This window comes from Aegilops tauschii, chromosome 7 (genome assembly GCF_002575655.3).
Source record: "Aegilops tauschii subsp. strangulata cultivar AL8/78 chromosome 7, Aet v6.0, whole genome shotgun sequence".
Taxonomy (NCBI): domain Eukaryota; kingdom Viridiplantae; phylum Streptophyta; class Magnoliopsida; order Poales; family Poaceae; genus Aegilops; species Aegilops tauschii.
Genome location: NC_053041.3, coordinates 94,070,492 through 94,142,580, shown reverse-complemented (window position 1 = coordinate 94,142,580; position 72,089 = coordinate 94,070,492). Strand labels below are relative to the sequence as shown.

The 72,089-nt window shown below is 43.8% G+C and overlaps 2 protein-coding genes and 1 long non-coding RNA gene across 4 annotated transcripts; 1 reads left to right on the top strand and 2 right to left on the bottom strand.

Moving 5' to 3' along the window:
- Positions 1 to 40,019: 40,019 nt before the first annotated feature.
- LOC141026562 (uncharacterized) lies at positions 40,020 to 41,889 on the top strand. The gene is made up of 2 exons (XM_073503324.1): positions 40,020 to 41,027; positions 41,135 to 41,889. The coding sequence occupies exons 1-2, from the start codon at positions 40,154 to 40,156 to the stop codon at positions 41,179 to 41,181; spliced, it is 921 nt and encodes a 306-aa protein (XP_073359425.1). The 5' UTR covers positions 40,020 to 40,153; the 3' UTR covers positions 41,182 to 41,889.
- An 8,365-nt stretch (positions 41,890 to 50,254) lies between these two features.
- On the bottom strand, positions 50,255 to 53,443 carry LOC120967782 (uncharacterized). Of its 2 annotated transcripts, XR_005761484.3 has the most exons (3): positions 52,636 to 53,416; positions 51,071 to 51,772; positions 50,255 to 50,834 (listed from the first exon to the last, which is right to left on the bottom strand). It is a non-coding gene; the product is annotated as an uncharacterized lncRNA (long non-coding RNA). The 2 variants fall into 2 exon arrangements; XR_012188814.1 differs by having other exon boundaries at positions 50,255 to 51,772; positions 52,636 to 53,443.
- Positions 53,444 to 54,130: 687 nt separating this feature from the next.
- On the bottom strand, positions 54,131 to 56,342 carry LOC109766759 (COBRA-like protein 10). The gene is made up of 2 exons (XM_020325544.2): positions 55,748 to 56,342; positions 54,131 to 55,677 (listed from the first exon to the last, which is right to left on the bottom strand). The coding sequence occupies exons 1-2, from the start codon at positions 56,340 to 56,342 to the stop codon at positions 54,248 to 54,250; spliced, it is 2,025 nt and encodes a 674-aa protein (XP_020181133.1). The 3' UTR covers positions 54,131 to 54,247.
- Positions 56,343 to 72,089: the final 15,747 nt, after the last annotated feature.

Genomic DNA, 72,089 nt, shown 5'->3' with positions numbered 1-72,089 from the left:
TTAAGAAATTATTTTTATAAGTTAATAAGATGTGGGATATTGTTTTCTTACATATGTAAGTATCTGTTAAATATATGATGACAATAAAAATAATATATAATAACATATAAAATAATTTAAATATATATAATATAGTTAGAAGGGAAACATAAGTTGGACCTGGCGTTCCTATTCTTATATAGAAAAATAAAACAGACCTCTGCGTTTTCTTCAAAAAAATACATAAATTGGGCTGCCAAAAATAAAACCTCAGATGGGAGGTCCATAGGCCGGTCGATGCATGACGGCCCTAAGAAAATACAAACAGGCCTATGGACCTCCCATCCGAGGTCGTGGGTTGCGCATGTTAAAAATGAAAGCCTAGACGGGGCAGCCCAAAACCACGTCCAACACTTGCCAAAACTTCGTCCCTCGTTTTCTCTGTGTTTCACACACTCGACATTGTGTGGGCATTTTGACTGTGCATCATATGAAGATGTGCTATGCATGAATGTTGATCAGCATGATGTTAACTGGCTGGTAGTTCCATTTTCGACCATGAAAAAAACTTCCAACATGATGTTAACCCTGTTTGAAAAGGCCGTGTTAATATAAATGCTCTGCCTCTGAAAGTTGCAGTTTCTTATCTGAAACTGACTTGCAGTTTCTTATCTGAGAATCACATTGTCTGCACTTTTATACTCCTATGAAACTACATTTTTAAGTGCTAAAAATAGATCTCTAGAATTCATAAAATACTTCATATGCTCAATACTGCAAATCTGAAATTCAAAAGACATTCATATCTGAAAGTACTCTCAAAATACACAACACAAAACACAATTCACAACCTGCAAATACCGACAACCCTAAGCTCCTCCTGACAATTCACAACCTACCCGACTATTGGGCTGGGGGGCAGCCCCCTCCTATTCCTCGGCGGCAGACAGCCGCCCCGTGAGACGATGTGAACGGCGAGGGAGACGATGGCGGGGAATCGTCGTTGGGCCAACTTCTTTTCTCCTCTTGCAGTTGGGTTCGGTCAACGAAGACTCCACCGGCTCGCTTTGGCAGGACACCCTCACAAACGGCACCCTGTAGATGCTCGATCCTTCAATCTCTGGTGGATGCTCCATCTGGGATCGATACTCCCACCACCGCTCCCTCACGATCGTATTCGGTGAATCTGTTTGCTCCATGGCCCAGAGGAGCAGATCTATGTACTCCGGCGCGACTCCCTCCGGGAGTATCGCCGCCTTTTCGCTCTGTTGCAGATATTTGGCCATGGATGTCGCCGTCGCCGCTAGTTGGTCCTTGTTGTCAAACCAAGACTGTATCTCCAACATCCTAGCTAGCTTCACAGGGTCGCCGTCTGCGATCCTCACGTATCGGTTGTACTCCTCCATCGATCTACTTCGCCACAGCACCTTCACTCGCCGGCGGTGGTTTTTTAATGGAAGAGGAGAGGAGCAGTGCTGGTTTTGGTTTAGAACGGGAGAGGAGCGACGCTGGTTTTGGACTGGAACAGGAGAGGAGGGGCGGTGGTTTTTAAATGGAAGAGGAGAGGAGAGGAGCTGCATTTAGATTGGAACAGGAGAGGAGCGGCGGTGGTTTAAAAGGAGAAGAGCGGAAGAGCGGCGCTGGTCTTGGAAGTATTTTTTTGTTGTTTTGCGTATTTTGGGTCAAAGTTTGACCACGTACTGTATTTGACAAGCAAAATGTGAATGAATGTCATCAAAAATTGTATCGTTTGGTTCGTATCTGAATGTACTTTCAAATTATATTATTTTTGCAACGTATAACATATATTTTATGTGCGAAAATCATGGTCAATTACGACCCAGAATAAAAGGGAGACTAGTTAATGTGGGGTTGCTTTCTTAATTGAAGGGTAAATTGATTTTGATTTTGATCCAGTCACAGCGCGTCGGCCCTCTCGTCCAATCCTAAATCACTGCCGCACACTCCTCTCCCTCTTCTCCATTGCAAAACCACCTCCTATCCTCTCCATCATCTCCATTCCAAAACCACCATCTCGCCACTCCCTCTTCTGATCTTCTCCATTGCAAAACCACCTCCTCTCCTCTCCATCATCTCCATTCCAAAACCACCGTCTCGCCTCTCCCTCTTCTGATCTTCTCCAATGCAAAACCACCTCCTCTCCTCTCCATCATCCCCATTCCAAAACCACTGTCTCGCCTCTCCCTCTTCTCTATTGCAAGACCACCGTCTCTCCTCCCATCTTCCAAAGCTAGCACCGGACCACTCACAAGGACATCTATGGAGAGGATACAGCAGCGAATCAGGCAGATCGCTGGCGGCGACCAGGCAAAGTTAGCCAGGTTGAAGGAGATCCTTAGTTGGTTTGATAATGAGTGGGAGATTTCGAGGACGGTGCGGGCCATGTGGCAATGTATGCGAAAGAGCGAGACGGCGGCGATGTACATGTACTCCTCGGCGGCAGTCACGCCGCAGTCCTCCGAGTTCATCGAGTATCTCCTCTAGGCGATGGAGCAGACAGATTCGCCCGAGGCGACAGTCAGGCGGAGGTGGTGGGCATACAGGTCGAAGGTCGAGCACCTAGAGGATAACGAATCGATTGAGTATGGTGTGCCGTTCGTGAGGGTGCAGAGCCAGCCGGAGCCACAGGAGTATTCGTTCTCCCACCGCAAGAGGAGGCTGGATGGCGCGACGTCGCTTCCCCGCCGTTCTCCATGGTTCCCTCGACGCTCGCCTCGTTTCAACGGCGGCGGTAGGGTTTAAGGTAAGCTTCGCACTAACCTAATCTTCCACCTGCTCATGCTTACAATCAGTGTGACAGCTAATGAAAATCATGCTTACAATCAGTCTCCGAGTACTATGCCAATCACCCTAAAATAGCTCTGGACCTTTGGGTCAAAGTTGTGACACAGTGTACAAATAAAGAAAAATAGATTGGTGCTTCTTTCAGAAAAGAGTACTCCCTAGAAAACTGCCAATATAAGCTACTAGTATTTGATTAGATGATTTGCTGCCGAGAAAGATCCATCCACAAAGAGCGCCACACATCCCACTGGTGGTGGTGGATGCCAATGCGTGCATGCAGGATGGTTGGTGTCGGTAATTTTTACTTGGCACACCTTGCACTCTGCATATATGCCGGTTCCATACGTACATTTGTGCAGTTCCACCAAAATGCAGCTGAATAACCCTGTTTGCACAGATAATGAAAAAGCGTGATTACATTATAGTGGCACTAGTTGATGAAACACACAAAATAAATAGAAGAAAATATTGTGATAGTATCATAGTATGCCATGCTAGATGGGCGAGATGGGCCCTGTGATGCCTCATACGGTACGCCTCATACTGGACATCGTCCCAAGTCTCCCAGATACACCTTCTGCCAGTGATGAACATCAGTGTACAACGGTAGTACAAGGAGGTGCCTTGAGACATTCAAATCTCTATTTTTCTACATATCAACTAAAATTAAGCACCCCAGTTTCCAGAAACGCTTAAACATTAACAATGGGACTAGTTGATGAAACATACATTAACAAAGAGAAGCACTTTCTTTATCTACATTGGAAATGAAATGATAGAGATGGCACTCGCTCTATTTTAACTGTATTATTACTTCATTTTATCAGTGACACTAGGGTCGAGCAGGTGGCAAACGAGGTGTACCGTGTGTCGCAAGGATGGAGGCCGGGGGTGCTTAGACTGGGATGCTGAAGCTGGCTCTTTCAGTCACCAACATGGATGATTCAATTCATGGGACCTGTTGGTGCAATTCACCTAAAATGAAGCAATGTCCCGTGAGCTAGCAGCTTCTTCTTCAAAAAAATTTAAGAAAAGGGCTCCAGCCCCGGTTCCATTTCCATCGGAAAACGAAACCCACAGAGCTTCTTCTTCATTAGTTGCAATAAAATTGAGCAACATCAAGGTTGGTTGTGAAGCTCCTGGAATGCTCAACTATAATTTGGATATCATTTGTGCAGTTCAACTAAGATCGAGCGTGAAATGTATATCTCTGTTTGCACAAAAAAGGTGGAAAGGAGGGTGACTAACAAGTGATGAAACATGCATCAAATGAAAAGAAGCATGTTCCTTATCTGAATGGCAATCCTACAAGGACAGTAGCAATTCCTAAAGCACTTGCATTGCTAGATATTAGTGTGGGCATTAGGATTAACTATGACAATCGTTAAATACGACATTAGTTTGGGCACGGGAGAGTAGGCGGACCAGGACAGTTGCATTTCTAACGAAAAGAACCAACTTATCTTAATGGGAAATTTTAGCAGGACATGTAAAGAAGTGCCATTGATTTAACGTGTCCTTACTTTAAAAGTGCGACTGCTACATTTTACTAGTGGCATTACATAAGAGTGGCTCGGGGCAACAAACATCAGAACAGGATATCTGGGTTGGTCCCATTTTTGTTCGGTATAGCCACCTTATACTGTGTGAGGCTAGCAAATCTAGTGTTGGACTTACTCTGTTGACTTGTCCCCCAGTCCCCACTTTCTTTCCTTTTTCAACCAATAGATCGGGTTTATATTGAGTTTGTACTGCGTTTCCCTTTATTTCCCTATTAGACCTAGAGACCAGTTGGATAGCCAGTCTCTGCTACTTTTCGCCCCCATTATTTCCTCTTTCGACCAAGTCCTAGATTCAGGTAACAAATCCTCCCCCACCCCCACCCCCTTTCTTCCTTGTTTCAACCAAGTAGTACTAGATTCGAGTGCATGAACTAGTTTTACCTCTTAAACGTAAAAAAAATTAGGTGGTTTTCGAACAGCCGATCGATCCTATCTATGAGGGGGCCTGAGAAATAGTGAAAGATACAAATGCAGCGACGTCAGGAGCTCGGGAAGTAGAGCAAGGCCGGTTTCGAAGGAAGTTATACCTGATGGTCGTCGGGATGTCGCTAGGTGGGCGGCGGGAGGCCGGATCTGCCCACACTACGGCAGCGAGGAAGAAGGGGTCGGAGGCCCTCCCTCGCCAGCAGTGCATGGGAGAGAACGGCAAGGCAGGCTGATCGGGACGCGCCCAGCAGTGGGTAAGAGCCGTCGCGAAGGACGACCGCGTGAACGTTGCACCTTCTCACCTTCCCCGGCGGAGAGGATCCGGCTGGATCTGTGACCAGCGGTGAGCAGAGAGAGAGAGAGAGTGTGTGGCCACCGCTGTCGTGTTTAGATCTGGAGAGGCCGAGACAGTGTGAAGAGAGCAACACTAGCAAGCAAGCACGGAGGCTCCTGCCTATATAGTGGAGTAGTACTAGTTTTCTTTTGTCTACCGGAGCCGGCTTGACCTCGTCAATGACTGTCGAGAAGTCTTCATGCATGTGGCCCGGAGGCGCAGTTGTCGTCATTTTGATCTGAAGCGCCGGATTATAACATATAACACGAAAAAATGCCACATGACAAGAAATCATAACCTCACTGCCCAAAAGGAGACAACATGAATCCCGACGGACAAACTAGACGAGGAACAAAGCTCAAATTAAAGATAAACTCGTAGAAAAGGGGTCCGTCGATGGATGTCCTAATTAACATAGCCGGCTTGACCTAGATGGCAGCCGAGTAGTCACTGTTCGTGCATGTGCCCCCAATGACTAGCCCAACTCAGTTGTCGCTGTTTAACCCTCGCAGTGATCCGAAGCACATGACACCTAATTTTGCGAGATGACAAGAAACCTTTTTTTAGATTTCTCACCACAACTACAGCCATGTACAACACAGCCTGCACGATATGTACATGATAGCCAATCCAGGCGTGTCTGCTGGAGTCTGGTCACATGCATGGACGAACTGATCTTCCGTGTCTTGTAGGGATCGTCCAGGCACCAACGTAGTACAACACTTCCCTAGTACTATCGCTCATCTCCCTCTTCTATTAAGTCACCCGACTTGTGGGGCCGGGGAGTGTGCCTATGGTCGGTTCTCAATTGCCGTCCCACATGTGTGTGCAAACGCAATATGACGCACGTTCCATTCGGAGAGCAGCGTGCCAGACCGACCGACCATCTGGGGTGCGACGCGAACGCGACGGGCGTGCTGTATACTCCGTACATGTGTACCGCCGTTTTCTAGACGCTTTGCTCCATGGCGCGGGCGCAATCCATGGATACAAAATTAGTATACTGTATACTATTTAAAAGTCGAGGGCGGGGCTTTTCCTGCGCGGTAGGCGGCGGGGCAGTTCCGCCTAGTCGGTTCGACAGAGACGCGAGAAGACGAGGGAGTAGGCTGCTACAAACGTAGGGCTGTGTGATTTGACAGCGAGTTATTGCTGGACAGGTGGGGCCCCGTGATTTGACTTGCCATTATCATTTTAACTGCGGCGCTACGACCGGCGTGAGTCTCCCAATTCCTGACCACCTCCATACAGGTGCCTCTCCCAATGCTCCACCATGTAGTAGAGGCTGGCTCTTGCATGAGAGCCCACTTCTCCACTTTTTCCTTGCCTCTCTTTCCTCCACATATGCAAAAATGCCATGTAAAGCGCACTATTGTACTTACTTTTACTTGCTCCTACAGGTGCTTAAGCTTGCCACATAGGCATAAAGTCTGATGTGGCAAGTTAATCAAGAAGAGAGAGACTAGTTTGGTGACCCAAGGAAGAAACGGTGCTAAGCGCGTGTACCTAGGTGAAAAGACAATTTTGAGTCTATAGCTAATTAAATGAAGCAAACTTAGCAACACCATTTCATTGGAAGAGGTCACTCCTTGGCAAATGCAATAAATACTAGTACTCCTTGTGTCCCATAATATAAGAACGTTTTTGGCACTACACTAGTGTCAAAAACGTTCTTATATTATGGGACGGAGGGAGTACGAAGAAAGAGATAGAGAGGAGTAAAAAATACACTTATAGCCAACCTTATAGCCAACCTTGTTGTAGTATGAGTGACTAAGTGATGACAATGTATGACATGCCAACATCAGATAGCCAAACGCACCATGTTAAATCTCCAAGGGCGCAACCGCGCGAGCGACGCGATGGTCGTGGTAGGCGCGACCATGATACGGGCTGCTGGCAGCCCTTGGATCTGAGATCAAACGGTCGCATGCTAAGTTGCTGAAAATTTGCAGAATAACCCTCCAGGATAGGATATTCACCCATAGGTCTAGAATCACGCCATGCAACCGTTCGATCTCAAATCCAAGGGCTCTCGGAAGCCCGTATCATGGGAGAATGGAAAGCCACTACCCTGCCGTTCGCACGCTGGCAGTTCGCTCCTACTCGTCCCCGCACGTCCTTCAATACTACGGCGGTTCGCTCCTAGTCGTCCCGTCCATTCACATTACGGCAGTTCCACTAATCCTAACCCTCCTCCCAAATCCATGGCGTCCCAAATCTCCACGATCGACGGTGAGTACAAGGTTAGAACCATCACCGACGATGAGTTCGACGTCATCTACACCCGTTCTTCCGCGACGGTGAAAGGATGCCTTTCTCGCTTCAGGCGCATGTTCGAAGACTCAGATGATGAGTGGGTCGCTGGGCTAGATGTTGAGTACACCATAGTCCTGGGACGAGAGAAGGATCTAAAGGACGAAGAGAGGAAGAAGCCCGCCGTGGTCCAGGTTTGCGTGCATGACTTATGCTTGGTCTACCACATATGCCATGCCGACGTTGAGTGCCAGGATTTTAAGGACTTCCTCGAGAGCAACCTAGTCAAATTCGTTACTGTAGACTTTGGCAATGACAAAGAAGTCCTGCATCGGATAAGCCTCGTTGTAGGCAACACCTTCGACCTCCAGAAGAATCGGCTGGTGTCCTCTCGTCAGCCTTCAATGCTGGCCCTGGCAGGAGCCATGGTTCATCGTTCGTACGGTAAACTGGAGAAACCTCCTTACACGTTTCATCGTCATGCATGGCAGCGGAATGTACTAGATATAGACCACACCCACTACGCTGCAATGGATGGCTACCTTTGCTTCAATATCTACAAGGGTTGGATGAAGAGCAACAGCCAAGTGTGCGGTTCAAGCAAAGAAGTATCGGCCAAGAGGAAGAGGGACAAGGACGAAGTCGAGGACATGGACGAGGACTCCGAGTAAGGTGGCAGTGTCGTTGCTCATGGTGGTTCTAATGCAGTGTCTACCGGAATAGTTGCAAAGTTTAATTTCAGGTGTGCTTAATTTAATTTGAGGGGTGTGTTGTGCTGAGCCCCTAGCAGAACTATGTTATGTTTCTTCTCGTTACTTTAACTCTTCAGTACATACATACTAGTATTTCTTACATTTCATCTTTTAGTTGGTATAGTACTACCACTCGTTTCTTCACATTATATACGTACAATATATATGGCCAACATCATATAGCCAGCAGTTTAGTTGTCAAAGAATTTCAGGGTGCTTAGTTTTGTCAATGAATTCCAGGATGCTTAGAGGGTGCTTGCATCCAAGGGACTTATTTTAGTCTGACTAAAAATAGTCTCTTTAAGAGGCTAAAGTTCCAAGCACCCCTGACTAAAGAGGGGCTAAAACTAGTCTTGAGACTAAAAAAATTTAGTCAGGGGTACCCCTACTAAAATGTGGATTAGTCCTCTCTCTACGCATTTAACTCCTCTCCTTAACACAGGCAAGTTCTGGATTGGAGGGTTTGGAGGATAATAAATGCTCATTAACTTGATTTTAGCCTGTTTGGTATTTGGATCCAAGCATGGGTGAGGCTAGCATGTTTTAGTCCCACTAGTTTTAGTCATGGGACTAAAACGTATCCAAGCACCCTCTTAGTTTTATTTGAGGGGTGGGTTGTGCTGGACACCATTATTGTGACTAGCCTTTTTAATAGTACTATATGCATAATTTGGCGACGAGCGCTCTCTATATGTACCACCTTTTTTTAATTTCAAGTTTTGCTCCATGGCGCAATCCATCGATACTACTGCTGTACAAAAGTATACATTTTTTAAAAGGCGAGGGCAGTCTAGCTTGGTCGGTTTCATGAGAGGCGAGGGCCTTTGTGATTTGATGGCTCATTACTGTTGGAATGCGGGGCCTTGTGATTTGACTGCTCGTATAAATGCGCCGACGACCTGATCGAGGAGGAGCAAAGAACCGTGCGGTATACTCAAGTTTTCCACTAGAGTAGTACTGCGACGGAGGAGCACGAAACACGGCAGCCCAGTGCCATATGGCGATAAAAATGATCTAATTTGCTAGTCATCTCATTGTTAGCATTGTTCTATTCATTCCCTAAAAAAACCATTGTTCTATTCATGCCTCGCAGAGAACGTGACACGTGCGGCGAAACATCCGAAGCAAAAGATGAAACACAGGAGCAAAAGAAGAAGGAAGATTATCACCCCAAATGATCTAATTCGCCGCGGAGTCGTAACTGCTTCTTCATCGCCTCCACGACCTCCATCTCCTTGCGCGTCTCCTCCGCCATCTTCTTCATTCTGTCCATGACGCGGGATTTCTCGACGCGAGCCTTCATCATCTGTTCCACGGCCGCATTACGTACCTTGACAGCAGCCGGGTGCTCGATGCGGAGCTTCGCCAACTCCTCCTTCTGTTCCATGACGAGGGCCTACAACATCTTCATCGAGGAACTACTATTCTCATGCAGCTTCTTCCAGCCAGCGTTCTTCTCCTTCAACAGGTCGATCTCGTGGCAGAGCTTCGCCTTGTCCTCCTGAAGTCGCAGGATTTCGCCGGTCGCCTTCTTCTCTGAGGCAATGCTCTTCTTCAGCAGCATCACCAAGCCGGCGGTCAACTCCCCTTGCTGATTGAGCTCAGCGGGCATGTCATCGAGGCTCTCCTTCAGCAACTCCATCAAGCCTTGGATGAACTCCTTCTGCTTATTGAGCTGATCGGGCATGCCGTCGAGGGATAACGACTCCAGCTCCGCTGGCTCGGCATGTTCGCCTCCGTGGCTAGGGCGCTCCTGGGAGCCATCGCCTGCCCGTGAGAGATCTTTCGAGGTCTCTGCGTGGCGGCGAGCCCTCTTTTTTTCCCACAGCCTTGGTTGCCGCTCCCTTGTTACGAGTAGTTCTCGACCTAGAGCTCTGCTCACCGGCCATGGCAACGACGGATGAAGAAGAAGCACTTATGAGGAGGAAAGGTAGAGTAATTTTCGATTAGGTAGTTCCCCTTTTTATAACCTAAGTACTAGCACTAGTACTAATACTTGCATAGTGGGAACACGTTCAGGTTTGGTACGTACTAGTAGGTGTGAGCAGGCTTTCGAATGTGATGGGAACAAGGTAAAGATTAATTGATGGTTTTGGTTTCGAGGCCCGAAACGCCTCCCGATGAGTTTAGCGGAACATAAATTTCAAGTACTACACTGCTCAAATGCGTAAATATTATGTTACTGTCAAAAATTGGCACAAGATACGAAGGAGACCAATGGAAGTACTACTAGCAACCCATGATTTAACTACTCGCATGCGCGTAGTGGAGTAATAATGTCTTTCTTCCGCCCTCACGTCCACTCAATTTGCATGAGCTGTATTAATTGACCATCAATGAAGTGAACAACTTTAACGTGTCAAATTATCACATGGGGTGGATCTTGGTACAAAATTGTGTCCGCCCGTGTACCCACGTGTGCGTGCGAGGGAATGAATGCGTGCGTGGCGTGCGTGCACATCTTCGCTTCGTGCATGTACCGCCAGTATGGCTCAGGGAGGACGAGTACATTCTTCTGGAACCAGCAGCACGTCACTGTGATCAATCCACGCAAGGAGGTCGCGACAACGCCTCCACATGTGCCACGTGGCTTCATGAACTGTAAGAGAGACACTGTGTAGCGTGCCATTGGTATAATAATTTACATGTTTTGCACATACTCGAAGTACTAGTAAGGTACACGTGCATTGCACGCATCAGATTTTGCAACCAAATTATGAATAAATACCACACTATAGCATGTAAGCTCTGAGTCATATATGCCTGATGTAGCCCTTCGTTTAATTCTTATAGTTCATCTCATTCAAAATCAATTAGTTTTTATAAAAAAGCTAAGAACGCGGGAATAGGAAAAACATGGGATTATAGTGGAATGTCGTCTTGAATCCTACAGGATTGTACGAGTGTTTGATTGTGCATAGAAAAAACGCAGAATTCTTTCAAAGATGTTTGAGTGGATGGGATGTTTCCTATGAAATCTGGTGCAAATGAATCATATGGAAAAATTCCTATGGTTTACAATCCTACGAATCGAACAACCAAGATAGGAAAAATTCCTAATGATTAGAATCCTCCAAAATTCCTTTGAGAATCCTTTGAATCAAAGAAGCCCTTAATCTATTTTACGATTCATGGAATTGTGCGTTGTAAAGCATAAAGTAAAAACAAATAATGGCAATTCAACTAGAAAAAAAGTTTGGGCAGTTATGATACGGAAGATTCTAGAACAAAAGAGAACCACTGTTGTTTTGAGGTTTGTGCATTATGCTTAAGTTCAACCATGGAGTCTGCTAGATTGTACATGTGGCAAAATCCGGTGGGGGCCTAGAAGATGGTGCGAGGGGCCGAGTGGAGGGAGACTATGAAGGAATGCACAAGTGCGAGATCGATATTTAGAGAGAGGGGGCGAACACGTGCGCTGTTGCGCGCAGTGGCGGAGCCATGAAAAATAAATGAGCAAGGGGGCCAAGCATTGCTAATCCTTTACGAGGAGGGTCAATTCATGAACTTAAACCATTTTAGCAGCAATTGTCTAATGATCACATTCATATTAGCCTCGATATATAGTGATGTTAGGGGGGGAGGGGGCAGGGCCCTTACTGCCCCCTGTCTTCGCCATTGTGCACGCGTCTGAGAGATGAAGCGGAAGGCATGGATGATGAGAGGGGGACGTTGGATATATAATTAATGTGGGTGTATTAGCTATATATGTTAATCCTATATAGAGAGGTATAGATTGATCGATGTGGACGTGGGAAAGAGGGTGAGACCTCACTGGATATACTGATTGATCGGTTTGTGTGGAAAACTATGAAAGACCTAGCTATATACACACATACATAGAGGAACATCGATCGTTGCGCATGCATGCGTGAGAGATAAAGAATGCCCGATATGATGGAGAGGGGGATGTGTGTGGGTGTGTGCCTTCATGGGAGACCGACCTGAAGAAAAAGATTGCATGCGTGCGATGGATAATGCCGACTGGTAGTGTGTGTGCATGCATGCACGAGAGAAAGTTAGTGGTACAATTATAAAGAGAAGACTATTGTGTGGGTGTAAAAGAATAGGTGAGGTCATAATCAATGTAAAGTTGAATTCAAATATTTGAATAAGAGATACTGATGTTTGAAACCCATGCATGCATGAATATAGCTGAGATCTGCGCGGTGTGGTTTGGAAACGAGCATGTTGTAATATATACACATTGAACAAGGTCAGACCGATTTGAATTTGAGATACCGATGGCAGACATCATTTGGCCACGTCGCATCCATGCATGGACACACTATTCTAATTGGAGATGATGGGCGGCTTTCGCATCACATATCTATATCTATACCCCTATATATATATATATATATATATATATATATATATATATATATATATATATTATATTTTTTATATTGTGTGCGGGTAACTTTAACTTTGAAAGATGGTCGTTGGATGAGGCGAATCCGATGGTCCAAAGATGGCAAATTTGAGCACTACTGGCCGTTGGATATCATGTAGATTCCACCAGATTTCGCCACATGTATAATCTAGAAGACTCCATGGTTGAACTTAAGCATAATGCAAAAACTTGAAAACACAAGCACTTCTTATTTGTTCTAGAATCTTCCGTATCAGAATTGCCCAAATGTTTTTCTACATGATTTGCCATTATTTGTTTTTACTTTATGTCTTACGACACACAATTCCATGAACCTTAAAATAGATTAGCTTTCTTATAAAAACTAGATGATTTTGAATGAAATGAACTATAAGAATAAAACGAACATCTACATCATGCATATATGACTCAAAGCTTGCATGCTATAATGCGGTATTTATTCATAATTTGGTTGCCAAATCTCATGCGTGCAATGCACGTGTACCTTACTCTAGTCTAAATGGTGTTTGTGTGTGTGTTGTGCATGTTGAGGTGCAAATTGTCTTTTTTTTGTAACGTTAAGCTTGTTCTTCCGAAATTTCAAGTCGCGCCTTGTTATGCCGAAAATTCAAGCTAGCGTCTCTGTCTATCGTGCTGCGAAACTCCCGCCTCTTCAACCCGCGCCTTGTTAGCCCGAAATATTTAAGATATATCTTTGTCCCGTTGTGCTCCGACAACTCCCTCCATCTCAACCCGCGCCTTGCTATTCTGAAATTACAACGCGCGCGAAAACTCCCACCTCCTGTGGAATCCCGACACGCGAAATGCCCGTGGTACCCCTGAACCGAAAGAACCGCCTCAAATCGGTGGGGGTACTTTCGTAACTTACCCCACATTTCGGACAAGCGCATCTCTAAGCCATGGTTCCCCACTGCCATCCCATCCGCCCACCCATTCGTACACCGAGGCCGCAAAAACCCGCGACGAAACCACACACCCTGCTCCGTTCGCCACCCAGCCGGAGCCTCTTCCCCGACGATGTCGTCCACAGCAACACCTCGACGTCCCTCATCCACCGTACCGGATGAGGATCCGTCGTCGATCTCATCGTCCTGCCGGTTCAGCCACCCCGTCCTCCACCTCCAAGGAGCTGCCCCGACGTTCCCCTCATCTTTCGCGCCACCTCCATTCCCACACCGCCGTCTTCACCTGCACCACCGGAAGAGCATCATCATCGCCGTTTCCTCAGATGAAGCTGCGGCCTAATCGGCGCCACCAAAGAGGTTGTACACTAATCGCCGCATTTTCTTCTTGATTCGATCTCACGGTGCTGCCGGCGCTCGGTCCCGAGCCGACACCGCGCGGCTCCATCCACGGCGGCGTCGCCGACCACTTCCTCCACGGCGTCGCTCCCTCGGCGGCGACGTCCACATCAGTAGGAGCTGCTGCTGCTTTAGCTCTCGCTCACGCTGCTGCTCTGCTCTTGCTCTCGGTCCCCTGCCTGGTCTGCTCTTGCTATTGCTCTTGCTCGCGCTGCTGCTCTCGCTCTTGCTCTTGCTTGCGATGCTGCTCCGATTTAGCTACACTTCAGTCGACTGAATCGACTTTTGGGTCAGTCGATTTTCAGGGGGTGGGGGGCTCGCCGGGGTGAAGGAAGAACCAGCCGTAGCGGGGAGGGGGGCTCGCCGGAGAGGTACCCCACTATCTATCTTAGGGTTCAGGATGGGGGCGGTGGTCGCCGGCGGTGGCGGGGCGTTGGCGGGGCAGTGGCGTTGGGATCGCCGAAGAAAAAGCTCGGCACGGGGGGGGCCTAGAGGGATGGCCGGGGCGGCGGCGGACCAGCGGTGGGGAGTGTTTTCGGGGCGGGCGGGGCGGCGCACCGCCGGCCGCGGGCGGAGGGGGGCTGCTGTTTGGCCGGTGGTGGCTGGCGGCTCAGGGGGGTGGAGGTTGAAGATGAACCGCAGGCCCTTGATTTCGTATCCAACGGCTGCAAAATCGACTGACCAGAGATGAAAAAGTCAGTCGACCGACGTGTAGCCTCACCTTGCTAGTGCGTTCAGTTTCGACAGCAAAATTCAGTTTCAACAGCAAAATTCAGTTTCGACAGTTAAGTTCAGTTTCGATAGTTAAGTTTAGTTTTGACAGTTAAATTCAGTTTCGACAGTTAAGTTCAGAGATGAGCGGCTGATGTATTTTACATCTAGCACTTTGTGGTTATGTATTTTACGTCATGTATTGGAGATGCTATTAGAATTCCACTCAGGTTAACGTTGATCGTTGTCTCTCTTGTCCTGCTTCAGCCTCGGCGTCGTACAACTCACCGGAGCTGCTCCAACGACGAAACCCTCCATCACAGCGGAGCAGTACCTCGGGCTCCATCTCCAGACGCCTAAGATCTTCTTCCCCTCCTCCGACAGCCAAGTCAGCCGGAGCATCCTCACCGGCCAACCCAATCACGCTGAGATCGACATGGCTTCGCCAAAGAGGTTGTACACTTGTTGCATCTCTTGTTTACTCTACATGTTATATATATTGTCCACTAAGCACTCGTAGTAACGGGAAATACGATTATTTTATCCTACTATATGACAAGCAGTGAGGTAACAGGCAACTTAGCTATCCATGATGGACTCTCTTGAACGCCATCATTATTTATCTCTATGCGTTTGAGCTGTGCATTTGTCGATGGGCCTGGGAGTTGAGCTAGTATGGCAGTGGCCTGGGTCCAAAGTAATAGAAGTAGCACAAAAACATTTTTTTAGTGTAGGATTTTCCTTGCTCAAGCCTGCCTACTAGAATCGGCAGTGCTTGAAAGGAAAAGTGAATGAAAAACATCGGAATTGGAAAGTTTCCTATGGTACTACTTTTCATGAATTTGGTGCAAAGGAATGGAGCAAAGGAAAACTGTAGGATTTGTTCCTTTAGTGTCTCCTTGAAAGAAAAACCGTAGAAATTCTAATTTTCACTTCTCCTCCTTTTCATATTCCTATTCATCAAGCACAAGACTAAGAGATATTAGCATAATAGAATTATAACCGTACATTTTCTTGTGGTTTGACTTAATATCACCATGCTTTTTTGCATCCTGTGATCTTCCAATTGTTGTGAATCAAACACCCAGATTGGCAGAAATCCTGTGTTTTTAAATTCTCTGTTTTGCACGTGCATTCCTATCCTATTCCTGTCTATTTCCTATCCCTGCATCGTTAGAATCCTCAAATTCAAACAAGCCCTTACTCAATTACTTCTGTTATAGATATGTGTCAAAGAAAACCTTGTGTGGTTTGTCCTGCTCCTGCGGCGCTGTGTTCCACCCCAGATCAGCTGCTCCAACGACGGAAGGGTTCACCACAGCAGGGATCCGCTCTCCAGACTGTCTTTCGCCGCCTCAGATCTTCTTCCCCGCCGCCGGCAGCCACGGCAACTGCATTACCATCATCAACTGAGCAGATGACCTTGAGGACTACACGGGTCCGCAAGAGAGGTCGCACTTTTCCGTGTCTGCTTACGTTATGCGTCGCTTAATATGATGACATGTTACATTATCGTCGTGTTCACCTATTAGACTCCGAGTCAGGTCCAAACGAATGCTGAAACTTGAGTTTTTAAATGGTTGTGGGGTACATATTGGGGCAGCAATCAGTACTATCTGTCTACTATCTGGTTAATCTCCGGTGTCTACTATGAGTTTCATGTTGGGTGCAAACAACATTAAAGGAGCCATTATCTGTATTTTTTAACTAAAGCTATTATCTGCCTGTATCATTGGTTTTGGGTCTATCCACAGTTTGCTACCATCACTCTGGATTTGTGCATGCACTCCTTACATAATCTCACTATGTTTTATTCCTATGCATGCCAGTTATTGTACACAATGGAACTGATCATGTAGAGCAAAAGAGACGAGCCTTGCGTGGCAATAAAATTTCATGCAGACGTCGTTCCATGGTGGGCGCAAAGGCAGCCCCCTCCACCCATTTCAGATCGTAATCAAGAGGAAGATAACTGTTCTGAGGGGGATTCAAAAGGAGAAGACCACTCCTATTTACCTCATGAGGTCTTCGCTCTAACTTGGCATGCTGATGTTGGTAATATCATGCATATGGTGCCTTGCATTGCTTACTGTATACATTAAAGATGTCATCTGCTTAGTTTAGACATGCTTTGTGTCAATGCCATCTGTTTAGTTTCTTTATCGTATATGTGAATCATGCAATGCCATCTTGTCTAGCCAGGCATCATATATGTGAATTTTGCAATGCCACCCTGGTTAGCCAGTCATCTTATATGTGAATTATATCATGCCATCATTTTTTTATTACATGTTAAATTTGTCAACAATTTTAGTACATTCAATTACTCTTCCTGTGCATCAGCCATTCGGCACGGTCATGGAAAAATCTGGAGTGGAAACAAGGTCTTCAGAGCAGACAATGCTATTTGACGAAGCGCATGTCTTGCTGGTTACCGATAGCTCCTCGGAGGAGGATTCAGAGACAGATGACCAGTCATATTCCCCCCCCCCCCGAGGTGCATGCCCTAACTTGGCAGGGTTATGTTGCTCATATCGTGCGTATGGTATCTTGCATTGCTATGTCATTTGCTTAGTTTAGACATGCTTTGTGTGAATGCCACCTGTTTAGTGTCTAATTACCATATATGTGAATTATGCAATGCCATCTTGTTGCAAGACATTATATATGTGAATTATGCAATGCCATGCTGTTTAGGCAAGCGTCATTTATGTGAATTATATCATGCCATCCTTTTTTTGTATTTCTCATTGCTTTTGTCGACAATGTTTGTATATTCAACTGCTCTTCCTGTGCATCAGTCATTTGAATTGGTGATGGAGAAATCTGGAGTGAAAACAAGGTCTTCAGAGCAGACAATGCTACCTGCTGAAGCAGATATCTTGCTGGTTACATATAGCTCTTCATAGGAGGATTCAGAGGCAGATGACCAGTCCTATTATCCCCCTGAGGTGTATGCTCAAACTTGGCAGGGTTATATTACTCATATAATGCATATGTTGTATTGCAATGCTTAGTTTTTACATCATATACACAATATTGAATGCCATCTCCTTAGTTGACACATCATATATGCGATTGCCCTCTGCTCACTTCCTTAGTATATAAATCATATATTTGAATTATGTCATGCCATGATGTTTACATAGACAGCATGTATCTGAATTATGGCGTGCCTACCCATTTTCTACAGACATAATATAGTTATATCATCTCATCCTGTTTACATAGTCATCATATTTTAAATTATGTCATTCTATCCGTGAATTATATCATGCCATCATGTTTCCATCGACGGCATGTTTGTGATTTATGGCATGCCAACCACTTTAATAGACACATCTTTAGTTATATCATGTCATCCTGTTTACATAGTCATCATATTTTGAAGTATGTCATTCTATCCTGTTTAGTTAGCCATCATACATGTGAAATTGTGTCATGCTATCCTGTTTAATTAGCCATCATATATGTGAAATTATGTCCTGCTATTCTGTTTGCTTAGACAACATAAATGTGAATTATTTCATGCCCTGTTTTCTTCCCTACTATCCATTGCACCTGTCTATCTTACAATGTCTGTACATTCAATTACTTTTCTTGTTTATCAGTCATTTCAATTGGAGGGAGTGATGGCAGTATCTGTGGGAGTAAAAACATGGTCTTCAGAAAAGATCATCTTACCTGTCGATGCAGATAGAACCACGGTTGTACTTGCCCAAGAACCAGCCCCACCACACATAACCCACACTCATGCAGATTGTACCCCTACCCAGTTGGACAGAGAACTAGCTACACCCCTTCTAACCCCAACCCCAGCAGATAGACACCCAGTTCCCGTTGACACAGCACCGTCTCCACCACAGAGCACCCAAACACGAGCAGTTAGTAAGGCAACTGCAGTGCCCAAATCACGAGGACCACCACTCCGAACCCGAAGTCAACGCTTAAAGCAGAAGAAGAATTGTTCTCAGGTCAGGTTCCGTAGCTATGGTTCATACTACTTTGCTCTTGCATCACTGTATTTACTGATACCAACTAATTTCAAATTTGAAGGATGCAATTGAAACTCCAATGGCGCAACAGGTATGTTTTAAACCTGTTTCTTCAACATGTTTGGTTGTTTGCTATTGTAACTTGCTCTATGTTGATTTCAGTTTCAATTGAATAAACAGTTATGTTCTCATGCCATGCACATTACAAGTGTTGTTATTGCTGTGTAGTTTCCCACACTTATATTCTGTCTATGCTGCTTTGTCTTAAATAGATATGATTCGAACTATATCTATCTTGATTTGGCAACATAAACTAGAATGATATAGACCATACAGTGACCATACTACATAGATATATGTTTGTTTCATGCTGTTATCCTGTCCACCTTACTACTGAACTGGTTTACCAAAAATGAGTTTCATATACTACATTGTAAACCTGAGATGTGTTTGTTTGTTTCTCTTTTAGAACATGGATAAAATATTGGAGAAGAGTACCCTGTTATGCAATGGTAAAGGAAGTAATGCAGATAAGGTTCAAGATAGTGAGACATCCCTGTTGGTCTCCAAGAAAGCTGATAAAAACTATATTGAAGACACTGAGACAACCCCAAAGTCCTGTCTTGATGTAGTGTTCGAGTTACTGGCTACCACTGCTGGCACCAGCTCTTCGAACTCGTTGCCTGAATCAGTTCGGCTTCTTGAGTCTCAACTTCAAGTTGAAAGACATCGATCAGATGTTATGCGACAAGAAGCCGAAGGACTGAGGAAGTCCCTGCAGAATTCAGATGCATACTTTCTGGTGCAACAGCAAGCGCTGGAGGACTTAAGCGCCAAACAAGAGAAAGTTAATAAGCTTGCTAAGCATCTTGCCAGCATTATGGGTACCCAGGATATTATTTCTTGAGCTCTTCTAAAGTGGTTTCAGTTCTGGACTTGTTTTGCTGCGGCGTTTATATGCTGTTGTGTTCCCTATATTTGCACTGGTGGCGAACTTTGATGCCCAGTGGATGTAATATGTGTAATAGCCGTGATAGCCTAGTGTAAGTTGCTTGCTTATTTATTTCCTTGTTGTCTTGTTTACTTGTTTGCTTGTAGTCAGTGCAGTTCTTTTTCTGCGGTTTGCTAGTGGCTGCAATAACCTATTTTTTAAAACTAGGCCACAATAACCATGGGCTAATATTTACTGTAGTGACACTGGGCCTCCTACGGGCCATAGAAACAGTGGGCCTTCTACGGGCCGTAGAAACAGTGGGCCTTCTACGGGTCGTATCATCAATGGGCCTTATACGGGCCGTATGATCGATTGGCCAAACAGACCGCATTCTGGCCGTAAACGGGCTAGAGTTGGAATCGTCCATTCATGGGCCGACCATAATGGGCCATCGTTAATAGGCCGTATTTGATGACGCTATGAAAACGGCCCAACGTATTAACGGACCACAAACGGGCCGACTGTAACGACGGGCTGAATTTGGCCCACAAGCAGAAAATGACAGTAACGGGCCGTAAGTAAACGAATGCTGGAAAATAGCCCAAGAATAAATGGGCTCTGAGAAGGCCGAAAGATAACATGGGCTGGAAACGGCCCAACGGAATAACGGGCCGTTAATGGGTATAAAGTGATACACTGTTCATTACGGGCCAGTTTCACCATGGGCCATTAATGGGTGTAAAGTAATACACTGTTCATTACCGGCCAGTTTCAGCACGGGCCGTTAATAGGCCAAGAGTTACATAGGGCCTCATATGGGCCGAAAGACGTCATGGGCCATACATGGGCCAGAAGTGAAAATGGGCTGGAATCATATTGGATGGCCCAGATGACGCTACTGGGCTAATTCGAATAGGGCGTAACGGGCCATGGGTTAGCGGGCTGTAAATGGGCTATATGCGAACAGGCCGTTAACAGGCTTTCCATGGGCCGGCCCGCCATCTTTTGACCAAGTCAAACGGGCCGGCCTTTTCACAGGAATGGGCCACTATTGGGCCATGCCACGTGTCGACGTATCATAGGCGCCTTCTGTCCAATGAGTGGATGACATCTGTCCCAGCGATGAGCCGACACGTGTTTCCTCCAGCCAATGATGATTTTACATGTGGAAAATCCCCATTGGTCGGGGCTGTTAACGGGTTATCGGATCCAAAACCCGACCCGATAGCTTAACGGCGTTCCGTTACGGTGGATGCCACGTGTCGGTCACCCTTGACGAAAGCACTTCTGTGACGCGCGATTTATCGTCATGGAAGTGGACACTTCCGTGATGATAATTTTGGTAATGTCATGGAACACTTCTACGACAGCACAGGTATGACTATCTTGATTCTGTCATAAATTTGTCATGGATGTACATGCATGACAAAAAACGCGACCTACTGTGACAAACACGTATCATCACGGAAGTGTATTTTTTTGTAGTGTGTACTGCATCATCCCCTCCTCTTCTGGGAAATCTCAACGCAGCTCAAGAGTAGGAGCAAGAATTTATGGCGCCGTTGCCCTGTAGACATCATCAACATCTATCAAGTACCTACACATAAGTTTTCATCTCCTTGCATTTATTTTATTTGCCTTTGCCACTCGTTTTCATCACCCCCACTTCTAAAAAGTTTTTACAAAAATTACAAAAAAATCCTTTTGCCTTTTTGCGTGTTTTCTTGTTTGTTTGCTTGAAGTTGCTATCATGGGTGATTTTGGCATGGCGGAAAGTGAGGATGGTAAAACTCCTAAAGTTCAAATTTCTACCAATCTTGATGCTAAAATTTTTGTGATGGGACAAGGAAAAGTTATAGGAAAAAGTGTTATCCAAGAATTCTTTAATTGCATTGGAACCTTGGCTTGTGATGATGCTTCTATACTTAAAAGAACCAAAAATTATGCCGAAGCTATTTTTGCACTTGTTCTTAAACTAGAGAGAAGATTTATCCGTACCCATTCTACCTTGCAAAGATTGTTTTACGAGTTGCCAGTTATTAAAAATCCTAGAGCTAAGAAGATAGCTACCCTTGTCCTCATAAATGAATTTAATTACATAGTGCGGGAAGCTAGAGAGATCTTTGCTTTTACGATATGAACCGTGAAGAACCAGTGATAGATAAGATTTTATACAATAGTGATTACTTGTTGTGATAGTTATTTTGTGATGATCACACTTTTGATGAGAATACTAAAAAGGAGGTCCCTCTTTTAAACATAATCCAACAAGTTTTCAATGGTATTAATAAACAGTATTCTTGGATTGTAAAAGGGAATCAAGAGGGATTCGAAGATGGTCAACTTAGTAATGCTAAAATTCCCATGGATGATGTGTTTCATATTATCTTTGAAAAGCCTCCTGATGAGAACACATCCTTAGGAAAGGAGAAGAAAGATGACAATACTTGAACCTATGCATTATGCCTAGGGGCGTAAAATAATAGCGCTAGTTGGCTGGCAACCCAATAGTTATCTTAATTTTTGTGTTAATTTTTCTGTTTTATTGTGTGTGCACAATTATGCTACTATAATGATTGTATTTTTGTGTTTAAATTGGTGTTTGTGCCAAGTAAAGCCTTTGGGATGATTTGGATGATAGTTGTTTTGATTATGTGCAAAAACAGAAACTTTTGCATCCAGTTCCAGAATTGTTAAAACTTTTTGGAGAATGATAAAATTCTGAAAGTTTTACACGTGATTGACATACAAATTGCGCACGTTTTCCTATTTTTTAGAAATTTTGGAGTTACAGAAGTATGATCAATGTTCAAATTACTACAGAATTTTCTGTTTTTGACAGATTCTGTTCTCGTTGCGTTGTTTGCTTGTTTTGATGAATCTATGGATTGTATCGGGGGGTATAAGCCATGGTGAAGTTAGAATACAATAGGTATAATTCAAAAATAAAATATGAATGGGTTTGCAACATTATTTAAAGTAGTGATATGACTTATTACTAACGGATCTCACGAAGGTTTTGTTGAGTTTTGTGTGATTGAAGTTTTCAATTTTTCGGTGAGATCACGATGGATGAAGCAATAAGGAGTGGCAAGAGGCTAAGCTTGGGGATGCCTAAGGCACCCCAAGGTAATATTCAAGGACTCCCAAGCAACTAATCTTGGGGATGCCCCGGAAGGCATCCCGTCTTTCTTCTACCGACCATCGGTAATTTTACTTGGAGCTATATTTTTAGTCTTCACATATTATGAGTTTTGCTTGGAGCATAATGTATTATATGAGTCTTTGCTTTGTTTGCTTTTTAGTTTGACACAATCATCTTTGCTGGATACACCTATTTGAGAGAGCCACAAATTTATCATGATTTGTTAGAATATTCTATGTGCTTTACTTAAATCTTTTGAGCTAGGCACTTGCTCTAGTGCTTCACTTATATCTTTTTGAGCACAACGGTGATTAAATTTTGAAGAAATATTTGTACTCTCATGCTTCACTTATACCTTTTTTGAGAGTTGATAATAGTAATGGTAATTTGCGCAAGATATGAATTTGGTCCCAAAGTGATGAATATTCATGAGGGATATAATAAAAACTTTCATGAAAGATCATTAGATATGATAAGTTTGATTTCTTGCAATAGTTTTGCGATATGGAGATGATTATATGTGAGTCATGTTAGTGAGTAATTGTGGTTTAGTAAGAATATTGGTGTTAAGGTTCATGATTCTCTATGCATGCACGTAAAGTCAATAGTTATGCAACGAAGTTATATCCTACTTATGGTGCATTATTCAGTGTTAGTTATGTTCAATGCATGTTTATGACCGTTTTTGCTTTTTGGTTGGTCGCTTCTCAATCTATTTGCTAGAATTCATTTGTACTAAGCGGGAATGCTGCTTGTGCATCCAATTCCTTAAACCCAAAGTTGTGCCAAATGAGTCTAGCATACCTACCTATATGTGGTATTTCCATGCCGTTCCAAGTAAATTTGCATGTGCCAACTCTAATTTTTCAAAATAATTTTCCATTTTGTGTGCCGTACCGCTCATGAAGCGGCAGGGGGTGGCCAATATTTTCCATGCTAGGTGGGTTATTCTCATGATGAATGTTTATTCACTTGTCATTGCATGAGAAAGTGGCAGATAATAGGGATGACCAGTCCCGAAATAAATAATAATAATATGATGATAATAATAAATTCCTTGGAAAGTGTTGGTATGGAAGGCACGCGTGGATACGACTAGCCATGGATTGTAAAAGAATGGTGGAAAGAAAATAAACTTTATTTTCTGTTTGGGAACCGCCTATAATGTCTCTCGCATGGAAGGTATTGGGAATTCTCGGTCGTTTTCGTTGACAGGAAAAGCATGCCTCTCAAAATAGTTTTATCTCTCTAATTTAAGCCTGGAGCTCTGGCACCTCTGCAAATCCTTGTTTCCCTCTGCGAAGGGCCTATCTATTTACTTTTATGCAATTTTTATTTTTATTTTGAGTCTCCATCTTCTCTTGCAAAGCACCAACTAGAGAGCACTATTGTCATACTTGTGCATTGGGTGTAGCTAATATTGAGTGTGTTTCATGAATGGATCAATGATTGAGCATAATTGGTTAGGGATAACTTTCTTTAGCATTGATATTTTGAAAGACATGGTTTGTTGTTAGTATGCTTGAGTATTTAGGTCTTCATGTCAAACTATATACTATTGCTTTAAATCATTCAAGTTCAAATGTTCATGCCACAAAAGAAAAGATTATATGATGAATATGATAGGTAGCATTCCACATCAAAAAATTTGTTTTTATCATTTGCCTACTCGAGGATGAGCAGGAATTAAGCTTGGGATGCTTGATACGTCTCCAACGCATCTATAATTTTTTATTGTTCCATGCTATTATAGTATCAATCTTGGATGTTTTATATACACTTACAAGCAATTGTATATCATTTTTTGAGACTAACCTATTAACTTGGTGCCCAGTGCCAGTTGCTGTTTTTTGCCTGTTTTTGGTTTTTCAAAATATCAGTACCAACCAAAGTCCAAATGCCACGAAACTTTTTGGAGATTTTTTCTGGACATAAGAGACAGTGGAAGCTTTGGGAGGGGACAAGAAGATGGAGCAGTGGCCCACGAGTCACCAGGACACGCCCTGGTGTCTCGTGGGGCCCATGTGGCTTCGTTTGACTTAACTCCGCCTCTATAAATTCTCTAAAATCGGGAAACAAATAGAGGAGTCCACGAAATACTTTTTTCAACGCCGCAAGTTCCTGTTCTTGAGAGATCCCATCTGGAGGCCTTTTCCGGCACTCTGCCGGAGGGGGAATCAATCACGGAGGGGCTCTACATCAACCTTGATGCCCTTCCGATGATGTGTGAGTGTTTACCATAGACCTACGGGTCCATAGTTAGTAGCTACATGGCTTATTCTCTCTATTTGACCTTCAATACAATTTTCTCCTCCATGTTCTTGGAGTTCTATCTGTTGTAATCACTTTTTGCAGTGTGTTTGTTGGGATACGATGAATTGTGAGTTTATGATCAAATTACCCATGAATATTATTTGAGTTATCTCTGAACTCTTGTATGCATGATTATTATAGCTTCGCATTTCTCTCCGATCTATTGATTTGGTTTGACCAACTAGATTGATTTATCTTGCAATGGGAGAGGTGCTTCGTAATGGGTTCGATATTGCGTTGCTCAATCCTAGTGACAGAAGGGGACATGACACGTATTGTATCATTGCTATTAAGGATAAAAATACGAGGTTTATTCATGTGTGAGTTTACTTTGTCTACATCATGTCATCTTGCTTAAGGCGTTACTCCATTCTTTATGAACCTAATACTCTAGATGCATGCTGGATATCGGTCGATGTGTGGAGTAATAGTAATAGATGCAGCAGGAGTCGGTCTACTTGTCTCGGATGTGATGCCTGTATCCATGATCATTGCCTTGAATATCGTCATGATTATTTATTTTTCTATCAATTGCCCAACAGTAATTTGTTCACCCACCGTATGCTATTTTCAAGAGAGAAGCCTCTAGTGAAAACTATGGCCCCAGGTCTGTATTTTTGTTCGATCAATCTATCTATCACCATGCAATTTAATTTTGCAATTAACCGCCAAGGGATTGATAACCCCTTGTTCGCGTTGGGTGCAAGGATTTGTTATTTTGTGTGCAGGTGTTGTTAACAAGTTGTTGCGTGATTCTCCTACTGGATTGATAACCTTGGTTTCATAACTGAGGAAAATACTTATCTCTAGTGTACTGCATCATCCCCTCCTCTTCGGAGAAATCCCAACGCAGCTCACAAGTAGTGGCCCACCATCGCCAGTGCCAGGCAGAATGAGCCAGCGACCACGAGGGAGAGGAAGGGTTGCGGAGGAGATAGAGGCGGCGGCGCTATGGTTCGCCCTCCCACTCACTGGAGCAGGATGGCACAACATGAATCGGCTAATTTGCCATTTGTGGTAAATAGACGGCAAAGGCCTGAAAACAGACGACAAAGAATTTGCTGATAGGAAAATCTGTCGGCAAAGTGTATGCCACCAAATAGTTGCTTTGCCGTCAACAAACAATTCATCGCACTGATGACAAAGACTTTGCCGTCAGCCAATCTCCATCTTTGCCGTAAACCAAATAATAACAGACGTCGAAGAAAAGCATCTTTGCTGTCAGCCAGACTATGTTTTGCCTTCAGACAGACTATGTTACAGATGGGAAAGATTTTAACCAACAATGCACAGGTGAGTGTCAGATAACAAATATCGCACGGGACGATCGATGCGGTCTAGGAAATCCATGAGCAAGCGCGGTTGGGGGACAGAGTAACGTGCGGAGGGACACCTCCTCTCGATGTGGATGCGTGCGAGTCGCTCGGTGGACCTCTCAGGATCCAGTTGATGCGGGCAGTAGCAGACGCAAACGTCCTCGACTCTGACCGCGTTGGGCGCGGAGGAGCTCCAGGGCAGCACTCCATTGGCTTGGTCGGGGAGAGAAAGCTTCGATGGTGAGCGGTCCGGCTAGCTGCCGCCGTCGGCGAAGAGCCTGCAGGGTCGGGGCGGCTCCCTGCATGGCCAGTGGAGAGAGAAAGCTCCGGTGGCTACCTGTGGGGTCGGGGCGGCTCTCTGCGGGGCCAGCGGAGAAAGAGAGCTTAGAGTGAGGGAGAGGAGCATGAGAGGGAGAAGGATAGGAGAGAGGAGCACACGTGACCATGGTGGCTTCGGGAGAGAATTAGGGAGAGAGAGAGGAGAAGGAGAGGTGGGTGGGGGCTAGTCCGACAGGCGTGGTGGGTGAGGGCGTGGGGCATGCATGTGGTGCGCGTGCATCATGGGGTTGTGTGGTGTGCATGTGTCAAGATCTTGTCACGTCATCAATCCATGTGTGGTGTGCTTTCTCTTTGTCGTGTGTAAGACGACAAAGAGCCCCGATGAAAAGTTGACGGCAAAGACCCTCACAGACTACAATTAGTTAATTCCTATAGCGCGGGCGAGAGGGACAAAATGTTTTTTTAGCTGACAACACGGGGACCCATTTGAGACTTCCCGTGCTAACCCCTAGGTGCGGAGTTGGGCCCACGCACCTATGGCCCAGGCAAGGGGTGTGGGTTTTTCCAGCCTGTTACTTGTATAGATTTCATGTTAGGCATGAGGTTCAGATTTGAGCCTAGGAGCAGCCCTGGCAATTTAAAGCCCAAACCCCAGTCTGGCTCTCACGCATGCATCACGGTTTATCGCTTGCGTCGGAAATCTCTATTTGTCGCTCGTTGCGGCAAGTTATCGGGGCGGCGCGTAGGGAGATTGAAGATCGCTCGGGATGGCCCGGCCCGTTAAACGTTTCAGCGATATACGGTTTTTGGAACCTTCTAGGTGGTTCACAGTTTTTTTTCTTCAGTTTTGCAACTTTCTAGGAGGTTCCCAAGCCATTCCACCCTTGTTTTTCCTCTTTCTTTTTTGTTTTATCTTTTTCTTTTTTCCGGTTTCTTTTCCTTTCATTTCTCTCCTTTTTCTTTTTTTGGTTTCTTTTCTTTCCTTTTTTTTATTTTCTTTCATTTCTCATTTTTATTTTTGAGTTTATTTTTGCTTTTTCAAGAAATGTTCATAAATTTGAAAAATGTTTGCAATTTAAAAAATTGTTCATTTGTCAAAAATGTTTCTATTTTCAAATTTTGTTTAGAAATTTCAAAAAATGTTTAGTGTTCCCGAATTTGTTCACTTATTTTCAGAAAATGTTCGTAAATTTCAAAGATTAAAAAAATCAAAATTTTAAGTTTGTTCACAAATTAAATAATTGTTCGTGAATTACAGAAAATGGTTCTGCTTTCAAATTTAGTTCACAAGTTCGAAAATGTTCATGTTTCCAAAATTTGTTCGCAGATTCAAATTATTTGGGGAATTTCATAAAATATTTTCTTTTTCCAAAATGTTCCAGTTTCTAAAATTTGTTCACAAATTCAAAAATGTTTCTGTGTCCAAATTTTGTTTGCAAATTCAAAACAAGTTTGGATAATTTCATAAAATGGTCGTGTTTTTTGAAAATGTTCATGTTTTCCAAACTTGTTCCCAAATTCAAAAATGTTCATGTTTTCATAATTTTTTCACAAATTTAAAAAATCTTTGGGGAATTTCATCAAATGTTTGTGTTTCCCATTTTTGTTCCTGTTTGTGGGAAATGTTCATATTTTTGAGAAGTTATTCGTAGTTTTAAAAATGTACTAATTTTCAATTTTGTTCCTTTTTTCAAAAATGTTTGAGATTCTCAAAAAGTTATCGAGTCTTTACAAATTTTATTCGATTTTCAAAAGGATTGACCGCGTCGCACTGGCTAGCAGCTTTAGTTTGCCTGCTGTAGGGCATTAACTAATCGTCGATTGTGCTAAACCCCAGCAACCTGACAAAGAACACATCACATAGGAGCAGCCCTGGCAAATTAAAGACCTAAACCCCAGCAACCTGACAAAGAACACATCACACATCACATGCGAGCTCGGTCGTTGGATCTCAGATCCAAGAGCTCCTGTGAAATGATGCACCTTTTTGCAAAAAGCCCTTGTAAAATCTAAAAAATGCGCGCAAGTACAGCAGCTACAGCAGCTCCTCGTATGCCGTTGGATCTGAGATCCGTGGGTCCATAAGTCCGTATCATGGGAGCACCTATGCTCCCGTATCACAGGATACTCCCCCCCCCCCCCCCCCCCCCGAAAAGAGCTTTTTACCTGGTTACGAGAGGTAGAGGCGAAGCATCCACCATCCACCCGTGCCACGATTCGTGCGGTCTCGAGGCCACATCTCATGTATATTAGCGTATTCCCAAACAGTCTATCTTATTCAGCATTATGTCACATCAGATGACGGGCCCATGTCAATAATAAAGTACTCCCTCCGAAGTCAAATTATCGCTAGTTTGACTGAACTTATATAAAAAAGAGGTAAATACATCAGGAGTCAAAGAACTTGCACACGGTCAATTTAGTGCATAAACTTGTAAAATATGTATTTTTGGTCATTTAACTTGTCATCTCGTTCATATACGGTGCTTTCTACCATATTCGGCCGTATCCTGTGCACACGTGGTGCGGGTAATCCACGCGCACTGTTTTTTTTCTTCAGAAACACCCTTGCATTTTATTTATTTACGCAGAAAATCCTCAAATAAAATTAAAAATGCTAGCGCAGGGGCGACATTCAAATGCATGACCTGCTGCAATATGAATCGAATAGGTAGCCACTCGACCAACTCATCTTTGACATTTAAATAGCACAGTTAACTTTATATATAATATGGACAGTATGAATTTAAATAAAAATCAAAATGGAAAATGGGTGTGCAAGAAAGGAGAAGCCCGGTTGACCTGCTAATAAGGTCGCTGCGTGTACGAGCGCCAACCATCAGGCCACAATGATAGCTCACGGGATGAACACAATTTATCTTTTGCATTCTACTCTTTTTTTCTATGTGTAAGAAAACAACTTATATTCTAGATAATATTTTCGGTCAAACCAACTAAATTTATTTTTGAATTTGAATAATTTTATTTATAAATCAAGATAAAAGGTAGTGAAGAATGAATGTACCTAATTTTTGGACGAAACAGCGGGAATTTTGTTTGTGTTTGAATAATTGAACTTTGAAAATTTAGATAAAAGAAAATATAGTTCAGATTGTATGCTTTTATCGTAAAGGATATATACATTTAGTGCAGAATGAATTAAAAATCTAGGCAAAAGGAATTTTTGTTGAATTTAAATAATTTTAAATTTAAAAACTTGTGAAGAATGAATATACATAAATTCTTTTGGACAAATCAGCGATTTTTTATTTGAATTCAAATAATTTTAAATTTGAAAATCTGGATAAAAGAAAATATAGGTCAAAATGAATGTACATAAATTTTCGGACAAATAAACATAATTTTGTTTGAATTTGAATAAATTTCAAATTTTAAATCTATATATAAGAGTATATACATTTGAATGCATGTACATATTTTTTGGACAAATAAAGTTATTTTTTAATTGAAATAATTTTAAAATAAAAATCTTGATAAAAGAAAATATAGTGCAGAATGAATGTGCGTAAAGTTCTTTCGGACAAATCAGCGGAAATTTTGATTGAGTTCGAACAATTTAAAATTTGAAAATCTGGACAAAAGAAAATATGGTCCAGAATGTGTGCCTTTATCTTTCCTTTTTACAAAATGTGCACTTTGATCCTAAAGGATATATGCGATGGTAGTCCAAATTAAATACCAAGCGACATCAAGTGTAGTGCTTAGAGCATCTCTAGCAGACCCCGCAAAAAGCCGCGACCCGCAAAATAACAGCCAAAATGTGGGTCGGCGCGAAAAAGCTGCCCGACTAGACCCCGCAAACGCGTCCGACCCGTAAATATTTTTGAGGGGCGCGGCAAAAACTCGGCCCCAACCCGTGAATACGCAGGTTTCCGCCTCACCCCTACGATGCCCCCTATCCCAGGGAAGTGGTTGGCGGGAGGGACATTTCAGCCCGCGCCCTTTCCCCACCTCCTTCCGCTGCCGCTCGCCAATGGTTCCGCCCGTCCGCCGCCGGCGATTCCGGCCAAATCTACGGGCGGAATCACGCCGCGGGGGTGCCCCCACCCTCTACTACCGATACGCTGCACCGCCCCCCGGATCCAGCGACACGAGCCGCCCCTGGTCGCCGTCGCCGTCGGGGATCAACCGCCCTCGAGCCGCCCCTAGTCGCCGTCGCCGCCCGGGATCACCCGCCCCCCGAACCGCCGGATAGCCACCGCCCACGAGCAGCCAGTGAGTGTTTACTTGTGCTTTGTGCCGAGCGCTATGCATAGTTGGTTGACGCGACGTGCGATTTTTGGTCATGTAGACGGAATTGAGACGTGCGAGAAGTTTTTGCTCGACGATTCGTCCGATTCGGACGACTCGGATGTTGAGACGCTGCTTGCAAACTATCGGCAGCAGACGTTGGTGATGGCCCTTCCCGTGATGGAGCACAAAGATGAGAACCGAAAGAGGCGGCGAGGATCGACCGTCGACCGTCTTTGCATTCCTCGAAATCGCCATCTCGAAAACGAGATGTTGATGCAAGACTACTTCGCGGAGAATCCAACATATCCGCCGCACCTCTTCCAGAGAAGGTACCGAATGCACATTTGTCAAGAGCATCAAAGAACCCAAAACTAGAAAATAATGTGAATTTGCAAGGGTGCAAGAGGCAACCCGAAAAGACATTGAAAGAGCATTCGGTGTTTTGCAATCTAAGTTTGCTATTGTTCGTGGTCCTACTCATTTTTGGGGCAAGCGGACCTTGAAAAACATCATGACATGTTGTGTTATTCTTCACAATATGATTCTCAAATGAGAGGGGCATGAACTTGGAGTTCTACGACAATGTGGGTACCCGTGTCAAACTAGCTAGAGACCCTAACCGCATTGGAGCTTTTCTTCAGACATACAAGGAGATTGAAAATGCAAACACCCACTTTCAGCTTCAGGAGGATCTCATTGAGTACCATTGGCAAAGGGCTGGATAGTAACAAAACTCATTTTTCTATTCATTTTCATTTAGTTCATGTGTGATTTGTATTCGGGACAAGTTTTATATTGCATTATTTAGTTTGCTTCGGTGATTTGAATAATTATTTGTAATGTGGATGATTGTTGTATTTGTGCTGTGGTATTGATATTTTTCCTGAATAATTATTTGTAGTGTGGATGACTGTTGTATTTGTGGTGTGGTAGTGATATTTGCGGACCGGCGGCAGCGGCGCAAGAGCAGACCCCGCAAAGCCGACCCGTAAAAAAGAGCATATTCTACGAATATCCTTTTATACGGACCTGTTTTGCGGGGTCTGCCTCTGCGGCCGCCTGCGCCGGCCCGCAAAGCCGTTTTCCTGTGAACTGCAAATGCGTTTTGCGGGTCAGCTTTTTACCGGGTCAGCTAGAGATGCTCTTAGGACGCCTGGCCCGCGCTGGTGCAGTAGGTTGCCGGTTCGAAGTCCCATCGTTCCCATTTTTTCAGCCTGATTTATTTGCACTGAGGGGTGGGACCCAACGGGCTACTATGTTTACTTTGAAGGGCTTTTTGTATGAAGTTAAAAAAATTACGTTGTTTCTGCAGAAAAAACATCACGTGCACTGCGCTTCGGCCGCTACTAGCCACTGATAGTGGGCCCTGGCCACACTGGCACGCCACGTAGGCAGTGAACACACCCGCATACGAGAAATATGACCGTATTTGCATGTCCGCGCAAGTTTGATGACCAGAAACACGTATTTTGCAAGTTTATGAACCAAATTGACAGTCCCACGCAAGTGCTAAGACTCTCAGTGTATTTACCTCTAAAAAAAGTATCAACACTCACAATGCAAAATCAATATCATTAGATTCATTATGAAATGCTGTTTCATAGTATGTATATTTGATATTGTAGATGTTGGTATTTTTAATATATTTTTTGTCAAACTTTGCAAAAGTTGACTTGACACAAATCTAATATGTGAAGTAAAAGGATTGGAGAGAGTAGTACTCCCTCCGTCCCAGTTCGCAAGGCAAAATCCCAAAAACTATTTGTCCCAAAATCTTCCACCCCCTAGGCACATTTGTATTCAATTTGGCACTAGTAGTCCATCAATGTTTGCATGCAAAAGTTGATCCACTCCTCTTTCACCGTGGGAAACCACTCCACTAAATCTGCATGCACCACAACACTTACTCCTCTTCCCACCCTGCATGCACCACGATTCTAATGCGTGTTGGAGTACTTCCTCTCATCTTCCTCTTCCACAATGCAGTGTGAAACAGTTACTATTTTGCATGCTGAAACTTGTATAAAATGGCAACACATGTTCCTCCCCTTCCCACACATTCAGTTCATTGCCTCATCTCCCCCCAACTATATCCAGCGCCACGCCAGCCGCCTTCTCTGCCGTTAGTAGATGCAGCAAACTCACTGGTACGGTCTACATAGAACAAATTATTTGTACACTTGAGTATGCAAGGATATCACAGTCACAGAACAAATTATTCCTAACAAAACATAGCGTCTCTCATGCTGTGGCTGACGAAGGCCTTTTATTCTTCACTTCACACAATTGATGGAGAGCTAAGATCTACGTACGTACATTACACGGCTCACAGAACCTGACTCCCCAAACTGAAAGATAGTTCAGAACGAAACAACATAGAAAGAACTAAAACAACAGCAAAACAGTAAACAGCTACAAGGAAGGAGATCAGCGGAGGCAAACATCCTGCAGCAGCGACTCGCAGGCAGTTTCCTGATGCAATCGTCGAACGAGATAGCATATCCTGATCAGGCAAGAAGGACTACGTACCTCTCGTGCAGAATACGTACGAATTTGGTCCGACGCAGATGGAGCCATTCATGATGTTCAAGCCGACGTAGGAGGACGTCCTTCCGGCGGCGCTTGCACTGCCGCTCCCGCCCGGCGAGGTGGCCCAGTTCGACGAGCCTGCCTGATTTGGAGAAGGAGGTCGAGGTGGGCGCGACAGACCGACGTGGCGTCTCCCTCCGACGCTGGGGCTGGACACCGGTGTAGAGGCAGCCGTTCCAATGGAGAACGACGGCAGTGGTCCTCGACCTGCAAGACCGAGTGGAGGAAGGCCGCCGCCATGCCGAGTACGAAGTGGAGGAAGGCCGCCGCCATCGCCGGAACGAGGAAGGAAGGCAGCGCGAGTCAGGCCTCGGAGGCCAAGAGGCGGCGGACGACGATGTCCCTCGTCTCCCCCGTTCGACGCCATGAAATCGAGGAGGAGAGGAGATGAGATTGGTGCTAGACTGGGTTGTTCGTCTCCGTAAGTCCATGGCTATATAAAGAAATCTGGGCGCTGCTTTCGTTTGAGTTTGGAACGAAATCCTTGCGCGCGGAATCAAATCTCTGGTTTAGGAAAGAAATCTGGGCGCGATAGCAAAATTTAAGGGGAAAATATCGCGCCGAAGGAGGAACGAGCGCGCGAGGCGGAAACAGCGCGCGGGGCAGAGGAAGGAGCGCGAGATTGGCGCTGCATGCAGCGATCGGGCGGTTTTTTACGTGGAAAATCAGAGCCAATGGAAATTCACCTTGGGCCAAGATATTTGAAAACTTTGCCTTGCGAACTGGGACGGAGGGAGTACTTGATGCATGTCTAATCCATTCTCTCTCCTTTTTCACGTGAAGGTGCATTAGCATGGGAGATTAAATCCTGCCTTTTATTCTCTCTTTGGCAATTTCATTCATTCATCTCTTTCAAACTATAATTTCATTTTGAAAATATTTTATGTATTTGAACTCCTGGCGCCGAGACCTTTAGAACAAGATCAATCTTGAATACATTCAAACATGTTTAAATTTCAATGTTTCAAATGAGTGAAATAAGTTTTCTAAAATAAGCAAAATAAGTTCTTTGAATTACGTGAAATTAATATTTAAAATGAGTAATTTTTTTCATGCATACAAAACATAATCCAGTGTGAAATATGTGAAACTTATTATTTCAAAAATGCGAAACTAGTTATTTAAAAATGTGAAACCTATTATTTCAAAAAAAGAAGAGTGAAATCTAGTTTTGAAACTAGTGAATTTGTTTTTTTAAATGATGTTTTCTAGAAGTAAGTGAAAACAGTTTTCTGAAAACTATTTTTTGGAATGGGCGACATCTTTGTTTCATACACATATTTCGGTGTGAAATACATGAAACTTTTCATTTCAAAATTTTGAAACTAGTTAATTCAAACATGAGAAACTGGTTATTTGAAAATTTTATTTAAAATGAGCAATATTTTATGAAGCGAGTGAAATGAGTTGTGAAAATAATTGAAATTAGCTGTGACATGTCTTTCAAATGAAACTAGTGGAATTCATCTTTTGAAATGAGTGAAACTAGTCTTTTAAAATTGAAATATGATTTTTTTGAAAATCCATATTTCAGTGTGTTTATTTTGAAGTTGCTTCGTTCACTCCTTTCAATTTTAGTTATATTTAACATGTCCCTCTTCTTGAAATCAATAGATTTTTTTCAAATGGGTGAAATTAGCTTTTAAAAATAATAGAAACATGTCTCTTTCTCGAATCAATTGTTTGAAATGATTGAAATCAGTTTATAAAATGAGTCAAATGAGTTTTTTTCATGAGTGAAATACATTTTTGAATTGAGTGAAATATTTTTTATATAGTGAGTGAAATTTGTTTTATGAAATCAGTAAAAGTAAAGCTAGTTCAACATCCCTAATTGATCTTGTTCTAACGATCTTCTCACTATGAATTCTAATATACAAAAAGTTTCAAAAATAGAGATTTAGTTCTAAATATACCGATCATTCAAAATATGACTGCAAAATAAAGTACCCATCTTTTACATGGAGAGAGGCATGCAATTGTCCTTCTATCCACTCTCTCGACTCTCTCTCCTGTTGAAGCGGACACAAGCTGACACATGCATTTGTATTCCTCTCTTCAACATTACTTATTACCACCTCTGTCGGTTCTGTCACATAATATAAGACGTTTTTGCAATTCAATTTAAACTGCAAAAACGTCTTATATTAAAGGACGGAGAGAGTACATAGGAAAAGATATCTCATGTTATACCTATAAAGCTAGCACAAATCGGACGCAACTATTCTAATCCTGAGCTCATATGAGCTTGGCTGAACAGTAACATAAAGAAAAAATGCAAAAAAATCTCATTTTTTTTGTGTCAAACATTGACAAAATGTTGGCTGGCTTGCAAAATTGCATCGCCATATGACATTCGTGGAAACCGTGGCAAAAAAAAAATCAATGCTCCAAAATGTTCTTTTCAAACACATTTTGGAGCACCGATTTTGTTTGTTTTTTGCCACATATTTCACAAATGTCATTTCATGCTGTAATTTTGCAAGCTAGGAAAATATTTGAAAGCTCGGAATACAATTTATTCAGCTAGTGAAATAGAATTGAAAGTAATTCATGCATTTGATCAATGTCTGTACTAAAATTGATTCATTTTTGTGTCAATCTTATTTTTGGTTATAGAACTGGGAACGTTATAATGTGTTTCATGTTTTCGGATAGTTATTTTAGGTGCCAAAGTTTTCCCATCTTGCCAAAACTGAAAAATAAAGGAGACGCAAAGAAGAGACATAGAAAATATTTGGACTTGCACGTTGCACATGATAGACAAAATTCATAAAAAGATGTTGCTAAATTCAAACTAAAACTAGCGGGTGTACCCACGCATTTGCGCGGCTAGATTTTTATATATTATCTCATTAATCAAAACTGTCTCCATTAAGATTTTATAAGGATTTGTAATTCTGAATATTGTTGGAATGTGGATCTATACATCTGGTAGCATGAATTGTTTGGCCCTTTCTGAAACTAAAATATATACTTATCAACTGTTGTTTGAAACAATAGAATAGTCTGTAGTGAAATATGTATATAGAATATGCTCGCTCATCCATCAAGATCGCAGAAAGACACACCTATCGTTTTTTTAAGTAATAGAACAATCAACAATTTAATATGTATAGACTCGCTCATCGTTTGGAGGATTGATTGTATCCCACATTCTCGTTACTTTCACTTAAGCATACATGTTTGGGTCTCTTGTTGAAGTCTCTCAGCTTCTTGTATGCCGAAGGGGTTTCAGTTCAAAAGCATGAAAAGGCATTTCTTCCAAGGGATTGAAAAAGTAGTTGTCAATTGATAATATACATATGAACATTTTAGCTAAAAAAATTGTGTTCACAAATATAATAATTACTAACCTTGTTGATTCCCGTGAGAAGCAAACTCGGAAAGTTGGGCGTGACTTATTTAGACGTCAAGTTGCATGACACTTCATAATTTGGCCTGGCTTTGATAATTTTTGATGGCAGAGTCTGAACGTCCATCGTCAGAGTTTGTTGGCTTCTATTTACTGTGTGGTGGCATTGCGAGTCGGTTGGCTTCAGTTTTAGTATGGGGGTCTGCAACTGCAACAATGTATTGAAAAGAAAATGTATAACTTGCACCTACTATGTCCTAACTTTAGCTTTAAATAATGCAGTATAGAGTAAAATATATCATTGAAAGCAACTAATAGAATAAGAACTGGACCTCTACAAATGAATGAGAGGTCCTGATAAGCATTTTTCTGCAGTGGTCATTGATAATCATTTTTAACAGCTGAATGAAATCTCCGCAAGTATCATGAATTAGATTCTTTCAAAATAGTTTATGGTACTTCTTAAAGTCAAGAATTAGTACATTTATGGAGTAACTTATGTAGTTTCTCTGCTGTCCTTTAACCCGATGGTTTGCAAATAGATAGGTGGAATTTGATTTATTTCCATGCTTGGTGTTGTGAGGAGAAACTCGTAAAGCGAGCATAGAGAGAGGAAGCAGTTTCATTCATACAAAACTGGAGCCTTTTTTTAGATCTGCAAGAGCATTTTGCTCCGACTTTATGAACACACTCTTCTAAGCGCAACATAGGAGAAACAGAATACATAACTCGGAAAGTTGGAGCCTTTTCTTTGTTTCTATATATCTAAGAACCCATTGCACTAACCACGAACTACCCCTGGTAGTGAAATAAATGAGTGAAATCGTACCTAAATAAAACAGATAGTCTGACTGTATCATGGGAAACTATTGTTAATGTGGCATGGGCGGTACTCAAGTAACACTGGAAAATAGCACAGTATAGGCGGATCAAGTCATCCCGCAAAAAAAAAGGCGGATCAAGTCATACTATAGGTTCCAACATATACCCAATACTTCTTCAAATGGTTTGATTAGACATTTACTCAAACCTAGAAAAAACACATTTGTTTATCAAAAAGGAAACCTGGAACTATATAGGATAAATGCCGTCAATCAATGTTGTCGCTCTTCTTCATACTGTGCATACTGTGATGTGCGGGAGATGGTCAGCAGCTCTACTTATTGAGAAAGATTTTTGGGTATCAGGACCAAACTTTAGGAATATCAAACTGCTGCAGAATAGTTAAACAGGAATAAGTAATTTAATACATGTAGGATAATTTATTTACAAATATAGCAGGGAATAGTGTTGACAATTTTCCTTCAAACACCAACATAAATTGGTGTATACTACAGTCGTTTCTTAACGGGTCATTGTCTTACTGGATATTCATTGTCTCACATTCTTCAGATGTTTGCCTTCACAATAATTATAAGAAGTAAATGAACAACACAGAAAGAGTCTGTACGATGTTAAGGTTCTGAAGAAGCTTGGAGTTACAATGATTTGTGCACGGTTCACTTCATAGTCATCGGAGCCGATAATCCTTTTTTTTTCATGATATTAAAATAGTTGTACACGTTTCTTGAATATGAGAAAAATATTGCATGCAATATTTTCCAGTTAATTCTCTTGGATAGAACGGGATGACATTTATCCATCATATAACACGTGCATGATCAATCATAAGCGATGTCAACTGTATTAGGTGTTTGATTTTTATTGCTAGAAGCTCCTTAATCAAAAGAAATCTTATCCTGCTTGTTCGTACTGTTAGGTTGATCTCTCTCCCGTTCGAACCCAACGGGTCGAACGGGCCCCTGACTCGCGCCCTGATCGGGGGCGCCCAACCAAACCATGGTTGGTGGGCCCCTGTGACCCGCGCTATATAAACAGAGGTGGGGGCCAGGGCATGACTCACGAGGTTAATCGCTGCCACAATCCCCACCTACAATCCCTACCGATCTAGGGTTAGCGCGGTGCTCACGGGAAGCTCCACCACCTCGCCCACTCTCCGCCATCGCCGTGCGCCCCAGCACCACGATGGCCTCCGGCTCGAGTTCATCCACTGCTGGAGAAGGTAGGTTCACTGGAAGATCTAGCCTATTCCGATCCAAAGCATGCTATCAATGGTATCAGCCAGATCGGGTTAGACTTTTTCGGTTGAAAAGAAATCACAGAAAGAATCCCTCTCCTCCCAAAGAACCCTAAACCCAACAGAAAAAGAGGGAAAAGAAAAGTTGTGCCGCCGCAACGGCCGCGCCGTTCCTCTCGATCCCGAATCGCATCGGCACGCCGAGGATCCGGGACGAAGAACACTACCCCGCAAGGGGCAAAGGGCACCACCACCGAGCCGCTTGACGGCGGCGCGCTCTCCTTCGGGAGCTCGCGCGCGCCGGCAAGGGGGACGGGGGCGGCGCCGCCGCATCTGAGATCCGCACCTCTGTGTGTGTGTGTGTGTGTTGCTAGAAGAGGCAGGAGAGGAAAGGGGGAAAACAGCAGAAAAGGAAAGGGCGGCGTAGTGCGCCGCTGTGGCCGTCGACGCCGTCGTTGGCGACCGGCCCAACGAGAACGCCACGAGAAGCGAGCTGCGCTCGAGAGAGGGGAAGGGGAAAAGGAATGGAAAGGCTCGTGCGGCGCGGTGGTGAACGCCGTCGCCGGCGGCCGGCGCTCTCGCGCGGTGGCGCTCGACGCCGTTGCCGGTGAAGTCCCGTGCGGGACAGAGGCGAGCGGCGCGTGCGAGGCGAAGAGAAGAAAGAGTGGCGCTAGGTTTCGGTCGGGGCCAGCTGCCGCTGATTTTGTTCGACCGAACGGCACGGACGATCGTCCGATTCAAACGAACGGCTGAGATTGAAACCCTAGCGCCAGAGTGGGCTTTTGGGCCGAAAGTGGGAGCCGACTGGGCTCAGGCCGCCAGCCGCCGCGGGCGCGCTGGGCCGAGGCCGCAGTCGCGCGCTGGGCTCAGGCCGCAGCTTAGCCGCACGCACTAGGCTGTGCTGCCGCTAAATTTTTGTCTTTACAGAGAATAGCAAATTTTTAGAAAAATAAATGTTCATGAATTTTACAAAGTAAATAATAAAGTTCATGATTTTTTATTCGGTCAAAAAAAATTCTGCAAAGAGTAAAAAGTTCGTGAATTTTTATTCATGTTTTTCCGCTGCGTAAATAATTAATAGTGCTCTTTTACAAAGAAAATAAAAGTTTAGATAGAATTATGGTTTTAAGAGCATGTTAAAGTGATTATTAAAACGAATATGATTATGTTATTTTTATGACCAACGTTGTTAATACCATGATCATGTTTTATTATTGAAATTTAAAGGTGCATTTATTTCTAATTTTTTGCCCAACGGTAATATAGATTTAATTGCATAGACAATTATATGTTTAATTTGACCAACGTTAGATTAATGCATATGATTGTTATATTGATGTCACTTAAATTGTGATTTCAGGAGGCTTTCACTTGATGAGTTGCCTAAAAGAAGTTCCGACACTCAGAGGTGACAACCACACTGAGTGGAGGAAGAAAGTTGAATTGGCATTTGTTTGTGCTGATCTTGACTGGGTTGTGGAGAAACCACAGCCGGTTAGACCCACAGAGCCAGTAAGAGAGGCCACTGATGATGATGCTGCATGGGCTAAAAAGAAAGGGGACTATGCTCCTTTGGAGCAGTCCTACCTCATAGATAACCAAAAGTGGGTCAATGCAAACAAAAAGTGCATGGCCTTTATAAAGAATACAATTGAGAGCGCCATTGTGGGCTCCATTGCAGAGTGCACTTCCGCAGGGGAGTTGCTTTCAAAGATAAAGAGCCAGTTCACTGGCTCTTCAAAGATATATGCCACCCAGGTGTTAGAGCAACTGGTGACAGAACGCTACACAGGTGGTAGTCATGGAATAAGAGAGCACATCCTCAGGATGAGCAATATGGCAGCAAAGCTCAAGCCCATGGATGCGGATCTGGAGATCAAACCAGCGCTCCTGGTCCACCTTGTCATGGCTTCACTGCCGAAGGAGTTTGAAGCTTTTGTTGTGAACTACAATATGTCACCTAGAACATGGGACATTGAAAAGACAATAGCAATGTGTGTCCAAGAAGAGGACAGACTCAAAGCCTCACATGGTGGTACACTCAACTATGTGCAGGGTCACAAGAGAAAGAATTACAATCAAAACAACAAAAGTTCTCCTTCAAAGCCACAAGGAAAAGCTTCCTATCAGCATCAGCGTCAGCAACAACCTTTCTCAGTGGACAAAGACACTTGTCTCCACTGTAAGAAGACCGGGCATTACAAGAAAGACTGTCCTGATTGGCTAAAGTCAATCATGGCAAAAAGAGGTAACAATATAGTTTCATTTGTAAATGAATCCCTGTATGCACAGTTTTCAAAATCCACTTGGTGGATTGACTCAGGAGCAACTGTTCATGTTGCCAATTCTTTACAGGGATTCCATTCGACACGGACTACGCTAAGAAGCGAAAGACGCATTGAAGTGGCGAATGGAGTTGAAGCAGAAGTTGAAGCTGTCGGTGATATCTCCTTGGAGTTAGCTGATGGATTCAATCTTCTACTTAGAGATGTTTTATTTGTTCCATCATGTCATAGAAACTTAATAAGTGTTTCTTGTTTGGACAAAGATAATTATGAATGTTATTTTGGACATGGCAAGTGTGCCATTTGGTTAAATAATGCTTATGTGGGTGATGCTTTACTACATGATGAGCTTTATTTGTTATCACTTCGTGAAAAAGTTTATTCCGTTTGCAATGTGAAAGAACATGTTTCCGCGTCGAATAAAGAACAAAAGAAAAGAAAAAGAACATTCGACTCATCGAAATTATGGCACTGTCGCTTGGGCCATATTTCGAAGGGGAGAATAGAAAGATTAGTCAAAAGTGAAATTCTTCCTCCATTAGAATTTTCAGACTTAGAACAATGCATAGATTGCGTTAAAGGAAAGTACGTAAAACAAATCAAAAAAGGTGCAATCCATAGCACAGGCACACTAGAAATCATTCACACTGATATTTGTGGACCATTTCCGGTGAAAAGTGTGGATGGATATGACTCGTTCATAACATTCACAGATGATTACTCTCGCTATGGTTATATTTATCCAATCAAAGAAAGATCGGAAGCGTTGGATAAATTTAAAATATTCAAAGCTGAAGTTGAAAATCAGCACGATAAAAGAATAAAGATAGTAAGGTCCGACCGTGGGGGAGAGTACTACGGTCGACACACTCCATATGGCCAAGTCCCTGGACCTTTTGCGAAGTTCTTGCAGGAGACTGGCATAGTAGCCCAGTATTCAATGCCGGGCGAGCCTCAGCAAAATGGAGTAGCTGAAAGGCGCAACTGCACCCTTATGGATATGGTGCGCAGCATGATGAGTTATTCCAACTTGCCATTGAGATTATGGATGGAGGCGCTCAAAACCGCCATCCACATTCTCAATAGAGTACCAAGCAAGTCGGTGCCCAAAACACCGTACGAGCTATGGAGAGGAAGGAGCCCTCCCTACAACACTTTAGGGTGTGGGGGTGCCCTGCTGAGGCCAAAATGTTCAATCCAAACATTGCAAAGTTAGATCCCAAAACAGTAAGTTGCCACTTCATTGGCTATCCAGACAGATCAAAAGGTTTTCGTTTCTACTGCCCTGACAGATGTACAAAATTTGTAGAAACGAGACATGCAGTCTTCTTAGAGGACGAAATGATGAGGGGGAGCTTGGTAGCTCGGAAAATTGATCTTGAGGAGAAGAGGGTGCATGCACCTAATCCGATGATTCAGGAGCCATTTTTCTCACTACCAGTTGCAACTCCACTCATGACAGCTATGGGGGAAGACCCGGAACCTGTCCGTCAGGAACCGACTGAACCCGTTGTTGAGCATGAAAAGGAGATGCAACAGCAAATTTTAGAAGAAGTGCCAGAAGTTGAGGCACAAAATGTGCCAGAAACTGAGGCCCTTAGAAGGTCTACAAGACCAAGAAAGTCAGCTATTTCTACTGACTTTAAAGTCTATAACACAGAAATGGTTTATATGGAAAAAGATCCCACCTCATATGAAGAAGCCATGAGAAGCCCCCATTCATCGAAGTGGATGAAGGCAATGGAAGACGAGATAAAATCGATGAGTTCCAAAGATGTTTGGGACTTAGAGGAAATTCCCAAAGGAGCCAAAACAGTAGGCTGTAAATGGGTCTACAAAATTAAGTATGACTCTAAAGGGAATATAGAAAAGTATAAAGCACGACTCATGGCAAAAGGATTTACACAAAGAGAAGGGATAGATTACAATAAGACATTTTCTTCAGTCTCATGTAAGGATTCCTTCAGAATCATAATGGCATTAGTTGCTCATTTTGATTTAGAGTTACATCAAATGGATGTTAAGACGGCATTTCTGAATGGTGATTTAAATGAAAAGGTCTACATGAAACAACCCAAGGGTTTTATCATGGAAGGCAAGGAAAATATGGGATGCCGCCTGAAGAAATCCATTTATGGATTAAGACAAGCCTCTCGGCAGTGGTATCTAAAGTTTAATCAAACGATTAAAAGTTTTAGATTTAATGAAAATATTGAGGATAATTGCATTTATGCAATGTTTAAAAATGGGAAATATATTTTCCTAATCTTGTATGTGGATGATATCCTGCTTGCTAGTAGTGATGTTAGTCTACTACAAGAAACAAAGAAATACTTATCCTCAAATTTTGACATAACAGATCTTGGTGAAGCATCATATGTTCTGGGCATAGAAATTCACCGAGATAGGAACAATGAAGTCTTAGGACTATCTCAGAAAGCATATTTAGAAAAGGTTCTTAAAAAGTATAATATGCATGCGAGTAAAGCCACACCTACTCCAATAGTCAAGGGCGATAGTTTTGGGAAATTCCAATGTCCCAAGAACCAGTATGAGATCGATCAAATGAAAGCAGTACCATAAGCTTCGGCAGTTGGCAGCTTACAGTATGCACAAGTGTGCACTCGCCCTGACTTAGCTTTTATCACCGGGGTACTCGGTAGATATCAAGAGAATCCAGGCCTAGAGCACTGGAAGATGGTAAAGAAAGCATTGCGTTATGCGCAAGGCACGAAGGACTACATGCTAATATACAGGAGAAGTGATTCCCTAGAGATAAAAGGGTATTCAGACGCAGATTTTGCGGGGGACGGAGATGATAGAAAATCCACGTCAGGATACATATTCACCCTCGCTGGGGGAGCTATTTCGTGGAAAAGCTCCAAACAGTCGATAGTTGCATCATCCACGATGTATGCCGAATTCATAGCATGCTTCGAAGCCACGGGGCAGGCGATATGGCTAAAGAAATTTGTACCCGACTTGAAAGTGGTAGATTGTATTCACAAACCACTAAAGATGTACTGCGACAACCAGCCCGCGGTATTTTACGCTCACAACAACAAGTCGAGTAATGCTGCCAAAACAATAGAGATAAGGTATTATGTTGTGAAAGATAAAATCCAGGATCAAACTATAAGTCTCGAGCATATAAGGACAAAGGATATGCTTGCGGATCCGCTAACGAAAGGCTTACCACCCAATGTGTTCAAGGAACACTTAGCCGGCATGGGTTTAAGGGAAAGCCTTATGATTCCTGGATAGGCCCAAAAGGAACAGAATTTGTTTCTGAACATAACGTATGTTGTAGCTGTATGATTCTAACGGCAATTAAGTCGTGACGATGAAACATGCTCTATGTACCAATATGTGATGAAACAAATAAACTAGAAAGTATAAAGTTAAAAGTAAAGTTGTGATCAAGGGGGAGAATGTTAGGTTGATCTCTCTCCCGTTCGAACCCAACGGGTCGAACGGGCCCCTGACTCGCGCCCTGATCGGGGGCGCCCAACCAAACCATGGTTGGTGGGCCCCTGTGACCCGCGTTATATAAACAGAGGTGGGGGCCGGGGCACGACTCACGAGGTTAATCGCTGCCACAATCCCCACCTACAATCCCTACCGATCTAGGGTTAGCGCGGTGCTCACGGGAAGCTCCACCACCTCGCCCACTCTCCGCCATCGCCGTGCGCCCCAGCACCACGATGGCCTCCAGCTCGAGTTCATCCACTGCTGGAGAAAGTAGGTTCACCGAAAGATCTAGCCTATTCCGATCCAAAGCATGCTATCACGTACATTCATGTGATTATGAATTAGACCTAGACTGTAGCACGTACCATGAGTTGATCATATGTACCAAGAGGATCAGGCATCGGCACCATCCTCATGTATACTTCCCACCTCGCCACAGACCATGTTTTTGGGGCCGTTTTCTGTCATCTCGAATAGGTCAATTGGCCTTGCGACTTCATCCATAACACACTGACAATACAGCACAATCGTCTTCCCCTAGCCACCTGCTGTATAGTCTATACGATTCCTGAGTCGCACTCATCCACGCCCTATAGATGCTTGATCTGCACTCCATGTATATGGAATTATGGGTGCACCACGTACATGATCCAAACATATGCTTGAATCTGGGCACTTCATATAAATAGAGAACACTGGTTTTAACTGCAGTTCAAACCTAATTATCATGTCACATGGAAATAAATCAAGAGCATACTTACGTGTTGGCTTAGGCCCAGCCACTCGTTGCTGCAGCATACCCAGCCCTCATCTCACCCCTTAGACAGCCTTTTCTCCATCGTCTCAACAACACGTCCGCTCGCAAGAACTGAGCCGTGAAGAGCGCACGGAGGGCCATCATCTTGAGTTCTGGACCGAGAAGGCGGCATCATGGATGGGTCATGGAGTGGAGCGGAAACGGAGCATGGCCTATGGAACAGACGGAGGTAGATTTTTCTTTTCTGATTCTGATTCAAGATCTAGACAGCCACGAACAATAAAAGTGGAGGAGTCGTGCATGATGTTGACAGTCATTTTTTCATCCTTCTTGCGGCAGGTCCTTTGCTTATTTCTTTCTTATAACGGATTTGCTATTTCTCATCTAGATGTGAAATAGCTATCTCACATCTAAGTCCCTCATCCTTGGATTTGTTTTGTCTTTAAAATTCGTGCACTGATGATTTGACGATTTGTTCGTGTTTGATTGTACGATCTGGCGATTTGTAGCGTGCGCTCGCGCAGCCCGCATGCAGCGTGCCAGCATGGGCTAGCCCATGTGTGCTAGCGTGGGCTGCCTTTCCTTTCTTTTTTTTTCCTTCTTTTGTCTATTGTTGTATTGTCACGATACACTGCAGCTGTTGCAGTTTGTGAGGTTATTTTTTGTCTTTTTTTCATTTCTTTTTTCTCCCACTTGTGATACTGTGACATGTGTATATATTAGATGACGTGTGCAGGCATCTCCATTACGCGTGTATATACCGTATGATTGTTCGTGCATATTTTTTGTTGTTTTGATTCGTATTCATCTATGCAACGTGTCCATGGAATTGTAAATCATGCATCGAAATCATTTATATTCATGTTCATTTGTCCCACGGAATTTTTGTAAATCATGTTCATTTTACAGCCCATCACACTACGCGTTTTTCTTTTTTGGGCCGTTTTTCGTGGTCTTTTTTCTGTGTTGTAGTTGAAGATAAGTGATGTCTGTATAAGTTGGAGAGACGAGCTGACCGTTGGCTCGTCAGCTCTGTTTCTTCGCTCTCTCTATCCCACTGCTCGTTGTCTAAGGAGTAGAGGCGACCCGGCCAAGTTTCTAAACGGTACAATGACGGGCAACGGCCAATTTCTTGTTTTTATTTTTATTCTCATGTCTAACCCTAATATGTAAGAACCTTGTGTCTTTTTGTTATTCTTGTTCCAGTTGCAAGTCGATCACCGACATGTATCTGGGTCCAAACCGTTTTGGTCCTACAAGTGTACTCTTAACTGGGTTCGCCTTTTTATTTTTTATTCTAGTTACAAGTCGACCACCGACATGCAAACTGGAGCTCGTCTCTTTTTTTTATTGTCACAGTTGCAGGTAAACCACCGAGATGCAACTTGGCCCAACATATTTTTATATTATGTTGCAAGTTTGCATCTTGTTGTAATTTTCGCGTAAACTTTTGATCTCCCAGCGTTGGATGATGTATTCCCGTGTCTCCTTGTTATGTTTTGTCTACTTGTCCCTAACTGAGGCCCAATCTATTTTTTGTTCTAGGTGCAAGTCCAACCACACACTTGACATGCAATAGAGATCCCATCTTTTAAAACTTTTGTTTTTTTCTCTTTTGTAGTCTTATAAATCCATGATTTTTAAAATTTTATAAGTACTTTTTAAATTCACCATTTGATTTATTTTTTGTCATTTCCTGCAAGCTCTACCTTCCGCCTCCCTTGTCGTTGTTTGTTTATTGTGTATCCTGTTGTTGGCCTAGGCCTATTCGACTCCGCTTTTATTGGCCCTCAACTCATAATTGGGGTCTGACCTTTTTTTGTCCTAGTTGCAAGTCCACCCTCGACTCGCAACTGGGATCCATTCTTTTTTGTCCCATTTGCATGTCCGCCCTTGGCTCGCAACTCGGGCCTGGCATTTTTTTTGTCCTAGTTGCAAGTCCACCCTCGACTCGCAACTGGGGCCTAATCTTTTTTGTCCCAGTTGCAAGTCCGTCCTCGACTCGCAACTCGGGTCCGACATTTTTTCCTCCCAATTGCAAGTCCGCTCTCGACTCTGGGACACGGACTTTTTTTGTCTTAGTTGCAAGTCCATCGTTAACTCGCAACGGGGCCAGACTTTTCTTTTCTATTTGCAAGTCCACCCTCGACTCACAGTTCGGGACCGAACCTTTTTGTCCCAGTTGCAACACCCCCCTTGACTTGTAACTCGGACCTGGCCCTTTTTTGTCCTAGTTGCAATCCACCCTTGAGTCGCAGCTGGGCCTGACCTTTTTTTCCTGGTTGCAATTGCACTCTTAACTCGCAACTGGGTCTCAATATTTTTTTATCCTAATTGCAAGTCCACCCTCGACACACAACTGGGGTCCAGCCTTTTCTTTCCAGTTGAAAGTCCAACTGTGGCCAAACCATTTTTTCCTAGTTGCAAGTCCACTCTCGACGAAACGGGGCTAGACTTTTTTTCCCAAGTTGCAAGTCCACCATCGACTCGCAACTGGGGCCCAACATTTTTTGTCCGAGTTGCAAGTCCACCCTCGACTCATAACTAGGGCACAACCTCTTTTGTCCGAGTTGCAAGTGCGTCCTTGACTCGCAACTAGGGCCCAACCTTTTTTGTCCGAGTTGCAAGTCCACTCTCGACTGCAACTAGGGTCCAACCTTTTTTGTCCAAGTTGCAAGTTCGTCCAGGACTCGTAATTGGGTTCCAACCTTTTTGTCTGAGTTGCAAGTCCATGCTCGACTCGCAACTAGGGCCCAACCTTTTTTGTCTGAGTTGCAAGTTCGTCCTCGACTCGCAACTGGGGCCCAACATTTTCTGTCCGAGTTGCAAGTCCATCCTCGACTCGCAACTACAGCTGAACCTTTTTTTCTGAGTTGCAAGTTCACCCTTGACTCGCAACTGGTGCCCGACATTTTTTAGTCCTAATTGCGAGTCCACCCTCGATTCGTAACTGGGGCCGACCTTTTACCCCAGTTGCAAGTCCACCGTCGACTCGCAACTGGGGTTCGACCCTTTCTAGTCCCAGCCGCAAGTCCACCCTTGACTCGCAATTAGGGTCCAACCATTTTTGTCCCCAGTTGCAAGTCCAAACTCGACTCGCAACTCGGGCCCAACCTTTTTTTGTTCCCAATTGAGAGTCCACCCTCGACTTGCCATTGGGGGTCCAATATTTTTTTCCTAGTTTCAAGTCCACCATAGTCAGCGAACAAACTGCAGATGAGCCGGCCCAAGTAGTTAGGATACCTTTTTTTGTTTTGTTTCATTTTCTTCATGTTCTTTCTGCTTTTTTATTTATCATGTTTCTTCATTGTTCTTCATCTCCTTTTTATTTTTCTATTTTTCAAAAGTTGATCTCATTGTTTTTCATATTCTGATAATTTTTGTTTGTTCATAAATTCACAAGTTTCAATACATGTTTCAAAATTTGTAAATTATTTCATTTTTCTAAAATTGTTCATGTTGATCAATTTTTTAAAGCAAATCAAAATGTGTTTTTTGTCTTGTTATTTATCTATTTTATCTATTTTGTTTTTTCCTGTTCGCTTTTAGTTCAATGTATATAAAAAAGTTCACTTTTAGTTCATCGTATATTAAAAAGTTCATGTATATCAAAAACAATGTTCAGTGTGTATTGGAAAAAAATAGTGTGTATTTAGTGCCAGGAATCCCAAAGAAAGATTTTTCTTTTCTGAATTATAATTATTCAGTCAATTCAAATAAGGCGTATCTTGTTCAAGCCAATAAATAGAGCTGGGGTTATAGTTAAAGCAGCCAGTAGAAAACCAAAATAACTAGTTAAAGTAAGCATGAAAGAGTTAAATTCCATTTTTTTTTACTACACTACATATGTTGGTAAAGCATTTACCTAAGTTATGGAAAATTCATAATTCATCAGTTATTTTAGATAATACTAAAAAACAAGATAGAGTAAGATACAGAAGTGTAAAAGAAAGTGGATTCATCAGGTCATATAAAGCATTGTTCACCATATATTAGAACATTTTTGGTATTCGTTAACATTTTTTAGAATTTGAAAAAACTTATGTAAATTCGTGAACATGTTTTTGAAATATGTGTTGATGAAATTTTGTTCTTTACTGAAAATTAATTATAAAATATAATAGTAAAAAACGCAAAAAAGGCAAAAAAGTAAAATAAATCGTTGGTTGCCTAGAAGCTAGCTATGGGAGATGTCCTTGTAAATGTATAGTGATCAGAGGCAAAAGCTAACAAGTCGATTTAGCACTAGCGATCATTTTGTTTTCCAGAAAAAGCTAGCGATCAGGTTCCTTGTACGGGTAGCTATCAACCAGAATTTTTTTTACAAGGGGAGCTAGTGACCAGATTTGCATATAAGCTGGTGACCAAGGCGGACGCACGAGAAGGTAATTTTTAGTTTTGGGCATTGACAAATTAAAATCAAACAAATAGGACAAAAAAACTTAGATATAAGATATTATCTCACATCTAGATGTGACATAGACGGACTCTTCTTATAATTATTACCGGCTTCTAGCTTTCAACGACCGACAGCTCGGAGGCGAAACATACCATACACGTATAGATAGAGTAGTAGTATCCTTTTATATTACGTCTCCAATTCAATGCAGAGGTCATATGTTCATCTTTCTATAGTACGCCCTCTTTTTGACGGTAGAATCCGTGTGCATTAAGAGTCCAAAACGTGTCCCACGATGCGTATCAATTGGTGAACGTGCATATGCATAGGTTGCCTTAAATATGTACACGTGACAGGTCAATTTGCTCGTACACATCCCGCACGTAAAAACCATTTTAATCCTAGACAGTAAAATTACGATCCATCATGATCAAACGGATTAAAAAAATTTAACGTGTGGACGAACGTGATGGCTTGTTTGACTTCTGTTTTATCTCTACTACTGTTAAACAAGCAAACATATTCTTCACTATGCCCACCCGGTTAAACGTACACAGGTCAAATAAGACAAATTACCATCCCCAGAATCAGGCATCTAACCTTCCACATAAAAGTCAGACCTCCCCTGTGTACGTTTAGCGATTTACATTAGCGGACGAAACTCTGCCATCGATCAAACAGTTGCACCTCCCGCGAAAAAAAACAGTTCCACCCTTTGCGTTCGCGTCCAATCAACTACAGAAAATTAGCCACAATTAATGAGAATTAACACGTCTGCCTCACAATAAATGTCTAAACTTACAGGAATCAGCTCGATCTACCAGCCTTTGCCCACCCGGACGTACGTCGCAGCCACCCAGCCTGTCCTGCGCCATCGCCGCCATGCGTAGCGGACGACGCCCGCGACGACGCGCTTCTCGCCAATGCAGGTGCAGACTATCCTCTTGTGCGCAATACGTGGCCAGTTCCATCCCAGTTAATCTCGATGTCTTCTTTGATGTCGCCGTTTAGATGCACACTACAATCAGACGTCGGTGCCGCCAAGCCACTGTTGTGCCCTCGCCGCCCAGCCACTGTTGGCCATCGCCGCCTTCCACAGGCGCCGACATCGGCGCCGACGAACTCCTCAGGCAACGCACCTGCCTGCACCAAAGGAACATGGTATAATTTTACAGGATATTCAATTGGGTTAATGTGATAGGGGCGATCAGTTCCTGATTTTAAAGGAAATTCTATTTAACATATATGTGCATACTTCATTGCTTCCCTAATCCCTGTCAAATTTGCATCTTTATAACAATGCTCTTCACTCAAATTTGCATATTTACAATAGTGTGATGATGAATGTATCAATTTTGTACAAACCATAATAGATCTACCTCCTATGACTTGAACATGAATTTTAACAGTGCATCAAACTGGAGCCCTCCATCATACTGTTTTAATAGTATAGTGCTCGAATCTGTATGACTGAATGAATAAAACCCAGTAAGTATGATCTATTTGTAACTTGGTCCAATAGAGTGGAGAAGAAAACCCAGTCCAAGAATATGCATTTTCCTGTACACAAATTTGGTCATCTTCTATTATCAAATTTGCATATCAGATGGCTGCAGGATAAGTATTGCATGATAAACAACAATATGAAACAAAACATATAGGCTCGGAAACAGTTTGGATTTTACAAGAGAAGATCTACTAAAGTAAATTCAGGTATCATCAACGGCGGAGCTAGGATTTGGGAACGGGGTAGTCCTCCTCCAAAATTAAGTCGTTTCTATTAAAGAGACGCTCTGATGTATCACCGTTGTCTAACTGATGCATTCAAAAAATAATTGGTAAATTCAGAAATTATGTAGTAAGTACTTGATCATTTTGGCCAAACCAAATCCAAGACTATCATGAAGTAAACCTGTCAATTACTTGTTCTGTACAATGCTCAAAAGCTTCGGGTTGATGTATATGGCAGGCAGGTATGCCTCCCCATTCCCATCTCTGTGTTTATTTCAGAGTCCCAAAAATTTAGGATCGAACAAATTCCCTGACTCTTAGATGGTCTTCAATATCCATTTCTTGTAAGCCTGCAAACACACTTCTGATATAACCGGGGTTCCGGGACAACAAGAAATATATCTAAAAGGTTGTGCTACATCATGAATACCACTTGTGTAGCTGTCGTAAGTAGTACTGAAGATGCCAGAGATGTTTATGGACTTCTAATAAAGCAAGTTATTCCAAGAAAAGGAATTTTTGAGGTGATAAGCTCTTTTAGCCAACCACCGTCCTCTATATGACAGCATAGCATCATCATTATCCTACACTATCAATTATTCACTCTTCAACCTGTATTATCCTAGAGTCATACATACTTATCCTACTATGCTTCTCTTGATCCTCTTTTATTTGCTATAAAGCTCGCATTTGGGAACTTCTAAAAACATGCTTTCATTTTTCAAAAAAGAAGTAAATTTCTTTGGCAGGATCAAGCCAAATCAACCTCATCTGTCTTGGTCCCTAGCGCCCCTAGCCACCCAGATTTCAAATCTACCAATCAATCAACTTTATCGCAGCATGGTTGCCTCAATAATATTAACTAACTAGAATCCCCACTCATAATAGTTGCTGCAACCAAGTTAAGAACATCTAATCGAACAACTTCTAATTTTTCTCCCTGATTCTAAAATGACTCATACTCCCTCCGTCCGGAAAAGCTTGTCCCTCAAATGGATGTATCTAGCATATAGTTAGTGCTAGATTCATCCATGAGGAACAAGGTTGGGACAAGTTTTTTCGGACGGAGGGAGTACTTAAACTAGACTACTGAGCTACCTATGTATATTCAGGAATGGATAGAAATTAGGGATTAGCAGAAGTGGGTAATGGGGAGTATCTCAAATCAGAAATAAGCAGATATGAAAGCCGAAGTGGGGAATAGATCGTCTACCGGCACCGGCTTGCACTTGCAGGGGACCATCCACCGCGGCACAGCTGCCGCACATGGGCATTACAGGGCGCAGCGCAGTCGCACGCACAGGGTGGTGGGAGCCGCCGACGAGCGAGATGGAAAGGAAGGCACCAGGCGCGGAGGTTGCGACACATGATTGCCACAGCCGCCGATCTGGTGGAGGCAATTCCCGCGCCTCCGCGTCAGCCTTCGTCCGGCGCCCAGCAACCAGACCGAGCTTGAGCGGATCCTCGGGCACTTTGGCGACCGATTCGACGAGGAGGGGCTGAGAAGAGTGGGAAGAGTGCGAGACCTCGCGCCGGCGGTGGGGACGAAGAGGAGGGGCGGCTTGAGGAGAGAGAGAGAGAGAGAGAGAGAGAGAGAGAGAGTTGTGTGCTTGTGGCCACCATGGAATAGGGAGCAGTGGGGAGACAGTGAAGGGATAAGGGAAGGTAGGTGACGAGGCGAGGAGAACTGAGAGGGGGCGTCCGATGTGTCTTTTTCTTTTACCTTCTCTTTTCTAGTTGGTTTTTTAGCCCTTTTGGTCAAGTCAGATATAGCATCCGGTCTTGTCCAATTTAGTTTTTTTTATCAATAGATGATATTTCCGCTTCTATACATTTATTTTAACAGTAAAAATGATCTGATGTGCACGAGGTATATATATTTACACAATAGCTACATGTCAGTCGCCTGACTTTTGAATTCGGGTCAGTTGATTTTGGTTGAAGGGAGAGACAGGCGAAGAGGAGGAAGAAGCTCACCGGAGGGGAGGAAGAAGCTTCCTGGCAAGCTACCTCATCATCTATCTTAGGGTTGGGGTGGGGGAGGCAGCACGACACTGGTGGGGGCGGCAGTACGGCGATGATGAAGATTCCCGGAGAAAAAACAGGCAAGGCCCGGGGCTAGAGGGATGGCTGGGGGCGGCGGCGGCACGGCGGTGGGAGGAGGTTCCAGGAAGGGCCGGACGGTGGTGGTTGGCGGTCCGGCCGGTGGTCCATGGGACGGCTGGGGAAAGAAATTGTCGGAGGTAGAAGAAACTCCCCAGGCTGAACAAGAGATCGTGTTGTTCATTTTGCATCGGATGGCCGGAAAGAATCGACTGGCCCAGTTTAAATTTCCATTTCCAGTCGATTTACACTTGGCCACTTCCATATTTTTATGTGTGTATGCCCTTATTGCATATAAATGAGTACAATTTATGTGTTAATGAAGACGTGCGTTGCACGTGCACGCTTACTAGCGTATATAATAGAAGATAGATGAGGTCGTTAGGTCTATCTTAATTATTCTCCACAAGCACGCATGCACCATTAATGCTCTCAATGGCCGCGTCGCCCGGCGTGTACGCACTAGCTATGCTGCATGCATGCAGTAGTGTACTTTGTACGCGTGTGTTTGGAAAACAGAATCGACTGACCATAGTAAAATATTCAGTCACCTGAACCTGAAGTATAGCTAAAGTGTAAGTCTGTAGTTGGTCGAGAGCAATTCCTTCGTTTGGGGTCACTGTAACATATATCCCCCAACCACCAAATAAAAATGTTCAGCAAATGTAGCACCCTAAGACAAATCTCTATACAATGATACAATCCCCAGAGATTTTGACAGATCATAAGCACGAGGAGTCCACAAGAGCAACAATCATCACAAGAACCACCCCAGTGACAGCCTGCAAGAGACTGGGAGCCCCTGCCCGCCGGCGTGCACTCGACGGTAACTTGTGGGGGAGCGCGCACTCCTCGCCGTCGAAGTACACCCGCTTGGGGAAGCCTCCTCCTTTGGGGATATTGATGTTTGGCACGTCCTTCTTCTTGAACGAGATGACGGACTGCTGCTTCCCGGGCAGCCTCGGGTACGCCGACGTTCTGCCGTCGGTGATGGGCTCCAGGAATTCGAGCCCCGGCAGGGCCTGCATGAATATGGTGTTGTTGAAGGGCGCGTCCAACCTGGTACCATTGAAGGAGTAGACGTTCTCGTAGCCACCGTAGTGCTCGCCCATTTTGACGGCGGCGAACCAGTTCTTGAACGTGTAGTCCTGCCAGTTGAAGATGGTCATGCGCACCGACCAGCCGGACTTGTAGTTGTTCATGACGTGCCAGTTGATGCTGACGCCGCAGTTGTCGCCGCAGGGCATGGGGTTGGGCACGCGCCAGTGCTTGATCTTGGCCCACGCCCGGGCCTTGGCCGTCCGGTTGTCGAAGGGCACGAGCATGGCCTCCGACGGCAGCAGGACTGGGTGGGCGTCCGGGTCGCACGTGGCGGTGTCGTTGCCGCAGCCGCAGGCGCAGGTGTTGCAGGGCACCGTGGAGTCGTTGTAGTAGGCCGAGAAGGAGACGCAGCACTTGGAGGCGCGCTTCTTGGGGCGGGTGATGTTGCACGCCACCTGCCACGACGCCACGGCGGGGGTCGTCGACATGAGCCCCGACCCGTCAGGGAACTCCATGGGGCTCACCCGGATCGGCTGCCTGCAAACGTAGTGCGGGTTCAGCTTCCCGGTGATCTTCCAGTTGGACGGCGGGTAGAGCGCCGTCCGGTTGAGGTCCGGCGGCATCTTGAACACCGTGAGCTGGAAGATGGCCCGTGACTTGGACTCGTCCATGATGGGCGGCAGCAGCGTGCCGTTCTTGCAGCAGAAGGGCAGGTTGCCCACGTCGTTGTCCTTCTCCCGGTCCGGCGGGAGGTCGACGATGATGGGCCGCTTCTCGCAGTTGTAGACGGGCGTGAAGTCGAAGTCCTTGTAGTAGCTCGCCGCCGGGCTGTAGACGCAGGCGGGGCCTTCCTTGAGCAGCGTGTAGGCGCCGCGCATCTTCTCGATGAACTCGCCGCGCTTCCACTCCCAGGTGAGGTTCCAGTTGTCCAGCCGGCTCATGGGGCTCCAGTTGTCGATGGTCACCTGCGCGATGTACTTGTTGCCGTACGACGTCAGCACGTCGTAGGCTATGGTCAGGTCGGCCTTCTGCCGTGGCAGGTACCGCGTGCTGTTGGCCTTCTTCGCCTTGAACTTGGGATCCTTGACGCAGCACACGAACATCACGCTATCTGCACCCACATTCTGTAAGTTTAAGCATGCATGCAGCGATTCGATAAGTCGTGGTGGCGAACTACGTACCTTTGTGGGTGGGCGCGGGGCATCGGTAGCCGGGATTGGTGAGCTTGATGGTCTTGGGCATGGGCTTGCCGGGGGGCTTGACGCCGAACTGCGTGCCGGTGATGTCCATCTGGACCTGTATCTGCGTCAGGTCGCCGGCGGTGTCGATGGAGTTGAGGAGGTCGGCCATCGGGTATCCGGCGAAGGTGACGCCACCGGAGACGTTGGCGGGGAAGTCGGTGCCGTCGAGGAGCACGGCGCCGCTGACTGACACAAGGATCTCCTTCTGCTGGAACCCGACGAACATCTGCCACGCCTTGAGGTCCGTCGTCATGGTGTTGAGCACCGTGGCCTGCGCCTTGAACGCGTACGCCTGCGCCGTCGCGTTCTTGAGGTGCGGGAACTCCTTGGTGCGCTCAATGAACGTGTACGACAGGAACGCGCCGTTGCACGCCTCCTGCGCCTTGAGCTGCGGCTTAGGCTTCTCCTCCTCGTCATCGCCATTACTGTAATCCTGCGCCCGCGCGGCGGTGACGACGGCAAGGACGACCGCGGCGGCGAGCAAGTACGCCGGCCATCGCCGCCGCCGAGGCGGCATGGGCGCTGCCTTGGTCATTTATTTAGCTCGATCGATCCAGGACTAATGCCACGCGCCGTCGCCCGATCGAGCTGGCTAGCGTGGGAGCGATCGAGACAAGAAGGGCTAGCTCGCTCGCTCGAGGGGTAAGGCCAGGAATGGTGGGAAGCAAACGCGTTCCAACGGCGGAGGAGGTGGAAAGAGGGTATAATTAGGCATGCAGAATTTAGGAGGTCGGAGGCGTGCTGCGTTGATGGCTGCAGTCGTTTTGGGTCGTTTGTTCAGAGGAAGATGGGAGACCATGTCAAATGGCCGGAACTGGACGCCGGGTTTGGCAGTGGCGGAGCCAGGATTCAAATAAACCCGGGCCAAAATACTTTGGCACCTATAATAACTATCCGAAAACACGGAACACGTTATAACGTTCCCAGTTGTATAACCTAAAATAAAATTAACACAAAAATGAATCAATTTGAGTACAGACATTGATCGAATGCATGAATTACTTTCAATTCTATTTCACTAGTTGAATAAATCGTACTCCTAGCTTTCAAATATTTTCCTAGCTTGCAAAATTACAGCATGAAATGACATTCATGAAAAATGTGGCAAGAAAAAAAAAACAAAATCGGTGCTCCAAAATGTGTTTGAAAAGAACATTTTGGAGCATCGATTTGTTTTTTTTTTGCCACGATTTCCACGAATGTCATATGGCAATGTAATTTTGCAAGCCAACAAACATTTTGGCAATGTTTCACACACAAAAAAAGAACTTTTTGCATTTGTTTTCATTTTTTCTTTATGTGACTGTTCACCCGAGCTCATATGAGCTCGGGATTAGAATAGCTGCGTCCGATTTGTGCTAGATTTATAGGTATAACATGAGATATCTTTTCCTATGTAATAAGTATTAGAATTCGTAGCGAGAAGATCGTCAGAACAAGATCAACTATGGATGTTGAACTAGTTTTACTTTTATTGATTTCATAAAACAAATTTCACTCATTGAACATAATTCACTCAATTCAAAAATTTATTTCACTCATTTCAAAAATAAATTTCACTCATTAAAAATACTTATTTGACACATTTTATAATCTGATTTCACTCATTTCAAACAACTGATTTCACTCGTTCCAATTGAAAGGAAGACACATGTTTCCATTATTTTCAAAAGCTAATTTCACCCATTTGACAAAAAAAATCTATTGGTTTCAAGAAGAGGGATATGTGAAATATAACTAAAATTGAAAGGAGGAACGAAGCAACTTCCAAATAAACACACTGAAATATGGAGTTTCAAAAAATCATATTTCAATTCTAAAAGACTAGTGTCACTCATTTCAAAAGACGAACTGCAGTAGTTTCATTTGAAAGGCATGCTTCCATTATTTTCATAGCTAATTTCACTCGCTTCTTAAACAAATTGCTCATTTTAAATAAAATTTTAAAATAACCAGTTTCACATGTCTGAACATACTAGTTTCAAAATTTTGAAATAAAAAGTTTCACGTATTTCACGCCGAAATATGCGTCATGTGTATGAAACAAAGATTTCACCCATTTAAAAAAAAGTTTTCAGAAAACTGTTTTCACTTATTTCCAGCATTTTGAAAAACAATTTCACTAGTTTCAAAACTAGATTTCACTCTTCTTTTTTTTGAAATAATCAGTTTCACATTTTTTTTAAATAAATAGTTTCGCATTTTTGAAATAACAAGGTATGCATGGAAAACAATTTTTACTCTTTAAAAAAATTGATTTCTCTTAATTCAAAGAACTTATTTTGCTTATTTCAGAAAACTTATTTCACTCATTTGGAACGTTGAAATTTAAACATGTGTAAGAATATTTTTAAAATGAAATTACAGTTTGAAAGATATGAATGAATGAAATTGCCAAAAAGAGAATAGAAGGCAGGATTTAATCTTGCATGCTGATGCACCTTCACGTGAAAGAAGAAAGAATGGATCAGACATGCATCAAGTACTGCTTTATTACTGACATGGGCCCACCATCTGATGTGACATAATGCTGAATACAATAGACTGTCTGGGCATACACTAATATACATGAGATGTGGCCTCGAGACCGCACGAATTTTGGCACGGGCGGACGACGGATGCTTCGCTGCTAGCTCCCGGAACCAGTAAAAAGTTCTTTTCGGTGGGACCACGGTGGAGGCAGGATGCGAAAAGGCGAGAGGTGGGGGGCGCACGAGCGACATACCGCGCTGCGTGCGCGCGAGCCAGCCCGGGGTTCGGACTTTAATTTGCCAGGTTGCTGGGGTTTCGCAGAGGAAACCTACTTGGCGGGTTTAGTGGGTCGCACGTGCGATTCTTGTGTTTGAACACGGTCAACGATTAGCTGATGACCTACCGCAGGCATGCTGAAACTGCTAGCCAGTGCGACATGGTTACTTTCGTGCAAATTTTACAGGGCGACGTTTTATTGGCAAAAGAACAAAAAACAGCGCAACCTTTAAAGAAACAAACAAGAACGGCAAAACTTAAACAAGAAAGTGTACGTCAGTAGGATCAAACACACGATCTAACGTGAGTGAACCACGTCCCTACCAACTGTAACACATAAATTTTGTTGTCTAACTCTGGCAGCTCAGTTTATATAAACTATAGGCAACAAAAGATTTAATATTTTTCTGAAATTTCGAACATAATTTTTTTTCACAAAAGTCAATGCTTTTTGAAAATTGAAAAAATTTGTTAAGACTCAAACATTTTTGAGGAATCTCAAACATTTTTTAAAAAAGGAAAAGAAATTGAAAACGAGTGCATTTTCAAAACAACGAATAACTTTTTGAAATGCGAACATTTTCCCAAAAATAGGAACAAAAATGGGCAACACAAACATTTTACAAAATTGCCCAAACATTTTTTTTAAAATTTGTGAAAACTTTATGAAAACATGAACATTTTTAAATTTGAGAACAAGTTTTGAAACAATGAACATTTTTTGAAAAACACAAATATTTTATGAAATTGCCGAAACAGTTTTTGAATTTGCAAAAACAAACTGGAAACATAAACATTTTTAAATATTTAAAAATAAAAATAAAAACAGGAACATTTTATGGAAAAAACAAATATTTCATGAAATTCCCCAAAAAAACATTGAATATGCGAACGAATTTTGAACATGAACATTTTTGAACTTGTGAACTACTCCCGCCGTCCCATAATATAAGAGCGTTAAAACAGAACCACTGTAATTTGTAGACAAAACTTAAAAAATTGATTTTGGGATATTTTAAATTTCTTTGAATTTTGAACATTTTCTGAAAACAAGTGAACAAATTCAGGAATACTAAACATTTTTAAAATTTCTGAAAAAAGTTTGGAAACAGAAATATTTTTTGAAAAAATGACAACTTTGAAAATCGCAAACATTTTTGAAATTATGAACATATATTGTAAAAGAAAAAATAAACTTGAAAATAAAAATGAGAAATGAAAGAAAATAAAAAAGGAAAGAAAAGAAACCGAAAAAAAAGGGAGAAATGAAAGGAAAAGAAACATGAAAAAGGATAAAGATAAACAAAAAAGAAAGAGGAAAAACAAGGGGGGAAATGGCTTGGGAACCTCCTAGAAAGTTCCAAAACCGAAAAAACAACAACTCTGAACCACCTAGAAGGTTCCAAAAACCGTATACGCTCAAACGTTTAACTGCCGGACCATTCCAAACGATCTTCAATCTCCCTGTGCGTCACCTCGACAGCTTGCCGCAAAGAGCGGCAAATAGGGATTTACCGCGCGAGCGACATACCGTGTTGCGTGCGTGTGAGCCAGCCCGGGGTTCGGGCTTTAAATACAAGGGCTGCTTCTAGGCTCAAATCTGAACCTCGGGCCTAACATGAAATCTTTACAAGTAAGAGGCTGGAAAAACACCTCCCTGGGCCCTTGGTGCGTGGGGCCCAACTCTGCACCTTAGGGGTAGCACGAGAAGTCTTGAATGGCTCCCCGTGTTGCCGGCTAAAAAACATTTTATCCCATCTCACCCGCGCTACAGGAATCAGCTAATTTCTCGTCTGTGAGGGTCTTTGCCGTCACCTTTTCGTCGGGGCTCTTTGTCGATTACAGATGACAAAGAGAAAGCACACCACACGTGGATCGATGACATGGCAAGATTTTGACACACGCACACCATACAACCCCATGATGCACGCGCACCACACGCCCCCACGCCCTTGCCCACTACGCGTGTCATACTAGCCCCGACCCACCTCTCCTTCTCCTTTCTCTCTCTCCCTAATTCTCTCCTGGAGCCACCATGGTCACCTGTGCTCCTCTCTCCTTATCCTTCTCCCTCTCATGCTCCTCTCCCTTACTTTAAGCTCTTTTTCTCTGTCAGCCCCGCAGGGAGCCGCTTCGACCCCGCAGGGAGCCATCAAAGCTTTCCCTCTCCACCGTCCACGCAGGGATCCGCCCCCGACCGCGTGGGCTCTTCGCCGACGATGGCAACTAGCCGGACCGCTCACCATCAGAGCTTTCTCTCCCCGGCCAAGCCAATGGAGCGCCGCACTGGAGCTCCTCCGTGCCCGATGCCAGCAGAACCAAGACGTCTGCGTCTGCTGCCGCCCGCATCAATGGGATCCCGCGAGGTCCACCGAGCGACTCGCACTCAAGCACTTAAAACATTTGTCATTCTTTGCCACCAACTTTTTTTTTGAATTTTTTGAATTTTTTAGATTTTACTGTTCATGGTGGTATGATAAGAGCTAAAACTTGGATGGGCACTTACCAATAGTTTTGTCATGAATGCAAGTGACATTGACATACAGGTGATGTTTCTCCGAACATTTTGGTATCTTATTTGCATTTTTCTGATTTAGTATGAATTAGTTACGAAGTTTTCAAAGTGACAATCAAACGGTCAAAGGGCAAAAGCACAAGATGCCAAAGTGGGTTGGGCAAGACCACGTGTTTTCAAAAACTAGGGGCAATCCTGACGAGGGGGACAAAACTAAGGGTATAAAACCAATTATCCCTACTTTATTTTGCACTTTTATTTATCTTTTATACCTATCTCTATTAGAGCTCATCATTGCAAGTAACCGTGAAGGGATTGACAACCCCTTTATCGCGTTGGGTGCAAGTATTTGTTTGTTTGTGTAGGTGCTAACCTTGGAGACTTGTGTGTTCCTCCTACTAGATTGATACATTGGTTCTTAACTGAGGGAAATACTTATCTCTACTTTGTTGCATCACCCTTTGCTCTTCAAGGGAAAAACCAACGCAATCTCAAGTAGTAGCACTCCTCCGCAACCCTTCCTCTCCCTCTCAGCTGCCGGCTCATTCCGGCAGGCACCGGCAATGGCGGGCCCCCTTTTCCCCTTCCTCACGGGGTTGTTGGTGCGGGGCAGAGACGTTGTGTTGTCCAGGGTGTCGTGGCTCAGCGACCACTGGGACTCCGGGGACGGAGGTGGCTAGATGTGGTGGCGCGAATGGTTGTGTGGTGGTGTCCGAAGGGGTGAACTTGGTCGGGTAGAGGTTGCGGCTCGATGGGCGGGCACCCAAATTTGGTATCGGCACCCTTCTATCAATTTGTCTCGTCGGGCAGAGCGGGCTGGTGACTGCCGCCTTGCCTTCCGGTGGCGGCGGCTCTCATTGCAGCCGCGAGCTCATCGACGAGAAGGGCCACCGAGAAGTCGCCATTTCACAGGGAATGGAACCGCGCATGACGGCGGCTTGAAGCTACGTCGGTATTTCCCCAAAGAGGAAGGGATGATGCAGCAGAGCGGTGGTAGGTATTTCCCTAAGATACGATACCAAGGTTATCGAACCAGTAGGAGAACCAAGCAACACAACGTAAACATCACCTGCATACAAATAACAAATACTCGCAACCCGACGTGTAAAAGGGGTTGTCAATCCCTTTCGGGTAGCGGCGCCCCAAGATAGGCAAACAGACGTGAATAAAATTGTAGTAGATTGATAGATCGAACGCCAAATAAAATTGTAGCGACCCGACCTCAGACGGTCAAGTCTCTGTGCATAAGTGTCATCCCTGGATCGGTAATGCTGACACACACAGTACTCGTAGGATTTATAACAGAGTAGCAATCACACACTTAGTACATCGAATGTCTCAAAAGAGAACTTATTACAATAAATATGGCTTAAGGCCATCTAATACGATAACAACAGAAGGCTTGGAAGATAAAGTGAGTCCATCAACTCCAATGGCATAGCTGAGTGCACGACAACGACCTAGCGAACCTTACTCCTCGTCTGAAAAGTCTGCAACATGATACGTTGCAGCCCGAAAACGGGCCAGCACATGGAATATGCTGGCATAGTAACACAATAGAGTAATGAACAAAATAAATGCTATCACTACATGCATATATGGCTGGTGGAGGCTGTATGGTTAATATGTTTTGCGAAAAGCCAATTTTCCCAACAACAAAGGAATATATTCTATTTAACTATCATGGTAGTTGAAACATTGAGAATGGTACCCCCATCTCAATCTCAATTAAAAGTAATTAACAACCCAACAAATTAATTTAGAGTGATGAGATCCATATGATAATCCAAGAACCAGATACTCAAGATGTCCATAACCGGGGACACGACTAACCATGATTAGTTTGTACACTCTGCAGAGGTTTGCCTACTTTTCCCCACAAGACTCGATCTCCTCCGTTGGATTTCTTGCACTGCATAGTGTTTGAAAAACGGATGACCGAGACACAGTCTTTTAGAAGCATTAACTCTAACCCCGGGTAGACAGTACCAACCTACATCCCCTACATCTGCTAGCCTACAACTGGAAGAAGTCATGCAACCTACTCAACTGTGCTAGAGCCCATAATAGCTTGTGGCTGCACATGGAAGTTTCTAGCATGAATAGTCTTATGATCCCTTTGAGCCTGGGTGGCGGACCGTAGGAGGATCACACGGTATAACCCCGGGATCTCCTAGGACAACACTAGTATAACCCAGGTGCCCAAAACCAACAATCCACCCAGATGTGTATTAAAGTTGCCACCTTAAGTTAACCATTAATTAAATACTCACATCTGTCATGGATCTCTCAAACCAAACCATGTCTACGAGCATAGCATGGCAATATAAGCATAACGTAGAAGTAACTCCCAAGGGTTTGATAATATAACAGGTAATAGGTTCTACCTCATCAACTACTTCCCAATACCCACATGTTATCAATCCTACTCATGCAATGTTTGAGGGTTGAAACTAATGCATAAAAACTGGGTATGAAAAGAGCATGTTCAATGTGTTACTTGCCTTGCTGACGATCTGCAAATCCTAAAGACTCGTAGTAGCACGCTTCGCACTCCGGGAATTCTTTCGCAAACAAACAATAGCTTACATAAGCAATCAAGCAAAGATGCACGGGTAAATCTCAAATAAGAAGATCTAACCAGAAAGTTCAACTGAAGAACTCCGGTTTGCAAAAAGAATCAAATCAAACGGAGCAACGAAACTCAAACTGCGAAAGAAACAAGATCCGATTACTAATCTGGACTAAAGTCAAATTTTACAGCACCAAAATCTTATTCAAGTTGGTTAAACAGAAAGAGGGCTTCGAGACGAAGACCTAGGCGCTTGAATCGCCTGATTCCGATAGACGAGCGAAAAGATAAACTAAAACGAAGATCAGAGCAGAAATCGCGATCGAGAATAATCGCAGAAAAACCCTGGAAAAAGAAAAACTGACGAACAGGCTAACGAACGAATGTTTGTTGTCTGTGACTAACGGATGAACGGCGTTCGTTAAAACGAACGTACGGACGAACGTCCGCTATTTAGCTAACCGCGGAAAACCGAACAAAAACCGATCTAAGTAAAAAAACGAATCTTATGGTTTCGAAAAAAAACCGAGCGGCTTTCTAACGAAAACCGGCGGCGGCGCGCGGCTACCTCGGCGAGGTCCGGCGGGATCGGCGGCGGCGGCGGCGCGGGGCGGCGCTAGGGTTTGGGCGGCGGCGACGCGACTTGGGCCTCGGGGGTCGCGGGCCTCGGCTTATAAAGCCGCCCGGGCGCAGTGTCCAGGTCGGACACGGCCCGGTAAGTCGGTTGCGTTTTTTTAATAAATCCTGCCGCAGAAAAACAAAGAAAAGAAATACTAAACAGACTCCAAAAATCCTGAAATAAATTTTTGCGGTCCTCTAATAATATTGCGGACAAAGTGAACATTTATTTGAGCCTCTAATGCAATTTTGAAAAATGCATATTTTTCCTAATTCAAAGAAAATAGTAATAAAGCCCAAATAAAATATATTATTTGATTTTAGTATTTTTCCTCCAATATTTCATTTGTTTTGGAGAACTGATATTATCTCCTCTCGTATATTTTTTGTATGAAATATTTTCGGAGAGAAACATAATTAAAACCAAAGTGATCCTTGTTTCGATATTTGATAAAATTCAAATATGAGAACGGTGAAATCCCCAACTCTCTCCGAGGGTTCTTGAGTTGATTAGAATTTCGAGGATCACGAAACGAAATGCAATGAAATATGGTATGCATGAATGACCTATGTATGACATTCTAAATTGAAAATTTGGGATGTTACAAACCTACCACCCTTAAGATGAATCTCGCCCTCGAGATTCGGGTTGGCTAGAAAATAGGTGTGGGTGGTCCTTGTGTAGATCATCCTCTCTTTCCCAGGTGGCTTCATCATCGGTATGGTGGCTCCACTGAACTTTGCAAAACTTGATAACCTTGCCGCGAGTAACTCGGCTGGCAAATTCGAGAATTTTGACAGGTTTCTCCTCATATGTCAAATCGCTATCCAACTGAATTGCTTCCAGGGGCACTGTATCTCTCAAAGGAATATCGGCCATCTCTGCATGGCACTTCTTCAACCGGGAAACGCGAAACACATCATGAACTCCCGACAGTCTTTCAGGTAACTCCAACTTGTAGGCAACCTCTCCCATACGTTCCAAAACTCGGTATGGTCCTACAAATCTCGGCGCTAACTTTCTCTTAACTCCAAAACGCTTAACTCCTCGCAGAGGCGACACATGAAGATATGCTCTGTCTCCGATTTCATAGGCTACCTCCTTGCATTTTGAATCGGCATAACTCTTCTGCTTGGACTGAGCTACTTTCAGTCTATCTCGAATCAGCTTAACCTTCTCTTCTGACTCTTTAATCAAATCCGGTCCAAACAACTGACGGTCTCCAACTTCATCCCACATCAACGGGGTTCGGCATCTTCTTCCATACATGGCTTCAAATGGTGCCATCTTCAAACTGGCCTGGTAGCTGTTGTTGTACGAGAACTCCGCGTATGGCAAATTATCATCCCAACTAGACCCGTAGTATAGCGCACAAGCTCTCAACATGTCCTCCAGAATCTGATTGACTCTCTCGGTCTGTCCATCTGTCTGCGGGTGAAAAGCTATACTGAACTCCAGCCTGGTACCCAAGGTCTGGTGCAACTGATGCCAAAATTTTGAAGTAAAGTGTGTTCCTCTATCTGATACGATGGTCCTCGGAACTCCGTGCAGACATACGATCCTGGTCATGTATATCTTGGCCAACTTCGCACTGGTATAGGTGGTTTTCACTAGGATAAAGTGAGCTACCTTGGTCAAGCGATTCACTACTACCCAGATAGAATCATATCCCGACCGGGTCCTGGGTAATCCGGTTATAAAATCGATGCCAAGCTTATCCCACTTCCATTCGGGTATTAGCATAGGCTGCAGTAATCCTGCTGGCTTCTGATGTTCTGCCTTCACTCTCTGACATACATCACATATGGCTACATACTCGGCAATATCCTTCTTCATACCAGTCCACCAGAAACGCTCCTTCAAATCCAAATACATCTTGGTGTTTTCAGGGTGTATCGAGTATGGCGAGTCATGAGCTTCTTGAAGTATCAACTTCCTGATCTCTGCATTATTGGGCACATAAATGCGGTCCTCAAACCACAAGGTATCGTGCTCATCCTCACGAAAACCTTTGGCTTTTTCTTTGCTCATTTTCTCCTTTTTTTCAGCAATCTCCTTGTCATCCTTCTGAGCTTCACGAATCTTTCCCAATAATGTTGACTGAACCTCTAATGCTGCAACAAAACCTTTAGGAACTATCTCCAAACATAGATCCCTTAGATCCTCCGCTAACTCCTTTGGCATTCCTCCGCTTACGAGGGTATTGACATAACCCTTCCGGCTCAAAGCGTCTGCTACGACATTGGCCTTTCCTGGATGATAGTGCAGCTTCATATCATAATCCTTTATAAGCTCCAACCATATCCTCTGCCTGAGGTTCAGCTCCTTCTGTGTGAAAATGTACTTCAAACTCTTATGATCCGTGTACACATCACAACGGTTTCCAATAAGAAAATGTCTCCAGGTCTTAAGGGCATGCACTACGGCTGTTAATTCCAAATCATGCGTGGCATAATTCAACTCATGCGGTCGAAGTTGACGTGAGGCATATGAAACAACTCTTCCATCTTGCATAGGTACACCTCCAAGTCCTAAGCGAGATGCGTCGCAATACACTTGGAAATCCTTGCGTATATCCGGCAGAATTAGCACTGGCGCTGTAGTAAGATGTTTCTTCAACTCCTGGAAACTGGCCTCACATTCTTCTGTCCATTTGAACTTGGTGTCCTTCTTCAACAACTCCATCATAGGCTTCGCAATTTTAGAGAAATTCTCAATAAATCTCCTATAGTATCCCGCGAGTCCAAGAAAACTGCGGATCTCCCCAACTGTGGTGGGTGATAGCCAGTCGGTGACTGACTTAACCTTGGTAGGATCTACTGCTATACCCTCTCCTGATATAACATATCCAAGAAATCCAACCTCCTTCAACCAAAACTCGCATTTGCTGAACTTGGCATACAACTGATGTTCCCTGAGCTTCTCGAGAACTAAACGCAAATGCTCCTTGTGTTCCTCTTCATTCTTTGAGTATACCAAAATATCATCAATAAACACCACGACAAACTTATCCAAGAACTCCATGAACACCTTGTTCATCATACTCATGAAATAGGCAGGGGCATTAGTCAATCCGAATGACATAACCGTATACTCATATAACCCATACCTCGTGGTAAAAGCTGTCTTAGGTATATCCTTTTCTTGAATATTCAGTTGGTGATATCCTGATCGCAGATCGATCTTCGAAAACACTTTAGCTCCTTGTAACTGGTCAAACAAATCATTTATCATCGGCAGTGGGTACTTGTTCTTAATTGTTACTTCATTCAGTGCTCGATAATCAACAACCATCCTCAATGATCCATCCTTCTTCTCAACCAAGAGCACTGGGGCTCCCCATGATGATGAACTTCGTCGAATGTAACCTTTCTCCAATAACTCCTTAATCTGCTTCTTAATCTCCTCCAGATCATTTGCGGGCATCCGGTATGGTCTCTTCGATATCGGTCCGGTGCCTGGCAACAGCTCTATTAAAAACTCGATGTCTCGATCTGGCGGCATACCTGGTAACTCCTCTGGAAATACATCTGGGTAATCCTTTACTACAGGCACCTCCTCCTGAACAACTCCCGTGAGAGAATTTACTTGAGTCCTCCTAGGCGCATGCCTAGATACATACTTAATCCTTTTTCCCTCCGGGGTAGTGAGCAGAATTGACTTGCTAGCGCAATCTATGCTTCCTCCATACTTCGATAGCCAATCCATTCCCAGTATCACATCCAATCCTCGTGATTCCAAAATTATGTGGTCTGAGGGGAAAACATGGTTGCCAATGGTTAAGGGTAACCGGTCGCACCATCGGCTGGCCATATACTTCGCACCGGGTGAGCTCACTAACAAGGGTGTCCTAAGAGCTAAGGTGGGTAACTTAAACTTGTCCACAAATCCCCTTGAAATGTATGAATGTGATGCACCAGTATCAAAAAGAACGAGAGCGGTAAAATACTTAACCAAAAACTTACCAATAACTGCATCTGGTTGCTCTTCAACTTCCTCCACGCTTACGTGGTTCACTTGTCCCCTATTGAAAGGGTTGGGCTTCTTCCCAGAGCTTCCATTTCCATTGCCATTCTTCAACTCTGGACAATCATTAGCATAGTGCCCAGTCTTCCCGCACTTGAAACAGGTAACGTGACTCTGGTCCTTCTTGGCGGGTGTGGCTGGGTTAGAGCAGTTCTGATTGCTGCTTGCTCCATTCCAATTCCCATTCTTTGGGCCATTGTGGTTATGAGAACTTCCTCCATTGTGGGTGTGGCCCCCATGGTTATGGGTAAATCCTCCCGAGTTCGGGGTAAAACGAGGCTTCTGCGATGCTCCTGAATTGTACTTCCCTTGCCCATACTTCCTCTTGCGGCTCTCTATCTGCTGCTGCTTCCCTTCAATCATAAGAGACTTATCTACCAACTCCTGGTAGTTGTTGAATGTGGCCACCATCAATTGCATGCTCATTTCATCATTCAGCCCTTCCATAAACTTCTCCTGCTTTGCAGCATCTGTGGCCACATCATCAGAGGCATAACGATATAGCTTACTAAACTCATCTACGTACTAAGCCACAGTACGATTTCCTTGGCGTAAGTTGCGAAACTCACGCTTCTTCATGCTCATAGCTCCAGTTGAGACATGGGCTGTGCGGAAAGCTTGTTGAAACTGCTCCCAAGTGACATTGGCTATAGGGAAAGTGGTTGTGTAATTCTCCCACCATGAGGTTGCTGGCCCATCCAATTGATGTGCGACAAATCGCACCTTCTCAACATCTGTGCAACCTGCGGTGGTCAACTCCCTTCCAATCCTGCGTAGCGAGTCATCCGCAACTATTGGCTCGGTGCTACTGGAAAACACCGGCGGCTACAACCTCAGAAAACGGGCTAGGTTGTCAACTGGAGGTGGTGGCGGTGGGTTGTTGTTGTTGTTGCCTTGGTTCTGAACTAACAACTGCATCAAGGCATTCTGCTGCTGGATCAACTGAGTGAGCTCCGGTGGGAAGACAAATCCGGTATCACGTCTCGGAGGCATCTGATGGGTTTAGAGGGAAGAGATTAGAATGGAATGAGGTCTAGTGAGAAAGCACTACCCATATGCACATGAGACAAACACAATCATATCATATCACTCAATCAATCAAGCAAAGGCATACAATCGATCTAACTATCGTTACAGTGCTCAGACTATACTATATACATGGGGGAATACTGCTTGATCATATGGTGGTCTACTAGAAATTTTGATCGGTAGAAGTCTCCATGATATCTGCTCCAGCTTCATCTTCATAGTCATCACCACTATTGTCGGGGTCGGAGTCGGTGTCGTCGATGATGATGTAGTTCTCCGGACAAGTGGAATCGTCGTCTTCTCCTCCTGGCGCGGGATCTCCCATGAACACTCCGATCTTCTTTATCAGGTCGTCATTCTTCTCCAATAGTATGGCGATTTCCTCCTCGTATCCGTCGCGTGTAGACTTGAGTTCCTCCTCTAGCTCCATGTTCCTGGTCATCGCCTTCTTCAAATCTATCATGCTTGCGCACATCTGGTTCTCCTGGTGTCGAATGTGCTGGTTTAACTCCTGGATGAAAGCTGCAATGGACCTGTCCTTCCTGGTGCTGATCATCTCCCATTGCTCATCTCGGCGCCCACATATCTGGTAAATAGTGTCCTTCAGCTCCTGCTTGTAGACTTCTCCAATACGTCCCATAGTAATGTGGGCTGCCATGCTTATGCCTAGACTCCAGGTTGGTGCATCAAAGGAAAACTCTATGGGCTCAGTGACTGGCGTGAACATCCTTCCAGGAACTTGAACTCGAATCATCCAACGCTCTTCTTCTGGTAAAGTGGCGGTGTAGGTCCCGGTGAAGCTTGGTATTCCGATGTTCAGGTACCTAGTGACGTCCTTCAAGTGTCGTCCAAAGGGTGTGTCTTCATCTGGTTGTGCAAACTTGTTCCTCGAGTCCGCCATCCTAAAGAGTAGAAATGGAGAGAAGTCAGAAATGAGTAGAGAAGAGTGACCTATGGCTTTTCTTACTGGTCGTGTCCTACATTCAGCGTGTGCTCTGATACCATCTTGTAGCGACCCGACCTCAGACGGTCAAGTCTTTGTGCATAAGTGTCATCCCTGGATCGGTAATACTGACACACACAGTACTCGAAGGATTTATAACAGAGTAGCAATCACACACTTAGTACATTGAATGTCTCAAAAGAGAACTTATTACAATAAATATGGCTTAAGGCCATCTAATACGATAACAACGGAAGGCTTGGAAGATAAAGTGAGTCCATCAACTCCAACGGCATAGCTGAGTGCACGAAAACGACCTAGCGAACCTTACTCCTCGTCTGAAAAGTCTGCAACATGATACGTTGCAGCCCGAAAACGGGTCAGCACATGGAATATGGTGGCATAGTAACACAGTAGAGTAATGAACAAAATAAATGATATCACTACATGCATATATGGCTGGTGGAGGCTATATGGTTAATATGCTTTGCGAAAAGCCAATTTTTCCCTACAATAAAGGAATATATTTTATTTAACTATCATGGTAGTTGAAACATTGAGAATGGTACCCCCATCTCAATCCCAATTAAAAGTAATTAACAAACCAACAAATTAATTTAGAGTGATGAGATCCATATGATAATCCAAGAACCAGATACTCAAGATGTCCATAACCGGGGACACGGCTAACCATGATTAGTTTGTACACTCTGCAGAGGTTTGCGCATTTTCCCCACAAGACTCGATCTCCTTCGTTGGATTTCTCGCACTGCATAGTGTTTGAGAAACGGATGACCGAGACACAGTCTTTCAGAAGCATTAACTCTAACCCCGGGTAGACAGTACCAACCTACATCCCCTACATCTGCTAGCCTACCACTGGAAGAGGTCATGCAACCTACTCAACTATGCTAGAGCCCATAATAGCTTGTGGCTGCACACGGAAGTTTCTAGCATGAATAGTCTTATGATCCCTTTGAGCCTGGGTGGCGGACCATAGGAGGATCACACGATATAACCCCGGGATCTCCTAGGACAACACTGGTATAACCCAGGTGCCCAAAACCAACAATCCACCCAGATGTGTATTAAAGTTGCCACCTTAAGTTAACCATTAATTAAATACTCACATCTGTCATGGATCTCTCAAACCAAACCACATCTACGAGCAGAACATGGCAATATAAGCATAACGTAGAAGTAACTCCCAAGGCTTTGATAATATAACAGGTAATAGGTTCTACCTCATCAACTACTTCCCAATACCCACATGTTATCAATCCTACTCATGCAATGTTTGAGGGTTGAAACTAATGCATAAAAACTGGGTATGAAAAGAGTATGATCAATGTGTTACTTGCCTTGCTGACGATCTGCAAATCCTAAAGACTCGTAGTAGCACGCTTCGCACTCCGGGAATTCTTTCGCAAACAAACAATAGCTTACATAAGCAATCAAGCAAATATGCACGGGTAGATCTCAAATAAGAAGATCTAACCAGAAAGTTCAACTGAAGAACTCCTGTTTGCAAAAAGAATCAAATCAAACGGAGCAACGAAACTCAAACTGCGAAAGAAACAAGATCCAATTACTAATCTGGACTAAAGTCAAATTTTACAGTATCAAAATCTTGTTCAAGTTGGTTAAACAGAAAGAGGGCTTCGAGGAGAAGACCTAGGCGCTTGAATCACCTGATTCCGATAAACGAGCGAAAAGGTAAACTAAAACGAAGATCAGGGCAGAAATCGCGATCGAGAATAATCGCGGAAAAACCCTGGAAAAAGAAAAACTGACGAACAGGCTAACGAACGAGTGTTCGCTGTCTGTGAC

Bases quoted from the DNA above. Each gene is read 5' to 3' on its own strand.
- LOC141026562 (XM_073503324.1), top strand. From the start codon at position 40,154: ATGAGTTGCCTAAAAGAAGTTCCGACACTCAGAGGTGACAACCACACT. The intron at 41,028-41,134 runs GTAACAATATAG...AATTCTTTACAG, and splicing joins GTCAATCATGGCAAAAAGAG to GGATTCCATTCGACACGGAC.
- LOC109766759 (XM_020325544.2), bottom strand. From the start codon at position 56,342: ATGACCAAGGCAGCGCCCATGCCGCCTCGGCGGCGGCGATGGCCGGCG. The intron at 55,678-55,747 runs GTACGTAGTTCG...ATGTGGGTGCAG, and splicing joins CCCCGCGCCCACCCACAAAG to ATAGCGTGATGTTCGTGTGC.